We start from the raw sequence: 60,948 nt of genomic DNA on the forward strand, positions 1-60,948 counted from the left end.
TCACTGATTAACACTGAACCCTATGGGAGTCTCACTGACTAACACTGAACCCTGTGGGAGTCTCACTGATTAACACTGAACCCTGTGGGAGTCTCACTGATTAACACCGAACCCTGTGGGAGTCTCACTGATTAACAGTGAACCCTATGGGAGTATCACTGATTAACACTGAACCCTATGGGAGTCTCACTGATTAACACTGAGCCCTGTGGGAGACTCACTGATTAACACTGAACCCTATGGGATTCTCATTGATTAACACTGAACCCTATGGGAGTCTCAGTGATTTACACAGAACACTATGGGAGTCTCACTGATTAACACTGAGCCCTTTGGGAGTCTCACTGATTAACACTGAACCATGTGGGAGTCTCACTGATTAACACTGAACCCTGTGGGAGTCTCACTGATTAACACTGAACCCTGTGGGAGTCTCACTGATTAACACTTAACCCTATGGGAGTCTCACTGATTAACACTGAACCCTATGGGAGTCTCACTGATTAACACTGAACCCTATGGGAGTCTCACCGATTAAAACTGAACCCTGTGGGAGTCTCATTGATTAAAACTGAACCCTATGAGAGTCTCACTGATTAACACTGAACCCTGTGGGAGTCTCACTGATTAACACTGAACCCTGTGGGAGTCTCACTGATTAACACTGAACCCTGTGGGAGTCTCACTGATTAACACTGAACCCTGTGGGAGTCTCAATGATTAACACCGAACCCTATGGGAGTCTCACTGATTAACACTGAACCCTATGGGAGTCTCACTGTTTAACACTGAACCCTGTGGGAGTCTCACTGATTAACACTGAACCCTATGGGAGTCTCACTGATTAACACTGAACCCTATGGGAGTCTCATTGATTAATACTGAACCCTATGGGAGTCTCAATGATTAACACAGAACGCTGAGGGAGTCTCACTGATTAACACTGAACCCTATGGGAGTCTCATTGATTAACACTGAACCCTATGGGAGTCTCACTGATTAACACATGAACCCTGTGGGAGTGTCACTGATTAACACTGAACCCTATGGGAGTCTCACTGATTAACACTGAACCCTATGGGAGTCTCACTGATTAACACTGAACCCTATGGGTGTCTCACTGATTAACACTGAACCCTATGGGAGTCTCACTGATTAACACTGAACCCTATGGGAGTCTCACTGATTAACACTGAGCCTTGTGGGAGTCTCACTGATTAACACTGAACACTGTGGGAGTCTCACTGATTAACACTGAACCCTGTGGGAGTCTCACCGATTAACACTGAACCCTGTGGGAGTCTCACTGATTAATACTGAACCCTGTGGGATCCTCACTGATTAACACTGAACCCTGTGGGAGACTCACTGATTAACACTGAACCCTATGGGAGTCTCATTGATTAACACTGAACCCTATGGGAGTCTCAGTGATTTACACTGAACCCTATGGGAGTCTCACTGATAAACACTGAACCCTATGGGAGTCTCACTGATTAACACTGAACCCTATGGGAGTCTCAATGATTAACACTGAACCCTATGGGAGTCTCACTGATTAACACTGAACCCTGTGGGAGTCTCACTGATTAACACTGAACCCTATGGGAGTCTCACTGATTAACACTGAACACCATGGGAGTCTCACTGATTAACACTGAACCCTGTGGGAGTCTCACTGATTAACACTGAACCCTATGGGAGTCTCACTGATTAACACTGAACCCTGTGGGAGTCTCACTGATTAACACCAAACCCTGTGGGAGCCCCACTGATTAACACTGAACCCTATGGGAGTCTCACTGATTAACACTGAACACGATGGGAGTCTCACTGATTAACACTGAACCCTGTGGGAGTCTCATTGATTAACACTGAACCCTATGGGAGTCTCACTGACTAACACTGAACCCTGTGGGAGTCTCACTGATTAACACTGAACCCTGTGGGAGTCTCACTGATTAACACCGAACCCTGTGGGAGTCTCACTGATTAACAGTGAACCCTATGGGAGTATCACTGATTAACACTGAACCCTATGGGAGTCTCACTGATTAACACTGAGCCCTGTGGGAGACTCACTGATTAACACTGAACCCTATGGGATTCTCATTGATTAACACTGAACCCTATGGGAGTCTCAGTGATTTACACAGAACACTATGGGAGTCTCACTGATTAACACTGAGCCCTTTGGGAGTCTCACTGATTAACACTGAACCATGTGGGAGTCTCACTGATTAACACTGAACCCTGTGGGAGTCTTACTGATAAACACTGAACCCTGTGGGAGTCTCACTGATTAACACTGAACCCTATGGGAGTCTCACTGATTAACACTGAACCCTATGGGAGTCTCACTGATTAACACTGAACCCTATGGGAGTCTCACCGATTAAAACTGAACCCTGTGGGAGTCTCATTGATTAAAACTGAACCCTATGAGAGTCTCACTGATTAACACTGAACCCTGTGGGAGTCTCACTGATTAACACTGAACCCTGTGGGAGTCTCACTGATTAACACCGAACCCTATGGGAGTCTCACTGATTAACACTGAACCCTATGGGAGTCTCACTGTTTAACACTGAACCCTGTGGGAGTCTCACTGATTAACACTGAACCCTATGGGAGTCTCACTGATTAACACTGAACCCTATGGGAGTCTCATTGATTAACACAGAACCCTATGGGAGTCTCATTGATTAACACTGAACCCTATGGGAGTCTCACTGATTAACACATGAACCCTGTGGGAGTGTCACTGATTAACACTGAACCCTATGGGAGTCTCACTGATTAACACTGAACCCTATGGGAGTCTCACTGTTTAACACTGAACCCTATGGGTGTCTCACTGATTAACACTGAACCCTATGGGAATCTCACTGATTAACACTGAACCCTATGGGAGTCTCACTGATTAACACTGAGCCTTGTGGGAGTCTCACTGATTAACACTGAACACTGTGGGAGTCTCACTGATTAACACTGAACCCTGTGGGAGTCTCACCGATTAACACTGAACCCTGTGGGAGTCTCACTGATTAATACTGAACCCTGTGGGATCCTCACTGATTAACACTGAACCCTGTGGGAGACTCACTGATTAACACTGAACCCTATGGGAGTCTCATTGATTAACACTGATCCCTATGGGAGTCTCAGTGATTTACACTGAACCCTATGGGAGTCTCACTGATAAACACTGAACCCTATGGGAGTCTCACTGATTAACACTGAACCCTATGGGAGTCTCACTGATTAACACTGAACCCTATGGGAGTCTCACTGATTAACACTGAACCCTGTGGGAGTCTCACTGATTAACACTAAACCCTATGGGAGTCTCACTGATTAACACTGAACACCATGGGAGTCTCACTGATTAACACTGAACCCTGTGGGAGTCTCACTGATTAACACTGAACCCTATGGGAGTCTCACTGATTAACACTGAACCCTGTGGGAGTCTCACTGATTAACACCGAACCCTGTGGGAGCCCCACTGATTAACACTGAACCCTATGGGAGTCTCATTGATTAACACTGATCCCTATGGGAGTCTCAGTGATTTACACTGAACCCTATGGGAGTCTCACTGATAAACACTGAACCCTATGGGAGTCTCACTGATTAACACTGAACCCTATGGGAGTCTCACTGACTAACACTGAACCCTGTGGGAGTCTCACTGATTAACACTGAACCCTGTGGGAGTCTCACTGATTAACACCGAACCCTGTGGGAGTCTCACTGATTAACAGTGAACCCTATGGGAGTATCACTGATTAACACTGAACCCTATGGGAGTCTCACTGATTAACACTGAGCCCTGTGGGAGACTCACTGATTAACACTGAACCCTATGGGATTCTCATTGATTAACACTGAACCCTATGGAAGTCTCAGTGATTTACACAGAACACTATGGGAGTCTCACTGATTAACACTGAGCCCTTTGGGAGTCTCACTGATTAACACTGAACCATGTGGGAGTCTCACTGATTAACACTGAACCCTGTGGGAGTCTCACTGATTAACACTGAACCCTGTGGGAGTCTCACTGATTAACACTGAACCCTATGGGAGTCTCACTGATTAACACTGAACCCTATGGGAGTCTCACTGATTAACACTGAACCCTATGGGAGTCTCACCGATTAAAACTGAACCCTGTGGGAGTCTCATTGATTAAAACTGAACCCTATGAGAGTCTCACTGATTAACACTGAACCCTGTGGGAGTCTCACTGATTAACACTGAACCCTGTGGGAGTCTCACTGATTAACACCGAACCCTATGGGAGTCTCACTGATTAACACTGAACCCTATGGGAGTCTCACTGTTTAACACTGAACGCTGTGGGAGTCTCACTGATTAACACTGAACCCTATGGGAGTCTCACTGATTAACACTGAACCCTATGGGAGTCTCATTGATTAATACTGAACCCTATGGGAGTCTCACTGATTAACACAGAACGCTGTGGGAGTCTCACTGATTAACACAGAACGCTGTGGGAGTCTCACTGATTAACACTGAACCCTATGGGAGTCTCACTGATTAACACATGAACCCTGTGGGAGTGTCACTGATTAACACTGAACCCTATGGGAGTCTCACTGATTAACACTGAACCCTATGGGAGTCTCACTGATTAACACTGAACCCTATGGGTGTCTCACTGATTAACACTGAACCCTATGGGAGTCTCACTGATTAACACTGAACCCTATGGGAGTCTCACTGATTAACACTGAACCCTATGGGAGTCTCACTGATTAACACTGAACACTGTGGGAGTCTCACTGATTTACACTGAACCCTGTGGGAGTCTCACCGATTAACACTGAACCCTGTGGGAGTCTCACCGATTAACACTGAACCCTGTGGGAGTCTCACTGATTAATACTGAACCCTGTGGGATCCTCACTGATTAACACTGAACCCTGTGGGAGACTCACTGATTAACACTGAACCCTATGGGAGTCTCATTGATTAACACTGAACCCTATGGGAGTCTCAGTGATTTACACTGAACCCTATGGGAGTCTCACTGATAAACACTGAACCCTATGGGAGTCTCAATGATTAACACTGAACCCTATGGGAGTCTCACTGATTAACACTGAACCCTATGGGAGTCTCACTGATTAACACTGAACCCTGTGGGAGTCTCACTGATTAACACTGAACCCTATGGGAGTCTCACTGATTAACACTGAACACCATGGGAGTCTCACTGATTAACACTGAACCCTGTGGGAGTCTCACTGATTAACACTGCACCCTATGGGAGTCTCACTGATTAACACTGAACCCTGTGGGAGTCTCACTGATTAACACCAAACCCTGTGGGAGCCCCACTGATTAACACTGACCCCTATGGGAGTCTCACTGATTAACTCTGAACACGATGGGAGTCTCACTGATTAACACTGAACCCTGTGGGAGTCTCATTGATTAACACTGAACCCTATGGGAGTCTCACTGACTAACACTGAACCCTGTGGGAGTCTCACTGATTAACACTGAACCCTGTGGGAGACTCACTGATTAACACCGAACCCTGTGGGAGTCTCACTGATTAACAGTGAACCCTATGGGAGTATCACTGATTAACACTGAACCCTATGGGAGTCTCACTGATTAACACTGAGCCCTGTTGGGAGACTCACTGATTAACACTGAACCCTATGGGATTCTCATTGATTAACATTGAACCCTATGGGAGTCTCAGTGATTTACACAGAACACTATGGGAGTCTCACTGATTAACACTGAGCCCTTTGGGAGTCTCATTGATTAACACTGAACCATGTGGGAGTCTCACTGATTAACACTGAACCCTGTGGGAGTCTCACTGCTTAACACTGAACCCTGTGGGAGTCTCACTGATTAACACTGAACCCTATGGGAGTCTCACTGATTAACACTGAGCCCTGTGGGAGACTCACTGATTAACACTGAACCCTATGGGATTCTCATTGATTAACACTGAACCCTATGGGAGTCTCAGTGATTTACACAGAACACTATGGGAGTCTCACTGATTAACACTGAGCCCTTTGGGAGTCTCACTGATTAACACTGAACCATGTGGGAGTCTCACTGATTAACACTGAACCCTGTGGGAGTCTCACTGATTAACACTGAACCCTGTGGGAGTCTCACTGATTAACACTGAACCCTATGGGAGTCTCACTGATTAACACTGAACCCTATGGGAGTCTCACTGATTAACACTGAACCCTATGGGAGTCTCACCGATTAAAACTGAACCCTGTGGGAGTCTCATTGATTAAAACTGAACCCTATGAGAGTCTCACTGATTAACACTGAACCCTGTGGGAGTCTCACTGATTAACACTGAACCCTGTGGGAGTCTCACTGATTAACACCGAACCCTATGGGAGTCTCACTGATTAACACTGAACCCTATGGGAGTCTCACTGTTTAACACTGAACGCTGTGGGAGTCTCACTGATTAACACTGAACCCTATGGGAGTCTCACTGATTAACACTGAACCCTATGGGAGTCTCATTGATTAATACTGAACCCTATGGGAGTCTCACTGATTAACACAGAACGCTGTGGGAGTCTCACTGATTAACACTGAACCCTATGGGAGTCTCATTGATTAACACTGAACCCTATGGGAGTCTCACTGATTAACACATGAACCCTGTGGGAGTGTCACTGATTAACACTGAACCCTATGGGAGTCTCACTGATTAACACTGAACCCTATGGGAGTCTCACTGATTAACACTGAACCCTATGGGTGTCTCACTGATTAACACTGAACCCTATGGGAGTCTCACTGATTAACACTGAACCCTATGGGAGTCTCACTGATTAACACTGAGCCTTGTGGGAGTCTCACTGATTAACACTGAACACTGTGGGAGTCTCACTGATTTACACTGAACCCTGTGGGAGTCTCACCGATTAACACTGAACCCTGTGGGAGTCTCACTGATTAATACTGAACCCTGTGGGATCCTCACTGATTAACACTGAACCCTGTGGGAGACTCACTGATTAACACTGAACCCTATGGGAGTCTCATTGATTAACACTGAACCCTATGGGAGTCTCAGTGATTTACACTGAACCCTATGGGAGTCTCACTGATAAACACTGAACCCTATGGGAGTCTCACTGATTAACACTGAACCCTATGGGAGTCTCACTGATTAACACTGAACCCTGTGGGAGTCTCACTGATTAACACTGAACCCTATGGGAGTCTCACTGATTAACACTGAACCCTATGGGAGTCTCACTGATTAACACTGAACCCTATGGGAGTCTCACCGATTAAAACTGAACCCTGTGGGAGTCTCATTGATTAAAACTGAACCCTATGAGAGTCTCACTGATTAACACTGAACCCTGTGGGAGTCTCACTGATTAACACTGAACCCTGTGGGAGTCTCACTGATTAACACCGAACCCTATGGGAGTCTCACTGATTAACACTGAACCCTATGGGAGTCTCACTGTTTAACACTGAACGCTGTGGGAGTCTCACTGATTAACACTGAACCCTATGGGAGTCTCACTGATTAACACTGAACCCTATGGGAGTCTCATTGATTAATACTGAACCCTATGGGAGTCTCACTGATTAACACAGAACGCTGTGGGAGTCTCACTGATTAACACAGAACGCTGTGGGAGTCTCACTGATTAACACTGAACCCTATGGGAGTCTCACTGATTAACACATGAACCCTGTGGGAGTGTCACTGATTAACACTGAACCCTATGGGAGTCTCACTGATTAACACTGAACCCTATGGGAGTCTCACTGATTAACACTGAACCCTATGGGTGTCTCACTGATTAACACTGAACCCTATGGGAGTCTCACTGATTAACACTGAACCCTATGGGAGTCTCACTGATTAACACTGAACCCTATGGGAGTCTCACTGATTAACACTGAACACTGTGGGAGTCTCACTGATTTACACTGAACCCTGTGGGAGTCTCACTGATTTACACTGAACCCTGTGGGAGTCTCACCGATTAACACTGAACCCTGTGGGAGTCTCACCGATTAACACTGAACCCTGTGGGAGTCTCACTGATTAATACTGAACCCTGTGGGATCCTCACTGATTAACACTGAACCCTGTGGGAGACTCACTGATTAACACTGAACCCTATGGGAGTCTCATTGATTAACACTGAACCCTATGGGAGTCTCAGTGATTTACACTGAACCCTATGGGAGTCTCACTGATAAACACTGAACCCTATGGGAGTCTCAATGATTAACACTGAACCCTATGGGAGTCTCACTGATTAACACTGAACCCTATGGGAGTCTCACTGATTAACACTGAACCCTGTGGGAGTCTCACTGATTAACACTGAACCCTATGGGAGTCTCACTGATTAACACTGAACACCATGGGAGTCTCACTGATTAACACTGAACCCTGTGGGAGTCTCACTGATTAACACTGCACCCTATGGGAGTCTCACTGATTAACACTGAACCCTGTGGGAGTCTCACTGATTAACACCAAACCCTGTGGGAGCCCCACTGATTAACACTGACCCCTATGGGAGTCTCACTGATTAACTCTGAACACGATGGGAGTCTCACTGATTAACACTGAACCCTGTGGGAGTCTCATTGATTAACACTGAACCCTATGGGAGTCTCACTGACTAACACTGAACCCTGTGGGAGTCTCACTGATTAACACTGAACCCTGTGGGAGACTCACTGATTAACACCGAACCCTGTGGGAGTCTCACTGATTAACAGTGAACCCTATGGGAGTATCACTGATTAACACTGAACCCTATGGGAGTCTCACTGATTAACACTGAGCCCTGTTGGGAGACTCACTGATTAACACTGAACCCTATGGGATTCTCATTGATTAACATTGAACCCTATGGGAGTCTCAGTGATTTACACAGAACACTATGGGAGTCTCATTGATTAACACTGAACCATGTGGGAGTCTCACTGATTAACACTGAACCCTGTGGGAGTCTCACTGCTTAACACTGAACCCTGTGGGAGTCTCACTGATTAACACTGAACCCTATGGGAGTCTCACTGATTAACACTGAGCCCTGTGGGAGACTCACTGATTAACACTGAACCCTATGGGATTCTCATTGATTAACACTGAACCCTATGGGAGTCTCAGTGATTTACACAGAACACTATGGGAGTCTCACTGATTAACACTGAGCCCTTTGGGAGTCTCACTGATTAACACTGAACCATGTGGGAGTCTCACTGATTAACACTGAACCCTGTGGGAGTCTCACTGATTAACACTGAACCCTGTGGGAGTCTCACTGATTAACACTGAACCCTATGGGAGTCTCACTGATTAACACTGAACCCTATGGGAGTCTCACTGATTAACACTGAACCCTATGGGAGTCTCACCGATTAAAACTGAACCCTGTGGGAGTCTCATTGATTAAAACTGAACCCTATGAGAGTCTCACTGATTAACACTGAACCCTGTGGGAGTCTCACTGATTAACACTGAACCCTGTGGGAGTCTCACTGATTAACACCGAACCCTATGGGAGTCTCACTGATTAACACTGAACCCTATGGGAGTCTCACTGTTTAACACTGAACGCTGTGGGAGTCTCACTGATTAACACTGAACCCTATGGGAGTCTCACTGATTAACACTGAACCCTATGGGAGTCTCATTGATTAATACTGAACCCTATGGGAGTCTCACTGATTAACACAGAACGCTGTGGGAGTCTCACTGATTAACACTGAACCCTATGGGAGTCTCATTGATTAACACTGAACCCTATGGGAGTCTCACTGATTAACACATGAACCCTGTGGGAGTGTCACTGATTAACACTGAACCCTATGGGAGTCTCACTGATTAACACTGAACCCTATGGGAGTCTCACTGATTAACACTGAACCCTATGGGTGTCTCACTGATTAACACTGAACCCTATGGGAGTCTCACTGATTAACACTGAACCCTATGGGAGTCTCACTGATTAACACTGAGCCTTGTGGGAGTCTCACTGATTAACACTGAACACTGTGGGAGTCTCACTGATTTACACTGAACCCTGTGGGAGTCTCACCGATTAACACTGAACCCTGTGGGAGTCTCACTGATTAATACTGAACCCTGTGGGATCCTCACTGATTAACACTGAACCCTGTGGGAGACTCACTGATTAACACTGAACCCTATGGGAGTCTCATTGATTAACACTGAACCCTATGGGAGTCTCAGTGATTTACACTGAACCCTATGGGAGTCTCACTGATAAACACTGAACCCTATGGGAGTCTCACTGATTAACACTGAACCCTATGGGAGTCTCACTGATTAACACTGAACCCTATGGGAGTCTCACTGATTAACACTGAACCCTGTGGGAGTCTCACTGATTAACACTGAACCCTATGGGAGTCTCACTGATTAACACTGAACACCATGGGAGTCTCACTGATTAACACTGAACCCTGTGGGAGTCTCACTGATTAACACTGAACCCTATGGGAGTCTCACTGATTAACACTGAACCCTGTGGGAGTCTCACTGATTAACACCAAACCCTGTGGGAGCCCCACTGATTAACACTGACCCCTATGGGAGTCTCACTGATTAACTCTGAACACGATGGGAGTCTCACTGATTAACACTGAACCCTGTGGGAGTCTCATTGATTAACACTGAACCCTATGGGAGTCTCACTGACTAACACTGAACCCTGTGGGAGTCTCACTGATTAACACTGAACCCTGTGGGAGTCTCACTGATTAACACCGAACCCTGTGGGAGTCTCACTGATTAACAGTGAACCCTATGGGAGTATCACTGATTAACACTGAACCCTATGGGAGTCTCACTGATTAACACTGAGCCCTGTTGGGAGACTCACTGATTAACACTGAACCCTATGGGATTCTCATTGATTAACATTGAACCCTATGGGAGTCTCAGTGATTTACACAGAACACTATGGGAGTCTCACTGATTAACACTGAGCCCTTTGGGAGTCTCACTGATTAACACTGAACCATGTGGGAGTCTCACTGATTAACACTGAACCCTGTGGGAGTCTCACTGCTTAACACTGAACCCTGTGGGAGTCTCACTGATTAACACTGAACCCTATGGGAGTCTCACTGATTAACACTGAACCCTATGGGAGTCTCACTGATTAACACTGAACCCTATGGGAGTCTCACCGATTAAAACTGAACCCTGTGGGAGTCTCATTGATTAAAACTGAACCCTATGAGAGTCTCACTGATTAACACTGAACCCTGTGGGAGTCTCACTGATTAACACTGAACCCTGTGGGAGTCTCACTGATTAACACCGAACCCTATGGGAGTCTCACTGATTAACACTGAACCCTATGGGAGTCTCACTGTTTAACACTGAACCCTATGGGAGTCTCATTGATTAACACTGAACCCTATGGGAGTCTCAGTGATTTACACTGAACACTATGGGAGTCTCACTGATAAACACTGAACCCTATGGGAGTCTCACTGATTAACACTGAACCCTATGGGAGTCTCACTGATTAACACCGAACCCTATGGGAGTCTCACTGATTAACACTGAGCCCTTTGGGAGTCTCACTGATTAACACTGACCCCTGTAGGAGTCTCACTGATTAACACTGAACCCTGTGGGAGTCTCACTGATTAACACTGAACCCTATGGGAGTCTCACTGATTAACACTGAACCCTGTGGGAGTCTCACTGATTAACACTGAACCCTATGGGAGTCTCACTGATTAACACTGAACACCATGGGAGTCTCACTGATTAACACTGAACCCTGTGGGAGTCTCACTGATTAACACTGAACCCTATGGGAGTCTCACTGATTAACACTGAACCCTGTGGGAGTCTCACTGATTAACACCGAACCCTGTGGGAGCCCCACTGATTAACACTGAACCCTATGGGAGTCTCACTGATTAACACTGAACACGATGGGAGTCTCACTGATTAACACTGAACCCTGTGGGAGTCTCATTGATTAACACTGAGCCCTATGGGAGTCTCACTGACTAACACTGAACCCTGTGGGAGTCTCACTGATTAACACTGAACCCTGTGGGAGTCTCACTGATTAACACCGAACCCTGTGGGGGTCTCACTGATTAACAGTGAACCCTATGGGAGTATCACTGATTAACACTGAACCCTATGGGAGTCTCACTGATTAACACTGAGCCCTGTGGGAGACTCACTGATTAACACTGAACCCTATGGGATTCTCATTGATTAACACTGAACCCTATGGGAGTCTCAGTGATTTACACAGAACACTATGGTAGTCTCACTGATTAACACTGAGCCCTTTGGGAGTCTCACTGATTAACACTGAACCATGTGGGAGTCTCACTGATTAACACTGAACCCTGTGGGAGTCTCACTGATTAACACTGAACCCTGTGGGAGTCTCACTGATTAAAACTGAACCCTATGGGAGTCTCACTGATTAACACTGAACCCTATGGGAGTCTCACTGATTAACACTGAACCCTATGGGAGTCTCACCGATTAAAACTGAACCCTGTGGGAGTCTCATTGATTAAAACTGAACCCTATGAGAGTCTCACTGATTAACACTGAACCCTGTGGGAGTCTCACTGATTAACACTGAACCCTGTGGGAGTCTCACTGATTAACACAGAACCCTATGGGAGTCTCACTGATTAACACGAACCCTATGGGAGTCTCACTGTTTAACACTGAACACTGTGGGAGTCTCACTGATTAACACTGAACCCTATGGGAGTCTCACTGATTAACACTGATCCCTATGGGAGTCTCACTGATTAATAGTGAACCTGATGGGAGTCTCACTGATTATTACAGAACGCTGTGGGAGTCTCACTGATTAACACTGAACCCTATGGGAGTCTCATTGATTAACACTGAACCCTATGGGAGTCTCACTGATTAACACATGAACCCTCTGGGAGTGTCACTGATTAACACTGAACCCTATGGGAGTCTCACTGATTAACACTGTACGCTATGGGAGTCTCACTGATTAACACTGAACCCTATGGGTGTATCACTGATTAACACTGAACCCTGTGGGAGTCTCACTGATTAACACTGAACCCTATGGGAGTCTCACTGATTAACACTGAGCCTTGTGGGAGTCTCACTGATTAACACTGAACACTGTGGGAGTCTCACTGATTAACACTGAACCCTGTGGGAGTCTCACCGATTAACACTGAACCATGTGGGAGCCTCACTGATTAATACTGAACCCTGTGGGAGCCTCACTGATTAACACTGAACCCTGTGGGAGACTCACTGATTAACACTGAACCCTATGGGAGTCTCATTGATTAACACTGAACCCTATGGGAGTCTCATTGATTTACACTGAACACTATGGGAGTCTCACTGATAAACACTGAACCCTATGGGAGTCTCACTGATTAACACTGAACCCTATGGGAGTCTCACTGATTAACACCGAACCCTATGGGAGTCTCACTGATTAACACTGAGCACTTTGGGAGTCTCACTGATTAACACTGAACCCTGTAGGAGTCTCACTGATTAACACTGAACCCTATGGGAGTCTCATTGATTAACACTGAACCCTATGGGAGTCTCAGTGATTTACACTGAACACTATGGGAGTCTCACTGATAAACACTGAACCCTATGGGAGTCTCACTGATTAACACTGAACCCTATGGGAGTCTCACTGATTAACACCGAACCCTATGGGAGTCTCACTGATTAACACTGAGCCCTTTGGGAGTCTCACTGATTAACACTGAACCCTGTAGGAGTCTCACTGATTAACACTGAACCCTGTGGGAGTCTCACTGATTAACACTGAACCCTATGGGAGTCTCACTGATTAACACTGAACCCTGTGGGAGTCTCACTGATTAACACTGAACCCTATGGGAGTCTCACTGATTAACACTGAACACCATGGGAGTCTCACTGATTAACACTGAACCCTGTGGGAGTCTCACTGATTAACACTGAACCCTATGGGAGTCTCACTGATTAACACTGAACCCTGTGGGAGTCTCACTGATTAACACCGAACCCTGTGGGAGCCCCACTGATTAACACTGAACCCTAGGGGAGTCTCACTGATTAACACTGAACACGATGGGAGTCTCACTGATTAACACTGAACCCTGTGGGAGTCTCATTGATTAACACTGAACCCTATGGGAGTCTCACTGACTAACACTGAACCCTGTGGGAGTCTCACTGATTAACACTGAACCCTGTGGGAGTCTCACTGATTAACACCGAACCCTGTGGGAGTCTCACTGATTAACACTGAACCCTATGGGAGTCTCATTGATTAACACTGAACCCTATGGGAGTCTCACTGATTAACACATGAACCCTCTGGGAGTGTCACTGATTAACACTGAACCCTATGGGAGTCTCACTGATTAACACTGTACCCTATGGGAGTCTCACTGATTAACACTGAACCCTATGGGTGTCTCACTGATTAACACTGAACCCTGTGGGAGTCTCACTGATTAACACTGAACCCTATGGGAGTCTCACTGATTAACACTGAGCCTTGTGGGAGTCTCACTGATTAACACTGAACACTGTGGGAGTCTCACTGATTAACACTGAACCCTGTGGGAGTCTCACCAATTAACACTGAACCATGTGGGAGCCTCACTGATTAATACTGAACCCTGTGGGAGCCTCACTGATTAACACTGAACCCTGTGGGAGACTCACTGATTAACACTGAACCCTATGGGAGTCTCATTGATTAACACTGAACCCTATGGGAGTCTCAGTGATTTACACTGAACACTATGGGAGTCTCACTGATAAACACTGAACCCTATGGGAGTCTCACTGATTAACACTGAACCCTATGGGAGTCTCACTGATTAACACCGAACCCTATGGGAGTCTCACTGATTAACACTGAGCCCTTTGGGAGTCTCACTGATTAACACTGAACCCTGTAGGAGTCTCACTGATTAACACTGAACCCTGTGGGAGTCTCACTGATTAACACTGAACCCTGTGGGAGTCTCACTGATTAACACTGAACCCTATGGGAGTCTCACTGATTAACACTGAACACCATGGGAGTCTCACTGATTAACACTGAAAAGTATGGGAGTCTCACCGATTAACACTGAACCCTGTGGGAGTCTCACTGATTAACACTGAACCCTATGGGAGTCTCACTGATCAACACTGATCCCTGTGCGAGTCTCACTGATTAACACCGAACCCTGTGGGAGCCCCACTGATTAACACTGAACCCTATGGGAGTCTCACTGATTAACACTGAACACGATGGGAGTCTCACTGATTAACACTGAACCCTGTGGGAGTCTCATTGATTAACACTGAACCCTATGGGAGTCTCACTGACTAACACTGAACCCTGTGGGAGTCTCACTGATTAACACTGAACCCTGTGGGAGTCTCACTGATTAACACCGAACCCTGTGGGAGTCTCACTGATTAACAGTGAACCCTATGGGAGTCTCACTGATTAACACTTAACCCTATGGGAGTCTCACTGATTAATACTGAACCCTGTGGGAGTCTCACTGATTAACACTGAACCCTATGGGAGTCTCACTGATTAACACTGAACCCTGTGGGAGTCTCACTGATTAACACCGAACCCTGTGGGAGCCCCACTGATTAACACTGAACCCTATGGGAGTCTCACTGATTAACACTGAACACGATGGGAGTCTCACTGATTAACACTGAACACTGTGGGAGTCTCATTGATTAACACTGAACCCTATGGGAGTCTCACTGACTAACACTGAACCCTGTGGGAGTCTCACTGATTAACACTGAACCCTGTGGGAGTCTCACTGATTAACACCGAACCCTGTGGGAGTCTCACTAATTAACAGTGAACCCTATGGGAGTCTCACTGATTAACACTGAACCCTATGGGAGTCTCACTGATTAATACTGAACCCTATGGGAGTCTCACTGATTAACACTGAACCCTATGGGAATCTAACTGATTAACACTGAACCCTGTGGGAGTCTCACTGATTAACACTGAACCCTATGGGAGTCTCACTGATTAACACTGAACCCTGTGGGAGTCTCACTGATTAACACTGAACCCTATGGGAGTCTCACTGATTAACACTGAACCCTGTGGGAGTCTCACTGATTAACACTAAACCCTATGGGAGTCTCACTGATTAACACTGAACCCTGTGGGAGTCTAACTGATTAACACTGAACCCTGTGGGAGTCTCACTGATTAACAACGAACCCTATGGGAGTCTCACTGATTAACAACGAACCCTGTGGGAGTCTCACTTATTAACACAGAACCCTGTGTGAGTCTCATTGATTAACACTGAACCCTATGGGAGTCTCACTGATTAACACTGAACCCTGTGGGAGTCTCACTGATTAACACTGAACCCTATGGGAGTCTCACTGATTAGCACTGAACCCTGTGGGAGTCTCACTGATTAACACTGAACCCTGTGGGAGTCTTACTGATTAACACCGAACCCTATGGGAGTCTCACTGATTAACACTGATCCCTGTAGGAGTCTCACTTATTAACACAGAACCCTGTGTGAGTCTCACTGATTAACACTGAACCCTATGGGAGTCTCACTGATTAACACTGAACCCTATGGGAGTCTCACTGATTAACACTGAACCCTGTGGGAGTCTCACTGATTAACACTGAACCCTGTGGGAGACTCACTGATTAACACTGAACCCTATGGGAGTCTCACTGATTAACACCGAACCCTTAGGGAGTCTCACTGATTAACACTGAACCCTATGGAAGTCTCACCGATTAACACTGAACCCTGTGGGAGTCTCACTGATTAACACTGAACCCTATGGGAGTCTCACTGATTAACGCTGACCCCTGTGGGAGTCTCACTGATTAACACTGAAGCGTGTGGGAGCCCCACTGATTAACACTGAACCCTATGGGTGTCTCACTGATTAACACTGAACACGATGGGAGTCTCACTGATTAACACTGAACCTTGTGGGAGTCTCATTGATTAACACTGAACCCTATGGGAGTCTCACTGATTAACACTGAACCATGTGGGAGTCTCACTGATTAACACTGAACCCTGTGGGAGTCTCACTGATTAACACTGAACCCTGTGGGAGTCTCACTGATTAACACTGAACCCTGTGGGAGACTCACTGATTAACACTGAACCCTATGGGAGTCTCACTGATTAACACTGAACCCTATGGGAGTCTCACTGATTAACACTGAACCCTATGGAAGTCTCACCGATTAACACTGAACCCTGTGGGAGTCTCACTGATTAACACTGAACCCTATGGGAGTCTTACTGATTAACGCTGACCCCTGTGGGAGTCTCACTGATTAACACTGAAGCGTGTGGGAGCCCCACTGATTAACACTGAACCCTATGGGTGTCTCACTGATTAACACTGAACACGATGGGAGTCTCACTGATTAACACTGAACCTTGTGGGAGTCTCATTGATTAACACTGAACCCTATGGGAGTCTCACTGATTAACACTGAACCATGTGGGAGTCTCACTGATTAACACTGAACCCTGTGGGAGTCTCACTGATTAACACTGAACCCTGTGGGAGTCTCACTGATTAACACTGAACCCTATGGGAGTCTCACTGATTAACACTGAACCCTGTGGGAGTCTCACTGATTAACACTGAACCCTATGGGAGTCTCACTGATTAACACTGAACCCTGTGGGAGTCTCACTGATTAACACTGAACCCTATGGGAGTCTCACTGATTAACACTGAACCCTATGGGAGTCTCACTGATTAACACTGAACCCTATGGGAGTCTCACTGATTAACACTGAACCCTGTGGGAGTCTCACATGATTAACACTGAACCCTGTGGGAGTCTCACTGATTAACACCGAACCCTATGGGAGTCTCACTGATTAACAATGAACCCTGTGGGAGTCTCACTTATTAACACAGAACCCTGTGTGAGTCTCACTGATTAACACTGAACCCTGTGGGAGTCTCACTGATTAACACTGAACCCTATGGGAGTCTCACTGATTAACACTGAACCCTGTGGGAGTCCCACTGATTAAAACCGAACCCTATGGGAGTCTCACTGATTAAAAATGAACCCTGTGGGAGTCTCACTTATTAACACAGAACCCTATGTGAGTCTCACTGATTAACACTGAACCCTATGGGAGTCTCACTGATTAACACTGAACCCTATGGGGGTCTCACTGATTAACACTGACCCCTGTGGGAGTCTCACTGATTAACACCAAAGCCTGTGGGAGCCCCACTGATTAACACTGAACCCTATGGGAGTCTCACTGATTAACAGTGAACACGATGGGAGTCTCACTGATTAACACTGAACCTTGTGGAAGTCTCATTGATTAACACTGAACCCTATGGGAGTCTCACTGATTAACACTGAACCCTGTAGGAGTCTCACTGATTAACACTGAACCCTGTGGGAGTCTCACTGATTAACACTGAACCCTATGGGAATATCGCTGATTAATACTGAACCCTGTGGGAGTCTCACTGATTAACACTGAACCCTATGGGAGTCTCACTGATTAACACTGACCCCTGTGGGAGTCTCACTGATTAACACTGAAGCATGTGGGAGCCCCACTGATTAACACTAAACCCTATGGGAGTCTCACTTATTAACACAGAACCCTGTGTGAGTCTCACTGATTAACACTGAACCCTGTGGGAGTCTCACTGATTAACACTGAACCCTATGGGAGTCTCACTGATTAACACTGAACCATGTGGGAGTCTCACTGATTAACACTGAACCCTGTGGGAGTCTCACTGATTAACACTGAACCCTGTGGGAGTCTCACTGATTAACACTGAACCCTGTGGGAGACTCACTGATTAACACTGAACCCTATGGGAGTCTCACTGATTAACACTGAACCCTATGGGAGTCTCACTGATTAACACTGAACCCTATGGAAGTCTCACCGATTAACACTGAACCCTGTGGGAGTCTCACTGATTAACACTGAACCCTATGGGAGTCTCACTGATTAACGCTGACCCCTGTGGGAGTCTCACTGATTAACACTGAAGCGTGTGGGAGCCCCACTGATTAACACTGAACCCTATGGGTGTCTCACTGATTAACACTGAACACGATGGGAGTCTCACTGATTAACACTGAACCTTGTGGGAGTCTCATTGATTAACACTGAACCCTATGGGAGTCTCACTGATTAACACTGAACCATGTGGGAGTCTCACTGATTAACACTGAACCCTGTGGGAGTCTCACTGATTAACACTGAACCCTGTGGGAGTCTCACTGATTAACACTGAACCCTATGGGAGTCTCACTGATTAACACTGAACCCTGTGGGAGTCTCACTGATTAACACTGAACCCTATGGGAGTCTCACTGATTAACACTGAACCCTGTGGGAGTCTCACTGATTAACACTGAACCCTATGGGAGTCTCACTGATTAACACTGAACCCTATGGGAGTCTCACTGATTAACACTGAACCCTATGGGAGTCTCACTGATTAACACTGAACCCTGTGGGAGTCTCACATGATTAACACTGAACCCTGTGGGAGTCTCACTGATTAACACCGAACCCTATGGGAGTCTCACTGATTAACAATGAACCCTGTGGGAGTCTCACTTATTAACACAGAACCCTGTGTGAGTCTCACTGATTAACACTGAACCCTGTGGGAGTCTCACTGATTAACACTGAACCCTATGGGAGTCTCACTGATTAACACTGAACCCTGTGGGAGTCCCACTGATTAAAACCGAACCCTATGGGAGTCTCACTGATTAAAAATGAACCCTGTGGGAGTCTCACTTATTAACACAGAACCCTATGTGAGTCTCACTGATTAACACTGAACCCTATGGGAGTCTCACTGATTAACACTGAACCCTATGGGGGTCTCACTGATTAACACTGACCCCTGTGGGAGTCTCACTGATTAACACCAAAGCCTGTGGGAGCCCCACTGATTAACACTGAACCCTATGGGAGTCTCACTGATTAACAGTGAACACGATGGGAGTCTCACTGATTAACACTGAACCTTGTGGAAGTCTCATTGATTAACACTGAACCCTATGGGAGTCTCACTGATTAACACTGAACCCTGTAGGAGTCTCACTGATTAACACTGAACCCTGTGGGAGTCTCACTGATTAACACTGAACCCTATGGGAATATCGCTGATTAATACTGAACCCTGTGGGAGTCTCACTGATTAACACTGAACCCTATGGGAGTCTCACTGATTAACACTGACCCCTGTGGGAGTCTCACTGATTAACACTGAAGCGTGTGGGAGCCCCACTGATTAACACTAAACCCTATGGGAGTCTCACTTATTAACACAGAACCCTGTGTGAGTCTCACTGATTAACACTGAACCCTGTGGGAGTCTCACTGATTAACACTGAACCCTATGGGAGTCTCACTGATTAACACTGAACCATGTGGGAGTCTCACTGATTAACACTGAACCCTGTGGGAGTCTCACTGATTAACACTGAACCCTGTGGGAGTCTCACTGATTAACACTGAACCCTGTGGGAGACTCACTGATTAACACTGAACCCTATGGGAGTCTCACTGATTAACACTGAACCCTATGGGAGTCTCACTGATTAACACTGAACCCTATGGAAGTCTCACCGATTAACACTGAACCCTGTGGGAGTCTCACTGATTAACACTGAACCCTATGGGAGTCTCACTGATTAACGCTGACCCCTGTGGGAGTCTCACTGATTAACACTGAAGCGTGTGGGAGCCCCACTGATTAACACTGAACCCTATGGGTGTCTCACTGATTAACACTGAACACGATGGGAGTCTCACTGATTAACACTGAACCTTGTGGGAGTCTCATTGATTAACACTGAACCCTATGGGAGTCTCACTGATTAACACTGAACCATGTGGGAGTCTCACTGATTAACACTGAACCCTGTGGGAGTCTCACTGATTAACACTGAACCCTGTGGGAGTCTCACTGATTAACACTGAACCCTATGGGAGTCTCACTGATTAACACTGAACCCTGTGGGAGTCTCACTGATTAACACTGAACCCTATGGGAGTCTCACTGATTAACACTGAACCCTGTGGGAGTCTCACTGATTAACACTGAACCCTATGGGAGTCTCACTGATTAACACTGAACCCTATGGGAGTCTCACTGATTAACACTGAACCCTATGGGAGTCTCACTGATTAACACTGAACCCTGTGGGAGTCTCACATGATTAACACTGAACCCTGTGGGAGTCTCACTGATTAACACCGAACCCTATGGGGGTCTCACTGATTAACAATGAACCCTGTGGGAGTCTCACTTATTAACACAGAACCCTGTGTGAGTCTCACTGATTAACACTGAACCCTGTGGGAGTCTCACTGATTAACACTGAACCCTATGGGAGTCTCACTGATTAACACTGAACCCTGTGGGAGTCCCACTGATTAAAACCGAACCCTATGGGAGTCTCACTGATTAAAACTGAACCCTGTGGGAGTCTCACTTATTAACACAGAACCCTATGTGAGTCTCACTGATTAACACTGAACCCTATGGGAGTCTCACTGATTAACACTGAACCCTATGGGGGTCTCACTGATTAACACTGACCCCTGTGGGAGTCTCACTGATTAACACCAAAGCCTGTGGGAGCCCCACTGATTAACACTGAACCCTATGGGAGTCTCACTGATTAACAGTGAACACGATGGGAGTCTCACTGATTAACACTGAACCTTGTGGAAGTCTCATTGATTAACACTGAACCCTATGGGAGTCTCACTGATTAACACTGAACCCTGTAGGAGTCTCACTGATTAACACTGAACCCTGTGGGAGTCTCACTGATTAACACTGAACCCTATGGGAGTATCGCTGATTAATACTGAACCCTGTGGGAGTCTCACTGATTAACACTGAACCCTATGGGAGTCTCACTGATTAACACTGACCCCTGTGGGAGTCTCACTGATTAACACTGAAGCGTGTGGGAGCCCCACTGATTAACACTAAACCCTATGGGAGTCTCACTTATTAACACAGAACCCTGTGTGAGTCTCACTGATTAACACTGAACCCTGTGGGAGTCTCACTGATTAACACTGAACCCTATGGGAGTCTCACTGATTAACACTGAACCCTGTGGGAGTCCCACTGATTAAAACCGAACCCTATGGGAGTCTCACTGATTAAAACTGAACCCTGTGGGAGTCTCACTTATTAACACAGAACCCTATGTGAGTCTCACTGATTAACACTGAACGCTATGGGAGTCTCACTGATTAACACTGAACCCTATGGGGGTCTCACTGATTAACACTGACCCCTGTGGGAGTCTCACTGATTAACACCGAAGCCTGTGGGAGCCCCACTGATTAACACTGAACCCTATGGGAGTCTCACTGATTAACACTGAACATGATGGGAGTCTCACTGATTAACACTGAACCTTGTGGAAGTCTCATTGATTAACACTGAACCCTATGGGAGTCTCACTGATTAACACTGAACCCTGTGGGAGTCTCACTGATTAACACTGAACCCTGTGGGAGTCTCACTGATTAACACTGAACCCTATGGGAATATCGCTGATTAATACTGAACCCTGTGGGAGTCTCACTGATTAACACTGAACCCTATGGGAGTCTCACTGATTAACACTGACCCCTGTGGGAGTCTCACTGATTAACACTGAAGCGTGTGGGATCCCCACTGATTAACACTAAACCCTATGGGAGTCTCACTGATTAACACTGAACCCTATGGGAGCCCCACTGATTAACACTGAACCCTATGGGAGTCTCACTGATTAACACTGAACACGATGGGAGTCTCACTGATTAACACTGAACCTTGTGGAAGTCTCATTGATTAACACTGAACCCTAAGGGAGTCTCACTGATTAACACTGAACCCTGTGGGAGTCTCACTGATTAACACTGAACCCTGTGGGAGTCTCACTGATTAACACTGAACCCTATGGGAATCTCGCTGATTAATACTGAATCCTGTGGGAGTCTCACTGATTTACACTGAACCCTATGGGAGTCTCACTGATTAACACTGACCCCTGTGGGAGTCTCACTGATTAACACTGAAGCATGTGGGAGCCCCACTGATTAACACTAAACCCTATGGGAGTCTCACTGATTAACACTGAACACGATGGGAGTCTCACTGATTAAAACTGAACCTTGTGGGAGTCTCATTGATTAACACTGAACCCTATGGGAGTCTCACTGATTAAAACTGAACCCTGTGGGAGTCTCACTGATTAACACTGAACCCTGTGGGAGTCACACTGATTAACACTGAACCTTGTGGAAGTCTCATTGATTAACACTGAACCCTATGGGAGTCTCACTGATTAACACTGAACCCTGTGGGAGTCTCACTGATTAACACTGAACCCTGTGGGAGTCTCACTGATTAACACTGAACCCTATGGGAATATCGCTGATTAATACTGAACCCTGTGGGAGTCTCACTGATTAACACTGAACCCTATGGGAGTCTCACTGATTAACACTGACCCCTGTGGGAGTCTCACTGATTAACACTGAAGCGTGTGGGAGCCCCACTGATTAACACTAAACCCTATGGGAGTCTCACTGATTAACACTGAACCCTATGGGAGTCTCACTGATTAACACTGACCCCTGTAGGAGTCTCACTGATTAACACCGAAGCCTGTGGGAGCCCCATTGATTAACACTGAACCCTATGGGAGTCTCACTGATTAACACTGAACACGATGGGAGTCTCACTGATTAACACTGAACCTTGTGGAAGTCTCATTGATTAACACTGAACCCTATGGGAGTCTCACTGATTAACACTGAACCCTGTGGGAGTCTCACTGATTAACACTGAACCCTGTGGGAGTCTCACTGATTAACACTGAACCCTATGGGAATCTCGCTGATTAATACTGAACCCTGTGGGAGTCTCACTGATTAACACTGAACCCTATGGGAGTCTCACTGATTAACACTGACCCCTGTGGGAGTCTCACTGATTAACACTGAAGCATGTGGGAGCCCCACTGATTAACACTAAACCCTATGGGAGTCTCACTGATTAACACTGAACACGATGGGAGTCTCACTGATTAAAACTGAACCTTGTGGGAGTCTCATTGATTAACACTGAACCCTATGGGAGTCTCACTGATTAACACTGAACCCTGTGGGAGTCTCACTGATTAACACTGAACCCTGTGGGAGTCTCACTGATTAACACTGAACCCTGTGGGAGTCTCACTGATTAACACTGAACCCTATGGGAGTCTCACTGATTAACACTGAACCCTGTGGGAGTCTCACTGATTAACACTGAACCCTATGGGAGTCTCACTGATTAACACTGAACCCTATGGGAGTCTCACTGATTAACACTGAACCCTATGGGAGTCTCACTGATTAACACTGAACCCTATGGGAGTCTCACTGATTAACACTGAACCCTATGGGAGTCTCACTGATTAACACTGAACCCTATGGGAGTCTCACTGATTAACACTGAACCCTGTGGGAGTCTCACTGATAAATACTGAACCCTGTGGGAGTCTCACTGATTAACACCGAACCCTATGGGAGTCTCACTGATTAACAATGAACCCTGTGGGAGTCTCACTTATTAACACAGAACCCTGTGTGAGTCTCACTGATTAACACTGAACCCTATGGGAGTCTCACTGATTAACACTGAACCCTGTGGGAGTCTCACTGATTAACACTGAACCCTATGGGAGTCTCACTGATTAACACTGAACCCTGTGGGAGTCTCACTGATTAACACTGAACCCTGTGGGAGTCTCACTGATTAACACCGAACCCTATGGGAGTCTCACTGATTAAAACTGAACCCTGTGGGAGTCTCACTTATTAACACAGAACTCTGTGTGAGTCTCACTGATTAACACTGAACCCTATGGGAGTCTCACTGATTAACACTGAACCCTATGGGGGTCTCACTGATTAACACTGAACCCTGTGGGAGTCTCACTGATTAACACTGAACCCTGTGGGAGACTCACTGATTAACACTAAACCCTATGGGAGTCTCACTGATTAACACTGAACCCTATGGGAGTCTCACTGATTAACACTGAACCCTATGGAAGCCTCACCAATTAACACTGAACCCTATGGGAGTCTCACTGATTAACACTGAACCCTATGGGAATCTCGCTGATTAATACTGAACCCTGTGGGAGTCTCACTGATTAACACTGAACCCTGTGGGAGTCTCAGTGATTAACACTGAACCCTATGGGAGTCTCACTGATGAACACTGAACCCTGTGGGAGTCTCAGTGATTAACACTGAACCCTATGGAAGTCTCACTGATTATCACAGAACCCTGTGGGAGTCTCACTGATTAACACTGAACCCTATGGGAGTCTCACTGATTAACACTGAACCCTATGGGAGTTTCACTGATTATCACAGAACCCTGTGGGAGTCTCACTGATTAACACTGAACTCTATGGGAGTCTCACTGATTACCACTGAACCCTGTGGGAGTCTCACTGATTAACACTGAACCCTGTGGGAGTCTCAGTGATTAACACTGAACCCTATGGGAGTCTCACTGATGAACACTGAACCCTGTGGGAGTCTCAGTGATTAACACTGAACCCTATGGAAGTCTCACTGATTATCACAGAACCCTGTGGGAGTCTCACTGATTAACACTGAACCCTGTGGGAGTCTCATTGATTAACACTGAACCCTATGGGTGTCTCACTGATTAACACTGAACCCTGTGGGAGTCTCACTGATTAACACTGAACCCTGTGGGAGTCTCACTGATTAACACTGAACCCTATGGGAATCTCACTGATTAACACTGAACCCTGTGGGAGCCCCACTGATTAACACTGAACCCTATGGGAGTCTCACTGATTAACACTGAACCCTGTGCGAGCCCTACTGATTAACACTGAACCCTATGGGAGTCTCACTAAATAACACAGAACCCTATGGGAGTTTCACTGATTATCACAGAACCCTGTGGGAGTCTCACTGATGAACACTGAACCCTGTGGGAGTCTCACTGGTTAATAGTGAACCCTATGGAAGTCTCACTGATTACCACTGAACCCTGTGGGAGTCTCACTGATTAACACTGAACCCTATGGAAGTCTCACTGATTATCACAGAACCCTGTGGGAGTCTCACTGATTAACACTGAACCCTATGGGAGTCTCACTGATTAACACTGAACCCTATGGGAGTTTCACTGATTATCACAGGACCCTGTGGGAGTCTCACTGATTAACACTGAACCCTATGGGAGTCTCACTGATTACCACTGAACCCTGTGGGAGTCTCACTGATTAACACTGAACCCTGTGGGAGTCTCAGTGATTAACACTGAACCCGATGGGAGTCTCACTGATGAACACTGAACCCTGTGGGAGTCTCAGTGATTAACACTGAACCCTATGGAAGTCTCACTGATTATCACAGAACCCTGTGGGAGTCTCACTGATTAACACTGAACCCTATGGGAGTCTCACTGATTAACACTGAACCCTATGGGAGTTTCGCTGATTATCACAGAACCCTGTCGGAGTCTCACTGATTAACACTGAACCCTATGGGAGTCTCACCTGCAGCGCGAGGCGTGTGGGCCCTGAGTTCCGTCCCGTCACGATGCACTGGAACGTCGCGTTCTGCCCCGCGTTCACCTCCACGTTCCCCAACCGCAGGAAGTGGGGGGCCTTGTCTGTATGTGCGAGAGTGGGGGGCGGGGGGGGGGGCGGGCAAGAGTTCAGAGATTTGTGATCATCATCAGCCACGATCTATCCACTGCTGGACGAAGGCCCCCCTCAAGCCTTCGCCATGGTTCACGGTCCTGCGTTCCAACGATCCACCTGTAGTGTTGAGTCTATGGGTGGTAGTGTTGAGTTATTGTTAAATGAGAATCGCACTTCCTGTGATTACTGTTGTAAAATTGTTTTTTTGAATGATTTCGAAAACATATGGTTAATCTATCTTATGGTTGGTATTGTTTGACATGTATCACACTGGGATTTGAGCATACAGCGTTGTAATACTTTTTTAAGATTTGCTGGTTTATACATCATCAACACCATCACCCATCATCAACACTCCGGTAATCAATAAATGTTCTTATGGAGCATTCTTAATCTGTAAGTAAATTAAACGTAATTGAGGATTCAGGCTTTGCCTAGAAACAGGTTAGTAGGCCTCAAGCATTAGGCCTAACGGTTTAAACTTTAATTTGGCTACCCAACTAAGGTGTTTAAAAACTTAATTGCAGAGATCGATAGGTGGAAGATCTTCAGTCACCCCTAAATCTGTTAGTGCATTTTTAACTAATTTGAGGATTAATTCTCACGCCGCAGGCTTCGTCTATCGTCAGTGTGTGTGAGTGTGAGGTTGTCAGTGTGTGTGAGTGTGAGGTTGTCAGTGTGTGTGTGAGGTTGTCAGTGTGAGTGTGAGATTGTCAGCCTGTGTGAGTGTGAGGTTGTCAGTGTGTGTGTGAGGTTGTCAGTGTGTGTGAGTGTGAGGTTGTCAGTGTGTGAGTGTGAGGTTGTCAGTGTGTGTGAGTGTGAGGTTGTCAGTGTGTGAGTGTGAGGTTGTCAGTGTGTGTGTGTGAGGTTGTCAGTTTGTGAGTGTGAGGTTGTCAGTGTGTGTGAGTGTGAGGTTGTCAGTGTGTGTGTGTGAGGTTGTCAGTGTGTGTGTGTGAGGTTGTCAGTTTGTGAGTGTGAGATTGTCAGTGTGTGTGTGTGAGGTTGTCAGTGTGTGAGTGTGAGGTTGTCAGTGTGTGTGAGTGTGAGGTTGTCAGTGTGTGTGAGTGTGAGGTTGTCAGTGTGTGTGTGAGGTTGTCAGTGTGAGTGTGAGATTGTCAGCCTGTGTGAGTGTGAGGTTGTCAGTGTGTGTGTGAGGTTGTCAGTGTGTGTGAGTGTGAGGTTGTCAGTGTGTGAGTGTAAGGTTGTCAGTGTGTGTGAGTGTGAGGTTGTCAGTGTGTGAGTGTGAGGTTGTCAGTTTGTGAGTGTGAGGTTGTCAGTGTGTGTGAGGTTGTCAGTGTGTGTGTGTGAGGTTGTCAGTGTGTGTGTGTGAGGTTGTCAGTTTGTGAGTGTGAGATTGTCAGTGTGTGTGTGTGAGGTTGTCAGTGTGTGAGTGTGAGGTTGTCAGTGTGTGTGAGTGTGAGGTTGTCAGTGTGTGTGAGTGTGAGGTTGTCAGTGTGTGAGTGTGAGGTTGTCAGTGTGTGTGTGTGTGAGGTTGTCAGTGTGTGTGTGAGGTTGTCAGTGTGTGTGAGTGTGAGGTTGTCAGTGTGTGAGTGTGAGGTTGTCAGTGTGTGTGAGTGTGAGGTTGTCAGTGTGTGAGTGTGAGGTTGTCAGTTTGTGAGTGTGAGGTTGTCAGTGTGTGTGAGGTTGTCAGTGTGTGTGTGTGAGGTTGTCAGTGTGTGTGTGTGAGGTTGTCAGTTTGTGAGTGTGAGATTGTCAGTGTGTGTGTGTGAGGTTGTCAGTGTGTGAGTGTGAGGTTGTCAGTGTGTGTGAGTGTGAGGTTGTCAGTGTGTGTGTGTGTGAGGTTGTCAGTGTGTGAGTGTGAGGTTGTCAGTGTGTGAGTGTGAGGTTGTCAGTGTGTGTGAGGTTGTCAGTGTGTGTGTGTGAGGTTGTCAGTGTGTGAGTGTGAGGTTGTCAGTGAGTGTGTGTGAGATTGTCAGTGTGTGTGTGTGAGGTCTTTGCGTGGGAGTGGTTGGCACCACGCGGGCTAGGCCGCAGGCTTTCGGCCGTCTGCTCCCTTTGAGTCGCTACGATTTTTTATTTTATTATGTTTAATCGTGATTTAGTGTGCCGTGTGTATAATGTGTACACGTGTGTATAATGTAAGTGTGTAATGTGTACAAGTGTGTGTATAATGTATGTGTGTAATGTGTACAAGTGTGTGTATAATGTATGTGTGTAATGTGTACAAATGTGTGTATTATGTATGTGTATAATGTGTACATGTGTGTTTAATGTGTGTATAATGTGTTCGTGTGTATATGTGTATCATGTGTATAAGTGTGTGTATAGGTCTATGTATAATGTATGTGTGTATATGAAGTGTGTGTGTATTGCGCACTGTGTTGGTGTGTACTGTTGAGAAGAGTTGAATGGACTTAGTAAGTGTGTCACTACCCAACCACGTGTCTCTCTCCCCGTGTCCCTCTCCTTGTGTCTGTGTCTCCCCGTGTCTCTCTCCTCGTGTCTCTGTCCTTGTGTCTCTCTCCAATAGTGTCTCTCCCCGTGTCTCTGTATCCTAGTTGTCTCTGTCTCTCTCCCCGTGTCTCTTTCCCCGTGTCTCTCTCCCCGTGTCTCTCTCCCCGTGTCTCTCTCCCCGTGTCTCTCTCCCCGTGTCTCTCTCCCCGTGTCCCTCTCCCCGTGTCCCTCTCCCCGTGTCTCTCTCCCCGTGTCTCTTTCCCGTGTCTCTCTCCCCGTGTCTCTCTCCCCGTGCATGTCTCCTAGTGTCTCTTCGTGTCTCTTTCCCGTGTCTCTCTCCCCGTGTCTCTCTCCCCTAGTGTCTCGCTCCCCCAAACACGAACGATACAACAACACGACGTTCGGAGTGCAAAGTTGAGAGAGAGAGAGAGAGAAATGAGAATTTTCCCGGCGGGCGTAACTGGGTGGGGCCGTGGGCTTCCGGTTATTGTAGCGGCCTAGAGCGTGATCCATCCACTGCTGCCCTGAGGGCAGAGAGAGTCGTGATCCATCCACTGCTGCCCTGAGGGCAGAGCCATGATCCATCCACTGCTGCCCTGAGGGAGCCCCGTGATCCATCCACTGCTGCCCTGAGGGCAGAGCCCCGTGCCCTCTCCACTGCTGCCCTGAGGGAGCCCCGTGATCCATCCACTGCTGCCCTGAGGGCAGAGCCGTGCTCTGTCCACTGCTGCCCTGAGGGAGCCCCGTGATCCATCCACTGCTGCCCTGAGGTCAGAGCCGTGCCCTCTCCACTGCTGCCCTGAGGGAGCCCCGTGATCCGTCCACTGCTGCCCTGAGGGAGAGCCGCGCTCTGTCCACTGCTGCCCTGAGGGAGAGCCGCGCTCTCTCCACTGCTGCCCTGAGGGAGAGCCGTGCCCCGTCCACTGCTGCCCGGAGGGAGAGCCGTGCCCCGTCCACTGCTGTCCTGAGGGAGAGTCGCGCTCTCTCCACTGCTGCTGCCCCGAGATGTCGCGGGCGCTGCCCCAGAGCAAGGAGGCGCTGCTGCAGTCGTTCAACAAGCGGCTCAAGGCGGACGTGCGCTCCATCCTGGACAACTTCACGGAGATCATTCGAGACGGCTGAGGGTTGTGAATGAAGAGTTCCCCTGTGTGGGCTTCAGTGGGGCCGTCTGGACGGGCAGCAGAGAGACGAGAGGCCAAGAAACGACATTCCAGTCGTGGGCTGAGCTCAAGGAGGGCTAGCTCGAGCACCATCCTGCGGCGGGGAAAGGAGGTGGTGCAAGCGGTTCAGCCGAGCCCACAACAGCCAAGAATCTGCTGTCTGGGAGAGGGGGGTGGGCGCTGTTAAACCCTAGCACGTGGGCGAGAAGCCGTGCATGTGTGACGAGTGCGGCAAGACGTTTTTCTCACCCTCGGCCTACAAGTATATATATATTTTTCTATTTCCACTTGTGTGTAAATCTGTGTATACCCCGAATATTTTAGAGATGGCAATTCTCCTGCTGTTTGTCCTACTGCTGTCCCTCCCGGCCATATCTAGTGCCACACTCAACTTTACAAACAGCTACCCTCGTTACTTTGCATCCATACTTGTTGCTCGATTTGCCACTACACCTGCAAATGAAACAGCTTATAGACACTTCTACACTCCATCATTGTATCCTTTTAAACCCTATCTTTGTCCCATTACTTCACCAGCACTCCTTCCAAACTTCATTCTGCTCTTAAAAATAACACCATCTGCGAGCTGCTGCTATTCGTCCAAGGTCCGCCGCTCTTCATCCTTTCACAGAAAATACTTATGCAAACTGTTAATTCTACTTTTCTTATTCCTGGGTGGTATTGAGCTTTATCCTGGCCCAAATGAAAAGAGCTCGTATAATTCTGTAGATTTTTCTGGCAGGAAAGGTGTTGGTGTTCTACATGTCAACATCAGAGGGCTTGTGATTAAATTAAGTCAACTAAAACTAGAAGTGGCAAATCTTGATCCGGACATTTTTTGCCTAACAGAAACATTTCTCACTCCTGCCGTCAATGACTTGCAGATTACGATTGAAAACTACAACCTTTTTCGGCTTGACCGAGGATCTAAAGGAGGTGGAATTTCCATCTATGTTCGTAACACTATTGCATGTTCACCAGCTCACTCCTTGTTTAAAAAATGTTGCTTTGAAGGTCTGGCTCTCAGAATAACTCTCCCAAATAATCAACAGATATTGGTAGTGTGCTGCTATAGACCGCCTTGTGGGAAGGATGTTGAAGCTGCATCGGCACTGAGAGAGCTTTTTGGTGGCCTCCCTAAAGGTGAAATAATTTTAGTGGGTGATCTAAATTGGAATTGGCTAAACCCGCCGGCCGTGGCCACAAATTTTACAGATGAATTTAACTTGTTTCAATTAATAAATGTCCCCACAAGACCCAACCTAAAAAATCCGAGACAGTCAACTCTGCTTGACGTCCTATTGACAAATGCCCCTCCCAATTTTTGCACTGACTGGTGTTCTGGGTAATAACCTTAGTGATCACTCCTTCATTTTTGGTGTGAGATCATCAGCCAGACCCAAGCCCCCCCTAAATTTGTTGAGAAGCACTCTTTGAGGCACTTCAGCACTCAGGCATTTACAAATGATGTGCTTCACTCGGATATTGATAAGGTCTGTGATATCCCCAACCTGACTACAGCTTGGGAGACTTTCAGGTACACGTTTCTCCAAATTCTTAACAAACATGCTCCGTTGGTTAGATTTAAAACTAAAGGCAACTGCCCACCATGGTATGATCCTTTGATTACAAAGCTCATGAAAACTAGGGACAAGGCTTGGGCATGTGCTCAGAAAAGTAATTTGGTAAATGACTGGCTAGAATACAGGATTTTAAGGAATAGATTTGGAAAAAAAATACGGCATGCAAAAAATGCCTATTTTTCCTTCACTCTCCTGGAATCACATGGAAATGCCAGGATTTTTTGTAAAACAATCAAATCTATCGAAAAGGCATCCAAAACAGAAAATCTGCCCGTTGAGCTTCACCGAAATGGGGAATATTTTTCAGATCCCCAAAAAATAGTTGACAATTTTAACCTTATAGGAATAGGTTTTACCCTTTTAACTGGCACAAAAACTGACACCTTTATTCAAGGCATCATGTTTGCAAAAACCACAACACAAGCAGTCAGAATGCAAACAAAAAAGACAACTCTGATAATATGCACTGTCCTTGAATTTGATTGGTCCACACCCGAGACAGCTTTTCTTAGGGCCTAGTCTCCATTGGTGTTGGACCAGAAGACGCCAAAAGGCGTACAACTCAAAAACAGCGCACCATCAGAGTATTGAGGGCTCGGGGTGAGCATTTACATTATGAGACCTCCTTTGCCAGAAACAAGATATAGGAATAGGTTTTACCCTTTTAACTGGCACAAAAACTGACACCTTTATTCAAGGCATCATGTTTGCAAAAACCACAACACAAGCAGTCAGAATGCAAACAAAAAAGACAACTCTGATAATATGCACTGTCCTTGAATTTGATTGGTCCACACCCGAGACAGCTTTTCTTAGAGCCTAGTCTCCATTGGTGTTGGACCAGAAGACGCCAAAAGGCGTACAACTCAAAAACAGCGCACCATCAGAGTATTGAGGGCTCGGGGTGAGCATTTACATTATGAGACCTCTTTGCCAGAAACAAGATATAGGAATAGGTTTTACCCTTTTAACTGGCACAAAAACTGACACCTTTATTCAAGGCATCATGTTTGCAATAACCACAACACAAGCAGTCAAAATGCAAACAAAAGAGACAACTCTGATAATACTAAGCACTGTCCTTGAAATTGATTGGTCCACACCCGAGACGGCTTTTCTTAGAACCTAGTCTCCACTGGTGTTGAAACAGAAGACGCCAAAAGGCGTCTCGGGTGTGGACCAATCAAATTCAAGGACAGTGCTTATTATCAGAGTTGTCTCTATTGTTTGCATTTTGAATGCTTGTGTTGTGGTTATTGCAAACATGATGCCTTGAATGAAGGTGTCAGTTTTTTGTTCCAGTTAAAAGAGTAGAACCTATTACTATATCTTGTTACTAGCAAAGGAGGTCTCATAATATATTAACTCTATTGAGCACGGAGGTTATATCAAAACAGTTTATTTTTGTTTTTCTCTGGAACTCTTTGTTTGAATGTATCACAGCACACGTGCAGCTGAAGTCGGAACTGCTCATCCCAGCATTCAAGGACATCTGTGCCTGGCTTCACACCTCTAAGTTGCGATTGAACATTAATTTATGCATTTCTGCATAACACAAATAGTATTATTTTCAACACCCTTTGCTATGTCAGCTGAATTTAGCTTTTATAAATATTCCTTTTGTAGCCAGACATCCGAAATTGTGTGCTCGGAGTTTTAGGTTAACATTCATTTTGAAGATGCTAGGGTTTCCAGACACGTTTTTGACCATTTGCCCTCTCATTGTGTGCCATAACAGCCCGTTTGATGAATTTGGGACACTTTTTCACGATAAAATTAATATATGAATAAGTATAGACGTGTTAGTCACGTGTTACTGTGTGTATGCATTCCTCTGTGCATCGATACTGACGTGTAGATGGTGTTTATATTCTTTTTTTCTGTCTGCAGCTGTCGCTTCCTCTGCAGAATTTGTCCGATGGAGCAAAGGCACTCGGCGCGGTTCGGTGCAAAAAGGCAACAATGCGACCGGCATGCAAACAACACAGATCGTACTGGAAATTTGACACGGCACCATAGAACACACACAGGAGAGAAACCCTTCAAGTGCAGTGTGTGTGGGAAGGCCTTTTCACTTTCACCAAATCTTCAAATACACCAGAGAACACACACAGGAGAGAAACCCTTCAAGTGCAGTGTGTGTGGGAAGGCGTTTGCACATTCATCTAATCTTAAAAAACACCAGAGAACACACACGGGAGAGAAACCCTTCAAGTGCAGTGTGTGTGGGAAGGCGTTTTCACAGTCACCACATCTTCAAGTACACCAGAGAACGCACACAGGAGAGAAACTCTTTAAGTGCAGTTTGTGTGGGAAAGCGTTTTCAGATCCATCTGCTCTTGTAAGACACCAGAGAACACACACGGGAGAAAGACCCTTCAAGTGCAGTGTGTGTGGGAAGGCGTTTGCACTTTCACCAAATCTTCAATTACACCAGAGAACACACACAGGAGAGAAACCCTTCAAGTGCAGTGTGTGTGGGAAGGCGTTTGCACTTTCACCAAATCTTCAATTACACCAGAGAACACACACAGGAGAGAAACCCTTCAAGTGCAGTGTGTGTGGGAAGGCGTTTTCACGTTCAACAAATCTTCAAAGACACCAGAGAACACACACAGGAGAGAAACCCTTCAAGTGCAGTGTGTGTGGGAAGGCTTTTGCACTTTCACCAAATCTTCAAATACACCAGAGAACACACACAGGAGAGAAACCCTTCAAGTGCAGTGTGTGTGGGAAGGCGTTTTCAGATCCATCTACTCTTGTAAGACACCAGAGAACTCACACGGGAGAGAAACCCTTCAAGTGCAGTGTGTGTGGGAAGGCGTTTTCAGATCCATCTGCTCTTGTAAGGCACCAGAGAACTCACACGGGAGAGAAACCCTTCAAGTGCAGTGTGTGTGGGAAGGCGTTTGCACTTTTACCAAATCTTCAAATACACCAGAGAACACACACAGGAGAGAAACCCTTCAAGTGCAGTGTGTGTGGGAAGGCGTTTGCACAGTCACCACATCTTCATGTACACCAGAGAACTCACAAGCATCAGAAGATCCACAAGGAGTGGAGTCTGAAATCAGCTTGTGAAAGTCAAAGTGCCGCAATGAGCTCATCCCTCATGAAACAAGAACCGGAAGAAAAACCCAGCTTGGACACTTTTAAAGGTATCGAGGTGAAGTATGAAGAGGTGAAGGTGAAATGTGAAGAAGTGATGGTGAAGAGCGAAGAAGTGAAGGTAAAATGTGAAGATGAAAATTCAACTCCACAATGGGACCTTAACATCGATGGAGGCAACGTGAAGCAGGAGGAGAATTCTGACTGTGAGGCAGAGCGAGGCTACTCCCAGCAGTTTGTGGAAGTGGAGGTGTGGGTGGATTTCCTAGACAATACAAAGTCAAATAGAGACCCGGTAGATGTGTAAGCTTGGGACGATGTCGCTCCAATAGATGCACCTTTGTCACAGGCCTTTAATGACAAGAATGTGAAGTTGAACAATCAATTCCTAGGTTCAACCTGCAGGGTAAGATCGGCCAGTCTTTGTTGACCTGTGGGTTGGGTAGATCTCTAACCAGGAGCGAGAACCAATAAGCTTCCAAGCATTCACTATGTTCTAATAATTCCATTTATACGGTGCTTGCTTAATCGCCTCTGGCAATTCGGAGTTTTGTATCGTATCTCGTCTCAAACACTTGAAGAGCATCCCCAAGTAGCAGCTGCCCCTGTGTGGCACAAGTTGGTGGCCCTGCACCGGCCTGCATGTGGACAAGAGCCTGTCAGTAGGGGGCGATGGTTGATGTGGCATCTTGGTTGTGGAGTTTGTAGGTAATGTTTAGAATTTCATACATTTTTACCCAGACGCCAGCATGCAATGGCCTACTCGTTTTGAATGGCTCAATAGTATGTTGTACATTTTGACTGCTTGTGTTGTGGTTATTGCAAACATGATGCCTTGAATAAAGGTGTCAGTTTTTGTGCCAGTTAAAAGGGTAAAACCTATTCCTATATCTTGTTACTGGCAAAGGAGGTCTCATAATGTAAAAAAATGTTTATTTTTATTATTAAAATTGTCATTTAATTTAAGTTTTTTTCTTTAATGAAACATGTTTTTTTAATTTACCTGACTTTACCGAAAGAACCAAGAATATTAATTCCTGCTGTGACCACTCGGTTCGCCTCAATCTGCGTGGAGGCTTGGCCCCCACTCACACAGTGCACACACACAGTCTACACACAGTCTACACACACACACCGTGTACACACACACACCGTGTACACACCGTGTACACACACACACCGTGTACACACCGTGTACACACAGTGTACACACACAGTGTACACACACATACACATTGTACACACATACACATTGTACACACACAATTTACACACTGTACACACACAGTGTTACTCCGACTACAAAATCCGCAAAGCCATCACTCCAGTCATGAAGAAGGATCCTCTTGTGGAGCCACTCAAAACCATCACCTTACCCTACATTGCAGGGGTCACTAAAAATATATCCAAAATCCTGAATAAACACAAGATCCAGGTCCGATTCAACACAGTACATAAAATCCGTGATCTGGTTCCATCTGTAAAAGATGCTGTTCCAGACATACAGTACCCGGGCATTTACAAACTAAAGTGCCTCTGTGGTAGTAGCTGCATTGGAGAAACCAAACAACATATCTCGGACCGCATCCGCGAACATAAAGCAGACTTGAAACACGGTAGAACGAACTCCTCTGCCGTGGCAGATCACTGTTATTATTCAGTGGGCTCACATGACATTGACTTCTCCAAGACGGAGGTTCTTTGCAAACCAACCGGCTACCATGAGAGATTCGTTCATGAGGCCATTCACATATACAAGCACAGAGACAATTTCAACTGCGAAGATGGATTCTGGCTTAGTAACCATTGGAAAGATATTTTAAACCATTTAGGTTCTTAATTGTATTTTACGATGACCTTCAGCCCGCAGCTCTTTCGCTGGCATTGACTCTTAATACCTCTCACACCACGGTTAATGGTATGGTTTACAACATGGAGTATAATAGCGCCTCGCAGCTGACTCTCTCCCCCTCCTCCGTTCCGACCATGGATGAACTCGTCTGTCTGAACGGGGCTCGTAGCTATCCGTGGTTCTAAAGTTGAGGGTAAGAATATGAATAAGAATCCACCCATTTTTCCACCATATAGCATTGTGATATATAACGACTTATTGTTGGTAGCTTAGCTGATTGGAGAATATATAGTTTATTGAAAACATTGAGGTAGTTTATATTTTAGTTTTTTATTGGTTTACTATATGGTATTCATTATAGTTTCATGTATACCCAGTTACTGTTAATAGCTCAGCTTATTGAAGAATATGTTGAGTACATTTATTATATTGATGTAATTTAGACTTAGGTTTTTTCACATCGGTTTACTATATGATTGTCGAGTTGTTGCAGCCCCTTTGGCGTCCATATACTAGGTGCCTCTGTAGATGTGTAGGCTTTGACTTTAACATAGCTATTTCTATGACCAGTCACAAGCTAATCCCTCAGTTATTTCAATGCTAAATTCTCCTGTTTGATTTGTACTAGGTGCCTCTGTAGATGTGTAGGCTTTGACTTTAACATAGCCATTTTTGTGACCAGTCAAAAGCTAATCACTCAGCTATTTCAATGCTAAATTCTCCTGTTTGATTTGTACTAGGTGCCTCTGTGGATGTGTAGGATTTGACTTTAACATAGCTATTTCTATGACCAGTCACAAGCTAATCACGCAGCTATTTCAATGCTGAATTATCCGAACCAAACATTAAACTAATTTCCAATGGTACAGTATATCTTTTCAAGTAGTGGTATCCCAAACTTTCGCATCAGCCTAAATTCCCTTTTCACACCATCAATATGTAAACTCCCCCTACCCCCCTCGCCGGTCTGCATATGTTCACCCCCTCTACACCGTTCATCATGCTAAGTCCGCCATTTAAATGCTAATTTTTATGCTAATTCCTTTGTAAAGGCGCTCTCTTCTCACACAGCTTAAAGGTCGCGGTCTGAGCTTGGCTGTGTTCGCTCCAGCGCTGTCCTCGAGACAGTCTCGTCCCTTCACCTGATGAAGGCCACTTGTGTTGTGGCCGAAACGTCGTGAGAATTTTATTGTGTTATTTTGTTTTATTAATTTATTATTTTATTCTCATTCTACGTGACTTTACCGAAAGAACCAAAGAAGATGAATCCTTGCAGTCACGAAAGCTTTAAATCGACATTTGTATACCACTTATTTAAGATTTAAGATTCCTATATGTTGAATGTAAATTCCTTGTCTGTGCGAACTTTCATGGCGAATAAAACCCTTTCTGATTAAAACCCTTTCTGATTAAAGTCATGTAAATAGAAAACAATAATACAGAAAAAATGTGTTTATAGGAATAGGTTTTACCCTTTTAACTGGCACAAAAACTGACACCTTTATTCAAGGCATCATGTTTGCAATAACCACAACACAAGCAGTCAATTTGCCAACAAAAGAGACAACTCTGATAATAATATGCACTGTCCTTGAAATTGATTGGTCCACACCCGAGACGGCTTTTCTTAGAACTTAGTCTCCACTGGTGTTGAACCAGAAGACGCCAAAAGGCGTCTCGGGTGTGGACCAATCAAATTCAAGGACAGTGCCAGTATTATTATCAGAGTTGTCTCTTTTGTTTGCATTTTGACTGCTTGTGTTGTGGTTATTGCAAACATGATGCCTTGAATAAAGGTGTCAGTTTTTGTGCCAGTTAAAAGGGTAAAACCTATTCCTATATCTTGTTACTGGCAAAGGAGGTCTCATAATGTAAAAAAATGTTTATTTTTATTATTTAAATTGTCATTTAATTTAAGTTTTTTTCTTTAATGAAACATGTTTTTTTAATTTACCTGACTTTACCGAAAGAACCAAGGATATTAATTCCTGCAGTGACCACTCGGTTCGCCTCAATCTGCGTGGAGGCTTGGCCCCCACTCACACAGTGCACACACACACAGTGTACACACACAGTGTACAAACACAGTGTACAAACACACACCCAAGGGGTCTCTGATCAAGGGAGGGAGCAATGGAAAATGAATCTAAATCAACTTAAACTCCAACCCCGCTCTATGACGTCACCACTCAGCAATTCCTCATCGGCGTGAAACGCCAGGGGGAAGTGTACCTCGCTAGTGACGTCATGTCACCAAGGTATTCACCCCACCCCGTTGACCGCGCCCTGAGCGTGACGTCACCTCTGCCTGGGTCACTTCCGTTATCTGTTCAAGTAGAATCCTTATTTGGGCAAAGCTACTCCCACTGACCGGCGGTTCATTAACATAATGAATTCATGAAAGCCGTCGCGAGTTTATTGCGACGAGTTCGGCACCCCCGCCCATCCCTTCACGTATGGGTCAGACTCATTAACATAATTTATTCAAGTTAAGAACCGCTCATTGTGGGAGGGGAGTTTTGTACCCGCAAGTGACGTCATGTCAACTCCTGCTGCCGCGTGACGTCACGAATTAACAGGAAGCTGCTGCTCCGCCGTGCACTGAAATCCGAGGTGAGTTATTCTCATCGCGGTTGTGGTGGTGGTGGTTGTTGTGGTGGTTGTTGTGGTGGTTGTTGTGGTGGTTGTTGTGGTGGTTGTTGTGGTGGTTGTTGTGGTGGTGGTTGTTGTGGTGGTTGTTGTTTGCCGAGGTAGAGCCTCGCTCTCTCTCTCGTAGGGATGTCAATTGAGTAGCAGCGAGCATGGAAGCGATGTCCAGGTTGGAAGTTTACAGCGTGCGGCCTAGCCACGCGGCGGGGCCTTGCCTCCTGCCCTCGCCTGATCGCGTTTGCTTCAATTCTCTCGCATAAGTTTAATTTGTCTTCACTCGGCTCGCCACTTTGTCACTTTGTCACTTTGTTTTACTTGTGGTGGTTGTTGTGGTGGTGGTTGTGGTGGTTGTTGTGGTGGTGGTTGTGGTGGTGGCTGCGGTGGTTGTTCTGGTGGTGGTTGTGGTGGTTATGGTGGTGGTGGTTGTGGTGGTGGCTGCGGTGGTGGTTGTTGTGGTGGTGGTTGTGGTGGTGGTTGTGGTGGTGGTGGTTGTTGTGGTGGTGGTTGTGGTGGTTTTGGTGGTGGTTGTGGTGGTGGTGGTGGTGGTTGTGGTCGTGGTTGTGGTGGTTATGGTTGTTGTGGTGGTGGTGGTTGTGGTTGTAGTGGTGGTTGTATTGGTGGTGGTTGTGGTGGTGTTTGAGGTTGTGGTTGTGGTTGTGGTGGTTGTTGCTGTGGTGGTTGTTGCTGTGGTGGTTGTTGTGGTGGTGGTTGTTGTGGTGGTTGTTGTGGTGGTTGTTGTGGTGGTGTTTGTGGTTGTGGTGGTGGTTGTTTTGGTGGTGGTTGTTTTGGTGCTGGTTGTTTTGGTGCTGGTGGTGGTTGTGGTGGTGGTTGTAGTTGTGGTGGTGGTTGTGGTGCTGGTTGTAGTGGTGGTGGTTGTTTACAGAGGTAGAGCCTCGCTCTCTCTCGTAGGGATGTCAATTGTGTAGCAGCGAGCATGGAAGCGATGTCCAGGTTGGAACTTTACAGCGCGGGGCCTTGCCACGCGGGGCCTTGCCTCCTGCCCTCGCCTGATCGCGTTTGCTTCAATTCTCTCGCTTAATTTAGCAATCTTTGTAAGAAAGTAATCACCCAGGTGGGGTGTTGTTGACTGTTCTGTTAGCCGACTCTCTGTTGTATTGCAATACGTTTCTAAGTTTACTAGGTTTGTCTTCTTTCACTTGTACCTGATGATGATTGCTTGTGTTGCAATCGAAACGTCGCATGCCATTTGCACACAGCGTTGGTGTACGGTGCTTTTTGTGCAATATTTTTGCTGTTTTTTCCTGGATTCTTTGTTTGCACAATCACATAGTCACTTTAAGATGTTTTCTTGTTCATGTTTTTTGTTTATTGCGGTTGCACCCGAGTCAAGAGCCAAATGGCTCACAGGGCTATACCAAATAAATTAAACTGAAACTATTATTTAATTTATTTAATTTTTTTTCTACGTGGCTTTACCGAAAGAACCAAAGAGTATCTTGCTTTAGTTTTAATTTCTCTTCACCTGGCTCGCTACTTTGTAACTTTGTTTTGTTTTAAATATTCACAGTTTTTTTATTTTTATTTCTTTACCAGGCCACGCCCACGTTGAGCTGCTGAAACCGTTCTTGTTTTCAGAAGCGACCTGCCCACAACAACAACAACAACAAGGTGGGGCTTGTCAACAGCGTGGTGGTGTTCACTCTAGACGCGTGGCGGTGTTCACTCTAGACGCGTGGTGGTGTTCACTCTAGACGCGTGGTGGTGTTCACTCTAGACGCGTGGCGGTGTTCACTCTAGACGCGTGGTGGTGTTCACTCTAGACGCGTGGCGGTGTTCACTCTAGACGCGTGGCGGTGTTCACTCTAGACGCGTGGCGGTGTTCACTATAGACACGTGGTGGTGTTCACTCTAGACGCGTGGTGGTGTTCACTCTGGACGCGTGGCGGTGTTCACTCTGGACGCGTGGCGGTGTTCACTCTAGACGCATGGTGGTGTTCACTCTAGACGCATGGTGGTGTTCACTCTAGACGCATGGCGGTGTTCACTCTAGACACGTGGTGGTGTTCACTCTACATATGGAGGGGAAACCCGGGGATCGGGAAGGAAATCCACGCGACCACGGGGAGAGAGAGAGAGACACGCAGCCTCAGCTGTGTTTATTTATCCTCAATGAATTACTTTGTGGAGTGAGGAACCATTAATACTGAGCAGGTGAAGGTGGCCAGGCGTGGGTCTGGACACACCACCACCTGTGAACCATGCCAGTGTGTGACAGTGGTGGAGCCAGTGGGGGTGGGGTGGCACGTACCCCCCCAACGGTCCGATTGAAATCTCTAATTTCGATCGGATCATTGGGGTTTATTAGTAACTAGCTTCACTACCCGGCTTCGCCCGGGACTTGGATTCTTGACTTGGATAAATTTCAAATTTCATATTCCCTTGTCTTTCACTGAAAACCCCTGAAAAAATTTGATGCTTGCAAGAAAGAAAAAAGCCGAAACAAATCAAGTTCCCTAAATCGGATGTTTTCACTCAAGGAAATTTAACCTTAATCCACTTCTACGCAAGGTCGATTTTGGCCACTCCGGAAGGGAATGACGTGGCGAGCTGAAAATAGTCGCGTTCATTTAGAAATTCCAGACAGCATAAGCTGTGAAATTTTCATGATGCCAGAGCTCAGCGTTGGATAGTTTTTGATGCTTCACACAAACAGATGCTATTTCTGCTTTATATTTAATAGCCGTTGTACCCGTTCTTCGCACCCATATGTATTGAAACTCCGAGAAGCCAATGGCTTCATCGGCCAGGAGCAAAGCACCACCTAAAATCTCCCGGCATGCTGTTAACAGCTCTAGAAGTACGGTGCACGAAGAGCCATATGGTAGGGGTAAGCATTGCAGAGCGCTTAACTCAGGTGTGTTGCGGGTTGACGTCACACACTCCATGGTCATTTCCCCCACCCCCCCCCCCCCCCAAAATACAAAAGTCTATTTTTATACTTTTTACATTGTGTACAGTATGGAACCTACCCACATGCCAAATTTCAAGTGTGTAGCATGTTGGGAAGTATGCTAAACACTTTCGAAGAGACACACATATCCACACATTTCGCTTTTATATATATAGATAAATCAGCATTTTGCGACCCCCCCCCACTGCCACCGTGTGGCATTTTATTACGTGCCAGGGACTCTATAAGAGGACAACAGTCCGAGTCCATAATTGGCAATAAGTAACGGCAAAGCAGTTACAAGCGACTCAGAATTGTGTGCAGTTACGTATACAGTACACGACTTCCCTGAAGGCAAACACCGTCAGCGAGCGCGATGCCTATCACACACGTCGAATAAAAAGGATTAGGACAAGTCCTTAGTAACAACTCCTTACTAACAACTCCTTACTAACAACTCCTTACTTAATAACAACTCATAATGTTTCATTGCTGGAGGGGTTGCTCATGGCTCCGCCTCTGAGTGTGTGATAGTGTCAAGTTTGTATTTGCAGTAAAGCCTTTTAACTCTATATAGTAATAGGTTTTACCCTTTTAACTGGCACAAAAAAACTGACACCTTTATTCAAGTCATCATGTTTGCAATAACCACAACACAAGCAGTCAAAATGCAAACAAATGAGACAACTCTGATAATACTAAGCACTGTCCTTGAAATTGATTGGTCCACACCCGAGACGGCTTTTCTTAGAACCTAGTCTCCACTGGTGTTGAAACAGAAGACGCCAAAAGGCGTCTCGGGTGTGGACCAATCAAATTCAAGGACAGTGCTTATTATCAGAGTTGTCTCTATTGTTTGCATTTTGACTGCTTGTGTTGTGGTTATTGCAAACATGATGCCTTGAATGAAGGTGTCAGTTTTTTGTTCCAGTTAAAAGAGTAAAACCTATTACTATATCTTGTTACTGGCAAAGGAGGTCTCATAATCTATTAACTCTATTGAGCACGGAGGTGATATCAAAACAGTTTATTTTTGTTTTTCTCTGGAACTCTTTGTTTGAATGTAGTCGGGAAGTTATCACAGCACACGTGCAGCTGAAATCGGAACTGTTCATCCCAGCATTCAAGGACATCTGTGCCTGGCTTCACACCTCTAAGTTGCGATTAAACATTCATTTATGCATAACACAAATAGTATTATTTTCAACACCCTTTGCTATGTCAGCTGAATTTAACTTTCATAAATATTCCTTTTGTAGCCAGACATCCAAAATTGTGTGCTCGGAGTTTTAGGTTAACATTCATTTTGAAGATACTAGGGCTTCCAGACACGTTTTTGACCATTTGCCCTCTCATTGTGTGCCATAACAGCCCGTTTGATGAATTTGGGACACTTTTTCACGATAACATTAATATATGAATAAGTATAGACGTGTTAGTCACGTGTTACTGTGTGTATGCATTCCTCTGTGCATCGATACTGACGTGTAGATGGTGTTTATATTCTTTTTTTCTGTCTGCAGCTGTCGCTTCCTCTGCAGAATTTGTCTGATGGAACAAAGGCACTCGGCGCGGCTCGGTGCAAAAAGGCAACAATGCGACCGGCATGCAAACAACACAGATCGTACTGGAAATTTGACACGGCACCAGAGAACACACACAGGAGAGAAACCCTTCAAGTGCAGTGTGTGTGGGAAGGCCTTTTCACTTTCACCAAATCTTCAAATACACCAGAGAACACACACAGGAGAGAAACCCTTCAAGTGCAGTGTGTGTGGGAAGGCGTTTGCACATTCATCTAATCTTAAAAAACACCAGAGAACACACACGGGAGAGAAACCCTTCAAGTGCAGTGTGTGTGGGAAGGCTTTTTCACAGTCACCACATCTTCAAGTACACCAGAGAACGCACACAGGAGAGAAACTCTTTAAGTGCAGTTTGTGTGGGAAAGCGTTTTCAGATCCATCTGCTCTTGTAAGACACCAGAGAACACACACGGGAGAAAGACCCTTCAAGTGCAGTGTGTGTGGGAAGGCGTTTGCACTTTCACCAAATCTTCAATTACACCAGAGAACACACACAGGAGAGAAACCCTTCAAGTGCAGTGTGTGTGGGAAGGCGTTTGCACTTTCACCAAATCTTCAATTACACCAGAGAACACACACAGGAGAGAAACCCTTCAAGTGCAGTGTGTGTGGGAAGGCGTTTTCACGTTCAACAAATCTTCAAAGACACCAGAGAACACACACAGGAGAGAAACCCTTCAAGTGCAGTGTGTGTGGGAAGGCTTTTGCACTTTCACCAAATCTTCAAATACACCAGAGAACACACACAGGAGAGAAACCCTTCAAGTGCAGTGTGTGTGGGAAGGCGTTTTCAGATCCATCTACTCTTGTAAGACACCAGAGAACTCACACGGGAGAGAAACCCTTCAAGTGCAGTGTGTGTGGGAAGGCGTTTTCAGATCCATCTGCTCTTGTAAGGCACCAGAGAACTCACACGGGAGAGAAACCCTTCAAGTGCAGTGTGTGTGGGAAGGCGTTTGCACTTTTACCAAATCTTCAAATACACCAGAGAACACACACAGGAGAGAAACCCTTCAAGTGCAGTGTGTGTGGGAAGGCGTTTGCACAGTCACCACATCTTCATGTACACCAGAGAACTCACAAGCATCAGAAGATCCACAAGGAGTGGAGTCTGAAATCAGCTTGTGAAAGTCAAAGTGCCGCAATGAGCTCATCCCTCATGAAACAAGAACCGGAAGAAAAACCCAGCTTGGACACTTTTAAAGGTATCGAGGTGAAATATGAAGAGGTGAAGGTGAAATGTGAAGAAGTGATGGTGAAGAGCGAAGAAGTGAAGGTAAAATGTGAAGATGAAAATTCAACTCCACAATGGGACCTTAACATCGATGGAGGCAACGTGAAGCAGGAGGAGAATTCTGACTGTGAGGCAGAGCGAGGCTACTCCCAGCAGTTTGTGGAAGTGGAGGTGTGGGTGGATTTCCTAGACAATACAAAGTCAAATAGAGACCCGGTAGATGTGTAAGCTTGGGACGATGTCACTCCAATAGATGCACCTTTGTCACAGGCCTTTAATGACAAGAATGTGAAGTTGAACAATCAATTCCTAGGTTCAACCTGCAGGGTAAGATCGGCCAGTCCTTGTGGACCTGTGGGTTGGGTAGATCTCTAACCAGGAGCGAGAACCAATAAGCTTCCAAGCATTCACTATGTTCTAATAATTCCATTTATACGGTGCTTGCTTAATCGCCTCTGGCAATTCGGAGTTTTGTATCGTATCTCGTCTCAAACACTTGAAGAGCATCCCCAAGTAGCAGCTGCCCCTGTGTGGCACAAGGTGGTGGCCCTGCACCGGCCTGCATGTGGACAAGAGCCTGTCAGTAGGGGGCGATGGTTGATGTGGCATCTTGGTTCTGGAGTTTGTAGGTAATGTTTAGAATTTCATAAATTTTGACCCAGATGCCAGCATGAAATGGCCTACTCGTTTTGAATGGCTCAATAGTATGTTGTACATAGACTGTTAAGCAGACGGTGTGTATTTTTTTAAATAGCTTCTTGTTAATGCGATGTAACCTGATGCAGTATATTACACTGTAGTAATACAATTTTGTTAATATTCCTGTCAATAATTTATAATGAATACTTGGCTGATTGTGTGCGTATATGTAAGATTTTGTCTATAAGGGTCAAACATTAAATAAGTGATGTTAGGACAAAGTGTGTGTTTGGAAGTAACCTGTACAGATAACTCAGGTGAGACTCATTGTTCTTGTGATACAGGTCAAAGGGTATTTTTGCGTTTTCAGAAAGCATCTCCCTCTGGAGCAACTCATTGTCTTTGAAATAGGGAGCACACTGATCATTCATCAATTACAAGGCATACCACTCAAAACTTACACGTAGAGGAGGTACATTCTCTACAACACGAATTATAATTTTGTATTACGTATTGACGTAGATTTTGTCGAATTAGGACGAGAAATGCTCCTTGCTGATTAACGTCTGGATGTTCACAACCAAGGGTTGAAGCAAGCCTGACCGCCTGCAGCGCCCCTCACAACCATTTATGGCTTTGGGCCAGGAAAGTCACGAAAAAAATTGCACACGAACGACGCCTCCACGCAAGCTCCCGATGCTCCGTATCATACTGCTGTCCCTCCCGGACATATCTAGTGCCACACTCAACTCCACAAACGGCTACCCTCGTTATTTTGCGTCAATACTTGTTGCTCGATTTGGCACTACACCTGCAAATGAAACAGCTCATAGACACTTGTACACTCCATCATTGTATCCTTTTTAACACCATTTGCGAGCTGCTGCTATTCGTCCAAGGTTCCCCGCTCTTCATCCTTTCACAGAAAATACTTGTGCAAACTGTTAATTCTACTTTTCTTATTTCTGGGTGGTATTGAGCTTCATCCTGGCCCAAATGAAAAGAACTTGTGTAATTCTGTAGATTTTTCTGGCAGGAGAGGTGTTGGTGTTCTACATGTCAACATCAGAGGGCTTGTGATTAAATTAAGTCAACTAAAACTAGAAGTGGCAAATCTTGACCCGGACATTTTTTGCCTAACAGAAACATTTCTCACTCCTGCGGTCAATGACTTGCAGATTACGATTGACAACTACAACCTTTTTTGGCTTGACCGAGAATCTAAAGGAGGTGGCATTGCCATCTATGTTCGTAATATATGTTCACCATCTCACTCCTTGTTTAAAAAATGTTGCTTTGAAGGTTTGGCTCTCAGAATAACTCTCCCAAATAATCAACAGATATTGGTAGTGTGCTGCTATAGACCGCCTTGTTGGAAGGATGTTGAAGCTGCATTGGCATTGAGAGAGCTTTTTGGGGGCCTCCCTAAAGGTGAAATAGTTTTAGTGGGTGATCTAAATTGGAATTGGCTAAACACGCCGGCCGTGGCCACAAATTTTACAGATGAATTTAACCTGTTTCAATTAATAAATGTCCCCACAAGACCCAACCTAAAAAATCTGGGACAGTCAACTCTGCTTGACGTCCAATTGACAAATGCCCCTCACAATTTCACACTGACTGGTGTTCTGGGTAATAACCTTAGTGATCACTCCTTCATTTTTGGGGTGAGATCATCAGCCAGACCCAAAGCCCCCCCTAAAATTGTTGAGAAGCACTCTTTGAGGCACTTCCGCACTCAGGCATTTACAAATGATGTGCTTCACTCAGACATTGACAAGGTCTGTGATATCCCCAACCTGACTACGGCTTGGGAGACTTTCAGGTACACGTTTCTCCAAATTCTTCACAAACATGCTCCGTTGGTTAGATTTAAAACTAAAGGCAACCGCCCACCATGGTATGATCCTTTGATTACAAAGCTCATGAAAACTAGGGACAAGGCTTGGGCATGTGCTCAGAAAAGTAATTTGGTAAATGACTGCCTAGAATACAGGATTTTAAGGAATAGATGCGTAAAAAAAATACGGCATGCAAAAAATGCCTACTTTTCCTCCACTCTCCTGAAATCACATGGAAATTCCAGGATTTTTTTGGAAAACAATCAAATCTATCGAAAAGGCATCCAAAACAGACAATCTGCCCTTTGAGCTTAACCGAAATGGAGAATATTTTTCAGATCCCAAAAAAATAGTTGACAATTTTAACCTTCATTTTTCTGAAGCTGGTAATATTTTTGATAATGTATTGGGAGTCACCCCTGCTCATGCAAATTATTGATCCCAATAACTACCGACCTATCTCAATTTTGTCCCCATTGATGAAAATTTTTTGAAAAATTATTGAACTACCAAATTAGCAGTTTCTTGTCCACCAACAATCTACTACATCTAAAACAATCTGGGTTCCGAAAAAAATGCAGCACCACATCTGCTGCATTAGATTCTCTGAATCAAATTTACAGTAGCCTTGATAATAAGCAGTACTGTGCCTGTCTTTTTCTTGACCTGTCCAAAGCTTTTGATACAGTAGACCACAACACCCTGCTTAGTAAACTAAGTTGCCTCGGTTTTTCCAAAAACACAGAAAAATGGTTAAAATATTACCTCTTTTCTCGCACCCAAACTGTATTCATAGATGGTTGGAGGTCAAACAGTGTTAAGATAACAAAAGGGGGTTCCACAGGGTTCCATCCTCGGCCCCCTCTTGTTCTCTCTTTATGTCAATGACTTGGGCACTGAACTGGATCATTCCAGGGTAAATCTTTTTGCAGATGACACGATACTGATTACTGCTGGCCGCTCTCCAGATGACGTGATTGCTAAGCTCCAGGGTGATTTCAACAAACTACAACATCAGCTAGTTTCTCTTAAACTAGTCCTAAATACCTCCAAAACCAAGGTGCTATGCTTCTCACCGGGATTAAAGCAGGAAGTTATTTTTTCCAAACTACATTCCTTAAATAATGATCAAATAGAGCAAGTCAAGTTCTATAAGTATCTTGGGGTCATCCTGGATTCAAAACTGAATTTTGAAGATCACATTGATTATATTGGTTAAAAGACTATATTAAAAATTGGTTTACTGTATCGACACAAGCACTGCTTCCCCCCTATGTTCCGTTTGGAATTGATAAAAGCTACCATACTGCCTCTACTTGACTACTGTGACATCGTGTATAAATCAGCCCCAAGTACTGTACTGAAGAAGCTTGATTCCATCTATCACTCGGCCTTAAGATTTGCATTGAACTGCCCATACAGGACTCACCACTGTGATCTCTACATTGGGTCAAACTTAACATCTCTTAATGTTTGACGGCTTGTACACCAGATTTTATTTATTCACGATGTACTTACAAAAAAATCCGCAGACTACCTACTGGATCTCCTCTCTGTTTCAAAGAACAAATTTGACCTCAGGTCTTCGCTCATCTACCAGGTTCACATTCCCTATTGCCATACAAAAACCGGAGGAAGGGCCTTTGATATTGATGCCCCCAGGGTCTGGAATGCTATTGTCAATAAACTACAACTTGAATCACTACCTATGAGATCTTCACTCAAAACTGCTCTAGAGGAGTTGTACACCCCTAGCTGCCACTGCTATTCAGTGGCCTAAAATATGGCTCTAGATTTTGGTGTTATAATTTATTTATGTAGTTTATTGTAAAAAATTCGGTCAGTCCCTATGATCACTGTTACATTGGATTTATGGCTTTTATTTTGGTGATTTCGAAAAGTTTTTTTGTTTTGGCCATGTTTTTGTTTATTGTAGTACGGAGTTAGACTGATGGCCTTAATCTTAGTTGTCTTGTGGTTGTTGTTGTTGTTATTTGACTTGCATCCCACTGGGATTTTTGCACACAGCGTTGGTGTACGGTGCTATTTCAGGAATATTTTGATATTTTTTTCCTGGATTTTCTGTTTGCACAGTCACAAAGTCACTTTAAGATGTTTTCTTGTTCATGTTTTAGTTTTTTTGTTTGCTGCGGTTGCACCCGATTCAAGAGCCGAATGGCTCACAGGGCTATACCAAATAAATGAACTATGAACTAAATGAACTATGAACATATGGGCCGGGTTCATTAACATAATATATTCACGTACGGAGCCGCTCATTGTGGGAGGGGAGTGTTATCGTTCCCCACAAATGACGTCATGTCACCGCCTGCTGTCGCGTGACGTCACGAGGTAACAGGAAGCTGCTGATCCGCCCGTCCACTGAAATACGAGGTGAGAAATTCTCATCGCGGTTGTGGTGGTGGTGGTGGTTGTTGTGGTGGTGGTTGTAGTGGTGGTTGTTGTTGTTTACCGAGGTAGAGCCTCTCTCTCGTAGGGATGTCAATTGAGTATCAGCGAGCATGGAAGCGATGTCCAGGTTGTAACTTTATAGCGCGGGGCCTAGCCACGCGGGGCCTTGCCTCCTGCCCTCGCCTGATCGCGTTTGCTTCAATTCTCTCGCTTAAGTTTAATTTGTTTCACTCGGCTCGCCTCTTTGTCACTTTGTTTTACTTGTTGTGGTGGTTGTTGTGGTGGTTGTTGTGGTGGTGGTTGTTGTGGTGGTGGTGGTTGTGGTGGTGGTTGTGGTGGTGGTTGTTGTGGTGGTTGTTGTGGTTGTGGTGGTGGTTGTTGTTGTGGTTGCGGTGGTGGTTGTTGTGGTGGTTGTGGCGGTTGTTGTTGTGGTTGCGGTGGTGGTTGTGGTGGTGGTTGTTGTGGTGTGGTTGTGTTGGTTGTTGTGGTGTTGGTGGTTGTGGTGTTGGTTGTATTGGTGGTGGTTGTGGTGGTGGTTGTTGTGGTGTTGGTTGTGGTGGTGGTGGTGGTTGAGGTGGTTGTTGTGGTGGTTGTGGTGGTTGTGGTGGTGGTTGTTGTGGTGGTTGTTGTGGGTGGCCACGTGGAATGTTCGAACGCTCACTGCGGAGGAGAGGCTGCCCCTCCTCTGTCGGGAGCTGTACCGGTACCGCCTGGATCTGTGTGGCATTCAGGAGGTCCGGTGGACCGGCTCTGGCTCCTGCCACCATGAGGGGTGGACAGTCCTCTACTCGGGGCAGCAGACTGCCAAACAACAGGGTGTGGCTCTTCTTTTGAACAAAAGAATGAAGGGGGCGTGGGAGCGTGGCGGTGAGGTGTGGGAAGCTGTAAGTCCCAGGCTACTTTGGGCTCGCCTTCCCATCAACCGGAGGCGAGGAATGGTGGTCGTGGTTACATATGCCCTCACCGAAGATGAACATCCGTGGAGGGATGCAGGCAAAGCCGATGAGTCAGATGCCTTCTATGACCTCGGGATAGAGTCATCATGTTGGGTGACTTAAATGTCCGAGTTGGTCATGATACTGGCACCTGGTCTGGAGTGATTGGAGGGCATGGGCCAGATCAGCTCAATAACAACGGTAGGAGGCTGCTAGATTTTTGTGCAGCCCATGGGCTTGTAATTACCAACACGCTGTTCCGGCATCGGCGCATCCACACAACATCATGGATGTATGCCGGGTCCAAGAAAGAACATCTGCTGGACTACATAGTGACGGACCAGCGGATGCGAGCCCATGTCTTTGACACCAGGACCTACCGTGGAGCTGATCTGCCCTCTGACCATGAACTAGTCATCTGTAAGATGCGCCTGCCATTCTTCCACTCCGGTGGTGGGTGTACACGCAGGACCCCATTACAACCTAAAGTGGCCTGGTCTCAGTTATCTGATGAAAGTTGCAAGCGAGAATTTCATCATCGCTTGCGGCTGGGATTGGCATCGTCCCCGACTCCTCCTGATGTCGAGGGTAAATGGGCGAGGTTTAGGACTGTGACTCATGCAGCTGCAATGGCTGCTTTGGGTACGTGGTCCAGACCTCCCCAGAGACCCTGGCTGACAGAGGAGGTGTTCAGGATGGTTGAGAAAAAGCAACAGGCCCACTGTCATCGGCTACAGAATCCCACGTCAGAGAATGAGGAGGCTTGCCGCAGCCTTCGCTCGGAGGTTCGGAGAGCCGTGAGGCACTGCAAGGATGGGTGGTGGTCGCGGGTTGCTGAGGAGATGGAGTCTGCCTCAGTGGCCCGTGATCACAAATCTCTATTTAACTCCATCAAAAAAGTAATCTGCAGCGCCACACCTATTACCATCATTAGGGGAAAAAACGGTGACCCAATCTCCGACCCCCAGGAACAGGTTTGCAGATTTGCTGAGCATTTCTGTGAGGTCCTGGGGGAGGGAAAATCCCTCAGCCAGGAAAACATCGTGGCACAAAGTGAGGATGACCCTGCTGAGGCTGCGGTGCCTCAAATATTGGAAGAAGTCACCCCCTGTGAGTGGCTGGCTGAGGTGCCATCTGTTGAGGAAGTACTGAAGGCGATCCGGAGTCTGAGACCAGGAAAGGCAGCGGGCAGAGATGATCTCCCAAGCGAAATGCTGAGGGAGGGCGGCGTTTGTGCACAGACTGCCCTATATGACATCATAACAACAGTCTGGACCACTGGACGGGTTCCGCAGGATTGGAAGGATGGGGGACCACACAGACTGTAACAACTACAGGGGCATCTCACTCCTCAGTGTGCCGGGAAAGGTCCTGGAAAGGATTATTCAACATCGCCTTGCCAGGCACGCTGAGGAGAGGCTTGCGGAGCCCCAATGCGGTTTCAGGAAAGGGCGGTCCTGCACAGATGCCATATTTTCTGTCTGTCTGCTACAGCAGAGGTGTAGCGAATTCCAACAAGACCTACATCTCTGCTTTATTGACCTGGTCAAGGCCTATGATACCATCAGTAGGCCTGGGCTCTAGGTTGTTCTTCGTGCTTTTGGAGTACCTGACCCTCTGCTCACGATCATTAAGGACCTTCATGATGGTGAGCGGGCCCGGGTAAAACTACGTGGCTGGGAGTCAGAGCCATTCCCTGTTAACCTTGGGGTGCGACAGGGATGTCCTCTGGCTCTCACATTATTTAACATCTATTTTGACCACGTAGTTTGTGAAGCCTTCAATAGCTGTACCGGGGGAATCTACATATGGTACAGATATAATGGGAGGCTGATCGACGCCCGGGTGCGGTCAAGGGATGGCTCCCTATTGCTCAACCACGTTATGTATGCTGATGATTTGGTAATAGCTGCACATTCGGAGGAGGAATTGGAGACGCTGCTGCTGAGACTGGAGCGTGCCACTAAGAGGTGGGGCCTTACCATCAGCCCCACCAAAACTAAGCACCTGCCTGGGTATTTTGTACCATCGGACACTCCACCCCCACAACTCCCAATCGGTGATGGGGCAGTTGTGGAGAGAGTGGAGAGTTTCCCATACCTGGGCAGTGTGCTTATGACCGGCTCCAGTTTAACAGAAGAGGTCTCACTCCGAATCAGTCGAGCGGCAATATCTTTTCATCGGTTGCGTAACGCTGTGTGGAAGCTACCTGGTCTGTCGCTCCGCACTAAAAGCTTCAGGTCTTCTCAGCCACGGTCATTCCCTCCCTTCTCTATGCTTGCGAAACGTGGACCCCCCTAATGGAACATCTTCGCCGGTTAGAAACATTTAGGCTGGCCTGCCTACGATCCATCCTGGGTTTAACCAGACTGGATTGTGTGAGGAGCTCACAAATCCTTGAAAGATCTGGGCAGGGTCCCATCAGTAAGCTCCTCCGGCAGGCAAGGCTGCGATGGCTGGGTCATGTAGCCCGCATGCCCAGCCACCGCATGCCGAAACAGCTTTTGTTTGGCCGGATTGAGGGGGCTAAGCGGGCGTGGCACGGGCTGGAGAAGAGATGGAGTGATGTGGTACAGGAGGACGTGGAGCTGAGTGGACTTGCCGATGACTGGTACCAGCGGTGTCAAGATCGGCCTCTGTGGAGGAGGCTCGTGAAGGATGCTACTGGGCAGTTGGAGGCAGTCGCCCTCCAACAACAACGGAGGACGGAGGAGCGACGCTCAGAACAACGAGCGGAGCGCCGGGTGGCTAAAGCACAGCAGGTTGGCACAGTAGGGGGCACAGGTGGTGCATCAGCCAGTCATCTCAGTCAGTCGACCCGTGGCACCTGGGTCTGCCCCGTGACCTCCTGCCAGCGGGCGTTCGACACTTCACGTGGCCTCAGGGTGCACATAGCCTGGCACAAGCGTCGTGCTGACGTCACCGCCACGTAGTGGCGAATGGCGGTTGTTGTTGTTGTGGTTTTGGTGGTGGTGGTTGTGGTGGTGGTTATGGTGGTGGTTGTGGTGATGGTTGTTGTGGTGGTGGGGGTGGTGGTTGTGGGAGTGGCTGTGGTAGTGGTTGCTGTGGTGGTTGTTGTTGTGGTGGTTGTGGTGGTTGTTGTGCTGGTTGTTGTGGTTGTTGTGGTGGTGGTTGTGGTGGTTGTGGTGGTGGTTGTTGTGGTGGTTGCTGTGGTGGTGGTTGTGGTGGTGGTTGTGGTGGTGGTGGTTGTGGTAGTGGTGGTTGTGGTGGTGGTTGTGGTGGTTGTGGTGGTGATTGTTGTGGTGGTGGTTGTGGTGGTGGTTGTTGTGGTGGTTGTGGTAGTGGTTGTTGTGGTGGTTGTGGTTGTGGTGGTGGTTGTGGTTGTTGTGGTGGTTGTTGTGCTGGTTGTTGTGGTTGTTGTGGTGGTGGTAGTGGTTGTTGTGGTGGTTGTGGTGGTGGTGGTGGTTGTGGTGGTTGTGGTGGTGGTGGTTGTGGTGGTTGTGGTGGTGATTGTTGTGGTGGTGGTTGTGGTTGTTGTGGTGGTGGTTGTGGTAGTGGTTGTTGTGGTGGTTGTGGTGGTGGTTGTGGTGGTGGTTGTTGTGGTGGTGGTTGTGGTGGTGGTTGTTGTGGTGGTGGTGGTTGTGGTGGTGGTGGTTGTGGTGGTGGTGGTTGTTGTTTACCGAGGTAGAGCCTCGCTCTCTCATAGGGATGTCAATTGAGTAGCAGCGAGCATGGAAGCGATGTCCAGGTTGGAACTTTACAGCGCGGGGCCTAGCCACGCGGGGCCTTGCCTCCTGCCCTCGCCTGATCGCGTTTGCTTCAATTCTCTCGCTTAAGTTTAATTTGTCTTCACACGGCTCGCCACTTTGTCACTTTGTTTTACTTTTAAATATTCACGCAGTTTTTATTTCATTCTTTTTTTACCAGGCCAAGCCCGCTTGAGCTGCTGTGCCGCTTTTGTTTTCAGAAGCGACCTGCCCACAACACAAGGTGAGGCTCGTGAACAGTGTGGTGGTGTTCACTCTAGACGCGTGGCGGTGTTCACTCTGGACGCGTGGCGGTGTTCACTCTAGACATGTGGCGGTGTTCACTCTAGACGCGTGGCGGTGTTCACTCTAGACGCGTGGCGGTGTTCACTGTAGACGCGTGGTGGTGTTCACTCTCTACATATGGAGGGGAAACCCGGGGATCGGGAAGGAAATCCACGCGACCACGGGGAGAGAGAGAGAGAGACGCAGCCTCAGCTGTGTTTATTTATCCTCAATGAATTACTTTGTGGAGTGAGGAACCATTAATACTGAGCAGGTGAAGGTGGCCAGGCGTGGGTCTGGACACACCACCACCTGTGAACCATGCCAGTGTGTGACAGTGGTGGAGCCAGTGGCGGTGGGGTGGCACGTACCCCCCCAATGGTCCGATTGAAATCCCTAATTTCGATCGGATCATTGGGGTTTATTAGTAACTAGCTTCACTACCCGGCTTCGCCCGGGACTTGGATTCTTGTCTTGGATAAATTTCAAATTTCATATTCCCTTATCTTTGACTGAAAACCCCTGAAAAAATTTGATGCTTGCAAGAAAGAAAAAAGCCGAAACAAATCAAGTTCCCTAAATCGGATGTTTTCACTCAAGGAAATTTAACCTTAATCCACTTCTACGCAAGGTCGATTTTGGCCACTCCGGAAGGGAATGACGTGGCGAGCTGAAAATAGTCGCGTTCATTTAGAAATTCCAGACAGCATAAGCTGTGAAATTTTCATGATGCCAGAGCTCAGCGTTGGATAGTTTTGATGCTTCACACAAACAGATGCTATTTCTGCTTTATATTTAATAGCCGTTGTACCCGTTCTTCGCACCCATATGTATTGAAACTCCGAGAAGCCAATGGCTTCATCGGCCAGGAGCAAAGCACCACCTAAAATCTCCCGGCATGCTGTTAACAGCTCTAAAAGTACGGTGCACGAAGAGCCATATGGTAGGGGTAAGCATTGCAGAGCGCTTAACTCAGGTGTGTTGCGGGTTGACGTCACACACTCCATGGTCATTTCCCCCACCCCCCCCCCCAAAATACAAAAGTCTATTTTTATACTTTTTACATTGTGTAGAGTATGGAACCTACCCACATGCCAAATCTCAAGTGTGTAGCATGTTGGGAAGTATGCTAAACACTTTCGAACAGACACATCCACACATTTCGCTTTTATATATATAGATAAATCAGCATTTTGCGACCCCCCCCCCCACTGCCACCGTGTGGCATTTTATTACGTGCCAGGGACTCTATGAGAGGACAACAGTCCGAGTCCATAATTGGCAATAAGTAACGGCAAAGCAGTTACAAGCGACTCACAGAATTGTGTGCAGTTGCGTATACAGTACACGACTTCCCTGAAGGCAAACACCTTCAGCGAGCGCGATGGCTATCACACACGTCGAATAAAAAGGATTAGGACAAGTCCTTGGTAACAACTCCGTACTAACAACTCCTTACTTAATAACAACTCATAATATTCTTAGTTTTTTCGGTAAAGTCACGTTGAAGAGAAACAACAAAATAACAAAATATATATAAAACAATAAAAAAATTTCACGACGTTTCGACCATAACTCAAACGGTCATCATCAGGTGTGTCGGTTTGCATAAATTTATTTTTAAAACGGCACATTTATTTATAAATAATAATAATAAATAAATGTGCCGTTTTAAAAATAAATTTATGCAAACCGACACACCTGATGATGACCGTTTGAGTTTTGGTCGAAACGTCGTGAAATTTTTTTATTGTTTTATATATATTTTGTTGTTTCTCTTCAACGTGACTTTACCGAAAAAACTAAGAATATGAATTACTGCAGTCACGAAAGCTTTAAATCAAAACAACTCATAATGTTTCATTGCTGGAGGGGTTGCTCATGGCTCCGCCTCTGAGTGTGTGATCGTGTCAAGTTTGTATGTGCAGTAAAGCCTATTAACTCTATATAGTAATAGGTTTTACCCTTTTAACTGGCACAAAAAAAACTGACCGCTTTATTCAAGTCATCATGTTTGCAATAACCACAACACAAGCAGTCAAAATGCAAACAAATGAGACAACTCTGATAATACTAAGCACTGTACTTGAAATTGATTGGTCCACACCCGAGACGGCTTTTCTTAGAACCTAGTCTCCACTGGTGTTGAAACAGAAGACGCCAAAAGGCGTCTCGGGTGTGGACCAATCAAATTCAAGGACAGTGCTTATTATCAGTTGTCTCTATTGTTTGCATTTTGACTGCTTGTGTTGTGGTTATTGCAAACATGATGCCTTGAATGAAGGTGTCAGTTTTTTGTTCCAGTTAAAAGAGTAAAACCTATTACTATATCTTGTTACTGGCAAAGGAGGTCTCATAATCTATTAACTCTATTGAGCACGGAGGTGATATCAAAACAGTTTATTTTTGTTTTTCTCTGGAACTCTTTGTTTGAATGTAGTCGGGAAGTTATCACAGCACACGTGCAGCTGAAATCAGAACTGTTCATCCCAGCATTCAAGGACATCTGTGCCTGGCTTCACACCTCTAAGTTGCGATTAAACATTCATTTATGCATAACACAAATAGTATTATTTTCAACACCCTTTGCTATGTCAGCTGAATTTAGCTTTCATAAATATTCCTTTTGTAGCCAGACATCCGAAATTGTGTGCTCGGAGTTTTAGGTTAACATTCATTTTGAAGATACTAGGGCTTCCAGGCACGTTTATGACCATTTGCCCTCTCATTGTGTGCCATAACAGCCCGTTTGATGAATTTGGGGCACTTTTTCACTATAACATGAATATATGAATAAGTCTATACGTGTTAGTCACGTGTTACTGTGTGTATGCATTCCTCTGTGCATCGATACTGACGTGTAGATGGTGTTTATATTCTTTTTTTCTGTCTGCAGCTGTCGCTTTCTGTCTGCAGAATTTGTCCGATGGAGCAAAGGCACTCGGCGCGGCTTGGTGCAAAAAGGCAACAATGCGACCGGCCTGCAAACAACACGGATCGTACTGGAAATTTGACACCGCACCAGAGAACACACACAGGAGAGAAACCCTTCAAGTGCAGTGTGTGTGGGAAGGCCTTTTCACTTTCACCAAATCTTCAAAGACACCAGAGAACACACACGGGAGAGAAACCCTTCAAGTGCAGTGTGTGTGGGAAGGCGTTTGCACATTCATCTACTCTTAAAAAACACCAGAGAACACACACGGGAGAGAAACCCTTCAAGTGCAGTGTGTGTGGGAAGGCGTTTTCACAGTCACCACATCTTCAAGTACACCAGAGAACGCACACAGGAGAGAAACTCTTTAAGTGCAGTGTGTGTGGGAAGGCGTTTTCAGATCCATCTGCTCTTGTAAGACACCAGAGAACACACACGGGAGAAAAACCCTTCAAGTGCAGTGTGTGTGGTAAGGCGTTTGCACTTTCACCAAATCTTCAAATACACCAGAGAACACACACAGGAGAGAAACCCTTCAAGTGCAGTGTGTGTGGGAAAGCGTTTGCACTTTCACCAAATTTTCAAATACACCAGAGAACACACACAGGAGAGAAACCCTTCAAGTGCAGTGTGTGTGGGAAGGCGTTTTCACGTTCAACAAATCTTCAAAGACACCAGAGAACACACACAGGAGAGAAACCTTTCAAGTGCAGTGTGTGTGGGAAGGCGTTTGCACTTTCACCAAATCTTCAAATACACCAGAGAACACACACAGGAGAGAAACCCTTCAAGTGCAGTGTGTGTGGGAAGGCGTTTTCAGATCCATCTGCTCTTGTAAGACACCAGAGAACTCACACGGGAGAGAAACCCTTCAAGTGCAGTGTGTGTGGGAAGGCGTTTGCACTTTCACCAAATCTTCAAATACACCAGAGAACACACACAGGAGAGAAACCCTTCAAGTGCAGTGTGTGTGGGAAGGCGTTTGCACAGTCACCACATCTTCATGTACACCAGAGAACTCACAAGCATCAGAAGATCCACAAGGAATGGAGTCTGAAATCAGCTTGTGAAAGTCAAAGTGCCGCAATGAGCTCATCCCTCATGAAACAAGAACCGGAACAAAATCCCAGCTTGGACACTTTTAAAGGTATCGAGGTGAAATATGAAGAGGTGAAGGTGAAATGTGAAGAAGTGATGGTGAAGAGCGAAGAAGTGAAGGTAAAATGTGAAGATGAAGATTCAACTCCACAATGGGACCTTAACATCGATGGAGGCAACGTGAAGCAGGAGGAGAATTCTGACTGTGAGGCAGAGCGAGGCAACTCCCAGAAGTTTGTGGAAGTGGAGGTGTGGGTGGACTTCCTAGACAATACAAAGTCAAATAGAGACCCGGGAGATGTGTAAGCTTGAGACGATGTCGCTCCAATAGATGCACCTTTGTCACAGGCCTTTAATGACAAGAATTTTGAAGTTGAACACTCAATTCCTAGGTTCAACCTGCAGGGTAAGATCGGCCAGTCTTTGTGGACCTGTGGGTTGGGTAGTTCTCTAACCATGAGCGAGAGCCAATAAGCTTCCAAGCATTCACAAGGTTCTAATAATTCCATTTATATGGTGCTTGCTTAATCGCCTCTGGCAATTCGGAGTTTTGTATCGTATCTCGTCTCAAACACTTGAAGAGCATCCCCAAGTAGCAGCTGCCCCTGTGTGGCACAAGTTGGTGGCCCTGCACCGGCCTGCATGTGGACAAGAGCCTGTCAGTAGGGGGCGATGGTTGATGTGGCATCTCAGTTGTGGAGTTTGTAGGTAATGTTTAGAATTTGATCAATTTTGACCCAGACGCCAGCATGCAATGGCCTACTCGTTTTGAATGGCGCAATAGTATGTTGTATATACACTGTTAAGCGTATGTTTTAAAATAGCTTGTTAATGCGTTGTAACCTGATTCAGTATATTTCACTGCAGTAATTCAGTTTTGTTAATATTCCTGTGAATAATTTATAATGAATACCTGTCTGATTGTGTGCGTATATGTAACATTTTGTCTATAAGGGTCAAACATTGAATAAGTGATGTTTGGACAAAGTGTGTGTTTTGGAAGTAACCTGTACAGACAACTCAGGTGAGACTCATTGTTCTTGTGATACAGGGGAAAGGGTATTTTTCTGTTTTCAGGAAGCATCTCCCTCTGGAGCAACTCATTGTTTTTGAAATAGGCAGCACACTCGGATCATTAATCAATCACAAGTAGAGGAGATACATTCTCTACAACACGAATTATAATTTTGTACTACGTGTTGATGTAAAATTTTGTCGAAATAGGACGAGAAATGGTCCAAGCTGTTTAACGTCTGGATGTTCACAACCAAGGGTTGAAGCAAGCCTGACCGCCTGCGGCGCCCCTCACAACCATTTACGGCCTTGAGCCAGGAAAGTCACAAAAAAAATTGCACACGAACGACACCTCCACGCAGCTCCCGATGCTCCGTTTTGAAGTTTTAAAATGAAACAACTTTGAATTGTATTATGTTTTGAATTAGATAATTGTATTTATTCATTAAAAGCTTATTACTTGAAAACGATATTTCGTGTGAATTTTCCCTCGTCGTTAAGTAGATGGCCTTGCCGGGGGTTCGGTTCGACGCGGACTTTCAGCTGGTTGGGATCGCGGGATCGAGATGAGGCGACACAGAGCTGGCCGTGCGAGAAGACCGCCGTCTGCAGATCGATTCCAACGCGATCGAACGTCTGTCCCTGCACCTCCGTCGTTCATGCAGGGGGTCTGTAGGTTTACAGCACCTCCTGCATGAAAACGACGGAACGTGCAGCCTTCATCACAGA

At 46.0% G+C, this 60,948-nt stretch overlaps 3 protein-coding genes across 10 annotated transcripts; all 3 read left to right on the plus strand.

The window, feature by feature from the left end:
• The first annotated feature begins 33,916 nt into the window (after nt 1-33,916).
• Nucleotides 33,917-36,050, plus strand: LOC142923917 (uncharacterized). The gene has a single exon (XM_076064918.1). The coding sequence runs from the start codon at nt 33,932-33,934 to the stop codon at nt 35,426-35,428; it is 1,497 nt and encodes a 498-aa protein (XP_075921033.1). The 5' UTR covers nt 33,917-33,931; the 3' UTR covers nt 35,429-36,050.
• Nucleotides 36,051-39,428: 3,378 nt separating this feature from the next.
• LOC142923918 (uncharacterized) lies at nt 39,429-49,538 on the plus strand. Of its 8 annotated transcripts, none has more exons than XM_076064920.1 (4): nt 39,429-39,586; nt 41,177-41,251; nt 43,601-43,693; nt 44,057-49,538. In XM_076064920.1, the coding sequence occupies exon 4, from the start codon at nt 44,085-44,087 to the stop codon at nt 45,579-45,581; it is 1,497 nt and encodes a 498-aa protein (XP_075921035.1). In that variant the 5' UTR covers nt 39,429-39,586; nt 41,177-41,251; nt 43,601-43,693; nt 44,057-44,084; the 3' UTR covers nt 45,582-49,538. The 8 variants fall into 8 exon arrangements, with proteins under 8 accessions (XP_075921035.1, XP_075921036.1, XP_075921034.1 ...); XM_076064921.1 differs by having other exon boundaries at nt 43,601-43,690; XM_076064925.1 differs by lacking the exon at nt 39,429-39,586 and adding an exon at nt 39,618-39,791.
• Nucleotides 39,581-60,686, plus strand: LOC142923920 (uncharacterized). Its single transcript, XM_076064934.1, has 4 exons — nt 39,581-39,586; nt 55,069-55,131; nt 57,613-57,702; nt 58,089-60,686. Exon 4 carries the CDS (start codon nt 58,099-58,101, stop codon nt 59,509-59,511), a length of 1,413 nt encoding a protein of 470 aa, XP_075921049.1. The 5' UTR covers nt 39,581-39,586; nt 55,069-55,131; nt 57,613-57,702; nt 58,089-58,098; the 3' UTR covers nt 59,512-60,686.
• The last annotated feature ends 262 nt before the right edge of the window (nt 60,687-60,948 follow it).

The sequence above is a fragment of the Petromyzon marinus genome, unplaced genomic scaffold (assembly GCF_048934315.1).
Source record: "Petromyzon marinus isolate PM22_M1 ecotype Great Lakes invasive population unplaced genomic scaffold, UKy_Petmar_22M1.pri1.0 PM_Scaffold_9, whole genome shotgun sequence".
Taxonomy (NCBI): Eukaryota; Metazoa; Chordata; class Hyperoartia; order Petromyzontiformes; family Petromyzontidae; genus Petromyzon; species Petromyzon marinus.

Excerpts from the sequence above, each read along its gene's own strand:
- LOC142923918 (XM_076064920.1), top strand. The coding sequence starts at position 44,085 with ATGGAACAAAGGCACTCGGCGCGGCTCGGTGCAAAAAGGCAACAATGC.
- LOC142923917 (XM_076064918.1), top strand. The coding sequence starts at position 33,932 with ATGGAGCAAAGGCACTCGGCGCGGTTCGGTGCAAAAAGGCAACAATGC.
- LOC142923920 (XM_076064934.1), top strand. The coding sequence starts at position 58,099 with ATGGAGCAAAGGCACTCGGCGCGGCTTGGTGCAAAAAGGCAACAATGC.